Source organism: Ruditapes philippinarum, unplaced genomic scaffold (genome assembly GCF_026571515.1).
Source record: "Ruditapes philippinarum isolate M1 unplaced genomic scaffold, ASM2657151v2 ctg1920_1_1_1_1, whole genome shotgun sequence".
Lineage (NCBI taxonomy): Eukaryota > Metazoa > Mollusca > Bivalvia > Venerida > Veneridae > Ruditapes > Ruditapes philippinarum.
The window spans coordinates 220,551-271,493 of NW_026853468.1; the positions used below are offsets into that span (position 1 = coordinate 220,551).

A 50,943-nucleotide genomic window follows, 5' to 3' on the forward strand; every position below is an offset into this window, starting at 1 on the left:
GCATTGTATTTTCGATTATTTAAACGTATGACTGTGTTTGCCGAGAAGAAAATTGAGTCTATATACAACTCAGCCGAGTTAAGGTATCGATGTCGGCGTTCACTTTTGTTAAAATTCTGCGAGCAACTTCATGTTGAACTTATTGTCTCACCACTCACTCGATATATTTACTGGAAACTTCACACTTGTTTTCGAGATAATATTTGAAATTCACTGTCGGCATGTTGTTTTTTTGTTATGTTAGAAACTTCCCCAAGTCCGTGATTATAGACTTTTTTCTAAGCTCAAACGCAGTTCTCATGTATCTGATTGCTTAAATTATACCTCTTTGTGAAGATCTTGATTTAAAGGTTTGCTCCCAAGATTAGTTTTCATCCCAACAGCATCTTTCCAAATGAAACTTTGGTCATCTGTGGCCGAGTGGTTAAAATCTTTGTCTTCAAACCACTTGCCTTCACCGCTGTGGGTTCGAACCCCAACAGGGACCTCGGAATCTTTCATATGAGAAAGCTATCCAGCTAGCTTACGGAACGTCGGTGGTTCTACTCAGGTGCTCGTTAAATTTGTGCCTGAGATAATGTACGGAAGGGCACCTGGGGGTAATTCTCTACCAGTAAAGCTATATAGAACGTCGCCATATGACCTGTTCTGTGTCGGTGTGACGTAATACCCAATTTTTTTTTAAATGAATGTCGGCACGTGTCTGTAATATCCTATAATTGGTCATTATAAAACATACATTCACTCTGTCATGTTATTTCCATAAATGTGAATTCATACATTATATATAATAATATTTTATTTGATATCTTATTAAGATAGAAACCGTTTATACCTTTTAGATTTGACAGAATTTATTTTAGTTTGATTCTATATGAAGCTATAAGCTTTTAGACACACTTTCGAACCGTTCCCGGAACCAGCCAGTACAAGTGTGTCTGCACCCCAACGCAGGGATTGTGGATTCGAGCCTTACTGGGGTTCACGATCACGTTTTCTTATATGACACCGGTACAAGTTAGTTCCGGGATGCTCACTCGAAAGAGGTTTAACATAGCTTCAAGTTTTCATTGCAGTCGTGGTAAGATAAATATGTTTAAAGGCCCATTATGCCTCAGAAACGAATATTTTCTTCCTTTCTGTAGAGTGGGCAAAAATGACTTTTATAACCTGATGGGTTCAGAGAATTTTAATTTTTTATCACTTTAGCAAAGTAGCGAAGAAAATGATTTTTCTTTTGTCATAAAGGTAGCAAGATGTAAACAACGTAGTATTTTGACTTCCATGCAAAATACTAATTCACTGTATATATGTACTAATTGCCAAGCAAAAGATAGTTCATGTAGTTGGCCAGTGAGTAACTTCTCGGAAACTATAACAAGAAATTAAAAAATTAAAAGTTTTTGAGAAATGAAAATATTATCATTGGTTAGGCATAATTGGCCTTTAAACAAAATTAATGTAATATATATGATGATCGACCGCCGTTTTATTTACCCTATTGTTCAGAAATGATAGAATATTGCGCATGAATGTTGACAGCGTTTATTATACACTTTCTTTATTCAAACGGTTACAATAAAACTTATACAAAAGTAATAACGCAACAAAAGCAGAATATCCATAACATATTTGTATAAACAATAAAACGAATACATTTGCAGGAAATAATAAGTTTAAATACGTGAGCATTTTTTTCAGAATTATACAAAAATATTAGCATAGACATGAAAGGAAAATTCATAATGCATTCAATATTGTAAAAATCAAATTCGTTATTTGATTAACACACTATGTAACTGATCTTCACCATAAAGCTAGATGTCTTTGTGTGTCTGTCTCCCACGTATAAAATTCGAGGGCAAATCGGGGGAAGGTATAGTATGATAATTTTTTTGTTCACCGCATCCTGTTTTTGAACCAAAATTCACACCCCACACACAAAAGATGTTTATTTTACTTTTATCATAATACATATATAATACATTATAAACTTAAAAAAAAAAAACTTAGATGGTTTCCTGATAAAAGTTTCACATCATTGCTTTAAGAGTGAGCTTAAAGAGCAGGGCGAAGCAATGCAAGCATTATGGTAACGCAGTGGTATTCAAAACTTTTCCCGTACAGCAAAATTATAGTGCTCGTCATCGTAGGTTATTGGTTCCCAGTCATATTGTATTTAGAGCACGCCAGGAATCAGTACCAGCAGGATACCTGCACTGTTATTACTCAAAGCACGCCGGAAAACAGTTTTTGCGACGGACGCGCCCTCAGGCGCGTTCAGAGCTATGTCATCTACACATTGGATTTCGTCGGCTACAATCGCGCAATGTGTCCTCAACCGAATAACAGCCCACGAAATAGTACATGAATTTGATCCTATGAAACTCCCATACTTCGTCGGGATATCTTAAAAACTTCCATATTTAGCCTTTTCAATTTCAAATTAAGTTATCCAAGTTAAAATATAAACGTATTTGATTGGTAAAAACGCTGTAGCCCCGTAGAATTATTGCGCAATTATGCAAATAACTGCTGAAACGATTTACCGCTGTCGAAAAAGTAGGACAGCAAATTATGCTATAATTAAGGAGTAAGCTCAATAATTCATAGAAATTATAAGCAGGAAATAAATATTTCCCCATTAAACAAAACATTTTTATTAACAGATCAAAAGGTGTTCGTGACTTTAGAATAACTCGCGCATTAATAAAAGAAGAACTCTTTTCGTGACTCATATCGCAGGTTTAGCTGAATATCCAGCAGTTATTAATAAATTAGACTACAGAACAATGGTTAGTATTATAAATAATGCATGTAACAACAAGGGAGTTTTTTCAACACTTTACCAACATGTAGTCTTTCATGGTAATCTTTATTGAAGGAAGTTATAATATCAGTTCTACTTCCGATTCTTGTGTTTTGTTTACATAGTTTTCTAGGTCACGATATGAGTGATTATAATAGCCTTCGACCAGAAGATAACACTATTCTAAAAATAGATTCTGCATCATCGACGAGTGAATAAACCAGCGGATACTTATTTTGTTTACATGTGTACATGCAATACTTTAAGAAATTCTATACAAATGTAAGAAAGCAAACAAGTTGAAAATGGAATAAAGTGTGAAATTGAAAGGGACAACTAAACACTGTAGTGCTTAAGTGACGTAAATGAAAAAAAAAACTCAAAAAAATTACACCATTAATTGCTGATGATTTTAACCAAAAATATTTTTAATGAGACATATCCAAGAGAAATAAATTTTAAAAATACAAATGACTTATATTTTATTGTCTATATGCCCACTATGATATAACACGAGGCAATTCTAATTAACATTCTCACATGTATTATGTATTATGATTGAAGTTTATTTGCATGGTTTTATTTTAGAAATATTTCGTTGACAGTTTTTAAAAAAAATATACTGCTCTACAAATCTCGAACTTGTATGGAACAAATTTTCTCTGTTATATCTTTTGTGTTGTTTTTTTTTTTCTAAAAAAACCTTAATGTCTCTCCGGTTGCATGTCCGTCGCATTCAGTGCTGCAGCACTTTGATTTTTTCTGGTTTCCTGTCTTATTATGGTTCCCACTCAAATTGACACTCGGAAACCTTTCCGATTACCGTCAATCCTTATATCAAGTTTCGCGAAAGTACATTTACCAAAATGTAAGCAAATTTTAAGCAAATTTATGCTCTCCGACGGGTGAGTTCAATTTTAATATCATAAATAAATCATGAAATGGCCGTATTTTCGAACACAAAATAGTGTGTAGAAGTAAAGAGTTGAGTGAAAGATTCGGCCGATAGTGTGCAGATTGCTGGTGGGTTTAATAAATACATAATAGCGTTATATATCGGTCAGAGAGTTCGCTTTGAGGCTTTGCCTCATTCATATAACATGAAATATTACTTTTCATGTGAAAAGCCTAAATACTAATAGCATTTGGGACTTCGGCGGGGTCGAGATACGGGTACGGTGGGTCTCTTGTTTTATTCTTTTTGGATATTATTTCACTGATATTCGCTAGGTCTGCGCGGAATTCGTTTACAATTTTAACTGCTTCCGGGTCAAATACGTAGTTGACCTCAAAGTCACCAAGAGGCTTTGTTCCCCGCTCACTTAAAATCTTTCCAGTGATCATGATCGAGAAGTGTGACTCTTTGTCAGGAAGCGTTGCTACAACATCAGATTCAGCACGAGTTGATTTGTCTTTTGGAGGGGTTCCGCGTAACAGGGAGGGATAGTTCAGTGGATGTGAATACTCTTCATATTGCGCAAAGTTTGCCATTGCGTGACCAACACTGAAGATGGAAATGAAGCCAGTAAGAACAGTAACTAATTGCTCCTTTGTTGTAAACTTACCGCTGTCACCGCCCGGGACTCCCTGCATGCCTAAGCCATAGTTATCTACGCTTCGTGTAATTTCTTCCCGCCAATTTTGAATCTCGTCGTCTGCGAGAAGCACTTCATTTGTTTCGTAGTACAGATCAACATATTTTTCGACATATTTTTTGATTGTGTCATATATCAAAATAGAGTCATCTCTCGCAGGAAATCGAGGAAGAACTTCCGGATCATCTATACCACGTGCTTTGAAGTCTTCTGGTATTAAACCGTCCCTATCAAATCGCCAACTTGGTCGACGTCTGCTTATAAGTTCCAAGATACCTCTGGTCTCGACAGTAAAGACTTGATCTAAGATCCCACCCTTCGACGATAGTTTATTTACCGCGCGAGTGTTTATCGCGATGAGATAGATAAAATGCGGCGCCAAAAGTTTAAAGAGCGGATGTGATTGGGACAATGTGCGGTGCGTTATTACTACAATACCTTCCATTATGAGATGCGTATAACCAAGATGAGTTACAGCTTGGTGATATTGTGCATCGGCATTATTAAACCACATTTTTGCCAAAACCCACGTGTATTCTGGATCAGACGGCAAAAACACCGGATTATCGTCTGCCTTTTTTTGAAACAGTTGAATTGCTGTGGGAACGAGCTTTCCATCGTTTCGTCTATAGAACAGGGCTATAGGTGCACACACAACGTGTCCTTCCTTACACGGACAATCTTCTAGCAAATCGTAATCGATGATGAAAATTGTTCGACCTGTTAAAGCGTCACCGAGAGATTTTCCTTCCAAGAAAGGCTCGACCATTTCTGGTGTAACTCCGAACTTTTCGGGAATTTCCGTACACAGTCGGATAACAGTGTTATTGACGCCCGCTAAACGCTGATTACCGAATTTGACGTCATCTTTCCACCTGAAACACAAACAACAGTAGATAAGACATTCGTACAACATGAGAGTATGTATACATATAAGTACAAATATGTGTAGGAAGGTGTAAAACTTCTCCATACATCCATCAGTTCTAATTGACCAATTTTCATTTTTTAAACTAATTTAAAAGTAGTACACACGTTCTTTTGTTTCTGCATCTATGGACTGTTACTTGATCTTTGAAAGTCATTGCAATGCACGCGTATGCCAAGCTTATCTGGCACAACTTTGACGCGAGACTTCCATGTTCCCCTCTCTCTCTCCCCCGTCGCCTCGCCTCTCCCCTGAGCAGCCGGCTTTTTAGCGAAAATTACGCTAAACAAGCGAAAATCAGTAAAATTTTGACTCATATATGTTCCTCTAATAACTAATAAAATGCTGAACCCCATTTGGAATATGCATCCTACCTCGTCGGGCTTTGCGACACCCTTTGATAAAAAATCCCGGATCTGCGCCTGAATTTCATGGGGCTATACATGAAGTACTTTTAAGTGCAAATCAGTCGTGTAAATTCAGATAAAATCAATGCTTAAGTAGTTGGTGTGTATCAAACCATACAAGTTTATGGACTTATATATCATACGCACTTAAATTTGTACAAATAGATGTATAATTTAGTTATGTTTATTATTTACATGTAGCTAAGTTTGTTGATCACATTTAGTGATTATATACGTACATGTATCTTTATTTACGTGTATAAAATAAAATCATTGTTATTTAATAATCAACAAGTTTTAAAGCTAACTTTAATATCGAAGTATTTAAAAAGTTTAAATGCATTACTGGTGAATAAGAATAATTTGACTTAAATTAAATTACAAGAGCGATCAGTAATCACATGTGTCGCCTCATGATGGCCAATTTCATGTTGGGACAAAGTTTGTGACAGACGGACAGACAGACGGACAGTGCACAACTACACTTGGTACTGATCATTCCCGTAAAGTTTGGATAAAATTGCACCAGTAGTTTATGAGTAGTCCGGACAAGCTTTTGCGTATCTGGCAACACACAAGAAAAACACCTTTTGATCAAAGGGCCATAACTCAGCCAAAAATCATTCAACCGGAAAACCCGTGCAATATGCGCAAGCACTTGAGCTGCAGATCAATCATGTAAAGTTTCATTGAAATTGCTTTAGTGGTATAAGAGAAGTAGTCCAGACAAACTTTAAAAAATAAAAATTATTAATGGGCCATAACTCTGACAAAAATCATTGAACCGAAAAATGCTGATAATATGCACAACTACACTTGGTACTGATCATTCCTGTAAAGTTTGGATGAAATTGCACCAGTAGTTTATGAGGAGTAGTCCGGACAAGTTTTGTGACGGACAGACGGACAGACAGACGGACAGACGGAGAAGTGATCCCTATATGTCGCCACTACTCCGTAGAGGCGACACAAAAAACCATTACAGATTTTGAAGAAAAGAACTGCTGCAGAGTGTCGCAAACTTTGTTCCATTAACAACCCATTATAACCATTAAATTTCCATTAGATAGTTATTGCGATGCAACTTATTTTGTTGTATTTGAACACTCAATATCAAGGAAAAACATTTCCCAAATTCAAAATTAATATTTCAAATATAGAAATAACATGTCTGGTTTCTAGGTCAAGTTATTTATGAAGGTTTTCCATAGCTCACTACAAATTGGCCGATGTATAATTTCAAATATGGATTTTTTTTGTGGGCGAGTATTTAAAGTTGCCGACACGGAATCTTGTCAAAAACTCCGTTGGTTAAACCATACCGGGAACTTTTCTTATGAGGAGGCCAATCTGACTAAAGTTAGACCCATTTAAGTTATTTCTTGCATGAGCGAAAGCGTAGTGTTAATTTGGAGCTGCTTTTAATCAGATTAGTAAAAATCTTTTAAGGCTATCCGGCTTGCGTACAGAAAAAAATAGTGCCCGCCAGTGATTGAAGTTTTAACGGATCTTCTTTTAGTAGTCATTGAAAAGTCGAAACTACCTTTAATTTACAGTACGATGTGACCGAAACCAGAGAAGGTCTAAAAAATAAAATTCGGTCTAAAATTAGAATTTGGTCTAAAAATAGAATTTTGACATTTATTTCTTTATAACATACTTCTCCGTGTCTGTTGGTGGAACAAAAACAGACTTCGTATATATACTTTTGACATCCTCTATTGTTTTCCATGCTCCGGTGGCAATACGCTTCACTTTACTTGTTGCCAACAACACCAGCTTTTTCTTGTTCAAGTCCCAGAGATAGTCAAATGAGAACTCCTCGTCCGCGGGGATGGCTTTAATTCTGCTTGGAATACCCGGAGCAGGGATAGCTAACTCGTACAATGCCTTCTTTTCCTCGAGTTCTTTTTGTCTTTGTTCTGAAAGTACACTTGTTTGTGTAACAGATTTGCGATGATATTTTCATAATAAAGCTGGAAATACACTTGTCTGTATAATAGTTTTTCAATGCATGCATGCATACAACAGTACATGTATTCTCAAAATAAATCATGAATCTAGGCTTTGCACTCCTGTGCTCGCTGGTCAGATCTTCGGGCTTCGGGGCTACGCAAAATTTCTCTGTGACAATTGATCTCCGACATTGAGTGTAATGGTCAATTGTCTCTCATAAATGTAGCTGAATGTTGGGTCATTTTCGGATAAATAGGTTATTATACTAGTTTGTTACCCAGGAAAGTCAGTTTGGTGGACTTACCGTCGAGATATCACCAATCATATACTAAAATCGGCGTAAAAGAAACAAACAAACGGACAAACGGACAAAAACAGACAATATATCTACTAGTATATAAAAAGAACGAAATCATTAAGATGTTTTGTTTATTAAAAGAACTGAAATCAAATATTCAAAACGCTGTCCATTTTTATCCCAATTAAACATGCTTATGTCACTCTATGAAAACAAATTTATAGAAAAAAATTGAATGTCCTTTGTTTACGTATGCGAATCTTCCCTTTCATTATTTTTCCTGTTCGGATGTTGGTTTGGCAGTATGTGACTGTTGTCTGTGTGCGCGCGTATGTGTGTGCGTGAGTGTTTAAGTGTGCACGCGCATGTGTGTTATTATTTTTCTTTTTTTTTTTCATTTTTTTTTGTTTTTTATTTCTTGCATGTATGCCTTTAAATAGCATGCTTGTTTGTTCTCGAGTAATCATGGTCCTTTATGTGCATTCGTTTTGCTGTATTTCGAGCACACAGGTATTTTTAGCTAGCATGCTTCTGAAGGCGTGTGAAGGACACATTTCCTTTTCTGCATTTTTTATTACTGGTTTACGTTAAAAAAAACTTCTAACCTTTTCTCTCGTCGTACTGCGGCAGACTTGTGTCGAGCGGAATAAAGTTGTATCGGTAATTGGCTCGAATCCACCGAAAAATCGGAAACACTGCCTCATCCCCGGTACCCGTGTTCTTCACTGAGATCGTGTCAATGTTCCAGTCAGAAGAAATTCCAAAGTTGTCCCTCCATAATTCAATATGATCAATCGATGCAAACTAAAATATTGATAATGATGATAATAAGAACAATTACAGACTTTTCTTTTTGTCTAAAGAAAGTTCAAAATAAAATTAGAAATGTATCTATACTAGGCCACTGATGCCCCGTCTTCATTCCACTTTCACTTTGGCATATTTACATACATATTTCCCAGACCTATGACTGAGGAAACTCTACTTATTGCATTGATAAGACAAGGATGTTACATTAACCGGGACTGTGTCCTCACGACTTGACAATGAATAGGGGTCACTCATTTACTGGTTCAGGGCAATATCCCTATCAATTTTGAAAAATAGACTTATTCATTCTCAAGTTACTGACCGGACAAGAATTTTACGAAATGTGTCCTTGAAGCCATGACATTTTACCTCAAAATCGATACAAACCATTTACTGGCCATGGACAATGTCCTCACCAAGTTACATATATCATGGCTTTTACCTTCTCAAGACAAGTTGTTGACTGGACAAGGATTTTAGATTAAATGTCATGGTGACCATGACCTTTGACTTAAAAATTAATAGGGGTCATCTTCTAGCCATGGAAAATGTCCCTACTTAGTCAAATAAACTGCTGCTTATCACTTCTCATGTAACAGATATAAAAGATATTTTACATAAAGTGTCATTGTGACCTTGACTTTTGACCTTATGACCTCAATTCAATAGTAGTCATCTACTGGTCATGGGCAATGTACCTATTAAATAACATGAGCAACGGCTCATTCGTTCTCAGGTTGTCGATTGGACAAAGGTTTTGAATTAAGTGTTACTCTGACCTTCATGTGACCGTGACCATGGCAAGTGAGTGGCAACTAGTTCAACATGGTATCTGAATCAGAAATGAGAGACAAATAGTCATTAGCACTAATGTCCGAGATAATTAATTGTCACGGAGAAGTTTTACCCCGACCGACGATCGAACGAGCGTCACGTGGACTATAAAAAATGCTCTCCCTATTAAAGCAGCATGCCTCTAGATTCATCCTAATTTTCATAAAAAATTTGAAAATGTATTTAAAAGTAAAATAGTGGGAAATGAACAAATAAAGTAATTGACACATTGCAATCGGCACTTATAATCCACGTAAATTACCAAAAAGAGGTCAAAATATGCAAAAATAGCCCCTACTGCGTTAGTAACGCAGTAGAAATATGATGATAAATACTGGTAAAAATGCACATAAGATATAAATTATCACTTGAATGTTTAATCTATTTACTTTTCTTTAAATCTTAGTACAGTTTTTCCAAGTTTAATTTTCTTTGAATATTTTGACTCATCTGGAGCCATGCAACTGTAAGTTAATCGGTCGGAAAATATTTCGTCTGTCATAGCTAGCTTTATACACCTTGGAATGCATGATTTTTTATTTGATTGCCAAAATGGAGTGTTGACCTTAAACGTCACGATTTTTTAAAGCATTAACAAAAAAAGCAAAAAATAATGGTTACGAGCTTTATATCGAATGCAAAATATGCGTTAAAAACTAAATAAACGAGCACTGTACAATTTAAATAGTGTTTTTTCTTTACGCTTCAATTGCATTGAGTTATGGCCTATTTTATGTGGTTTTTTAAAACTTTTTTATGTTTTGAAAGATATATTATATAGAAACAATGTAAATAAACATATCTAATGTCAAACTGGCGTTTCAAATAAAAAAGCAAATTACGTAGTAACGTGTATTTAATATATTTCTTTTATAATAAGAACTGTAATGGACACAGTTCTATCTCTAATCGAACACCTCGTCGTTTCATTATAATCCTTATCCGAAAACTGCCAAAAATATTACGGAAACTACCAAAAAGTTTAAGTAATATCCACTTGCAAGATGAGCTTATTTGCCCCAAATTTCAGTAGATTGTTTTTTATAATGATGCCTGACCAATAACTGAAAGTGACAGTGTATTTGATAAAATGTAAAAAAATGTCAAAACAATTTAAAAGAACAATATTAAGTATCTCACTTTTAGGTCACGCTAATGAAAATATCTAGCATCTCACTCGCACTTCACACTTGTCAGAATATTAAGTATCTCACTTTTAGATCACGTTTATGACAATTTTTATACATCTAGTATCTAAATGGTTCAGGCTCTTGAGAACATTTAGCATCTCACTTTTAAGATCACGCTTATGACAATATCTATAGTATCTATTTCGCACTTTACATTCGTGAGAACATTTAGTATCTCACTTTCAGATCACGCTTATGACAACATGTAGTACCTCATTCGCAGCTCACGCTCGTAAAATATTTAGTATCTCACTTTTAAGAGGTCAATCTTATAACAATATTTATTTATCTAGTATCTAACTCGCACGTTACGCTCGTGAAAACATTTATATCTCACTTTCAGATCACACTTATGACAATATCTAGTATCCCCCTATGCATGTGAGAACATTGAGTACATGTATTATCATTTTTGGTCGTGAGAACATTAAGTATCTCACTTTAAGATAACGCTAACCCACCACGAGGGTTACACTCGTGAGAATATTTTTCATCTCACTTGAATTTCACACTTATAACAATATCATTTATCTTGGTAAACATGATATTTACACGATGTTTAAGAACGGTTCTTACCGGAAGTTTGCTTATGTTAAAAGAGTCCAGCTGTCCTCTTTCGAAGTCGTTCCTGAAGAATACGTCAAGCTTCGTTTCCCGTGAAGCTTGTCCGTTGCTATGCAACACAATGTAAACATTGGCATCTGTACCAGCTTTTGGACGGTCACCTGTTTTGATCGAAACTTTATACGTATATGTATTCGATGAAGATTCATCTTTTGTATTGAAAGACAACTTTCCAGATTGTCCGCCCATTGTATCGCACGAGTTACTCTGCAAATAAACAAAAAGAACCTTAATTGTTTTCTCAACAAGATACCTTGTATGTAAAGATTTCAATTTAATTAGAAGAGGCTTTCAGCAATGTTACAATGGAATACAAACCAAAGGGCAGGACGAGAAGAGTTGCACACTTGGTTCCAGCGCAAACAAAAGAGGGTCGTTATTTTTCAAATTTAGAAGTGGCTGTCAACAATTTTTTAATTATACCTTTAAATAATGGATTACAAACCAAAGGGCAGGTCAAGAACTGGTTGCATACTTGGTTCAAACGAGCGAAAAACTTGACAAAATGTCGACTAATACATGGAAGTTTATACCTCCCGCAGGAAAGTGGAATTTTATATCATTTTTTATTATTTGAATATATACCCTCTCATTGTGATACAATATGCTTAAAATGTGCACCTAACATGTAGGGTAGTGGCTTACTATAATTTAATCAATGGATATACATTTTAGTTGCAAACAAAGCCAGTTTACATCTTCAATAATTTAGTCAAACAAGAATACAGGAAGCTGAAACCTTAAATCGAGAGTGTCATAAACATTGCATCAATTAATGTACAATATTATCTAAACCTTCTGAAATAATATCCAAAATTCTGTGCAGACAAAATACGGGAGATATATATATATTTTTTTCATGACTCTGTCGCCATTTTGTCAAGTTTGCGACCATTTCACTCGTTCGAACTACGTGTGCAGCAACTTTGCGTCCTGTCCTTTGATTATATGCATATGATATTATTTGTGTAACAGCCCTTTTTTTTGGTGCTTTTATATACAGTAAATTTTGTTGAAATGCACAAAACAAAATAAACAACAACAAAAATAAAAAAAAATAAAAATTAGGAAAATGTTCTAAAAGATCGTGCTAAAAAGGAAACATAAGTACCGTCTAAATTAATAGTATCACAGAAAAAAAAATAAACGCATATAAAATGATCCATTTTTTATGATGAAAAAAATACCTGTTTTGCGTTAAAGTAAAAATCCACTATATAAAACACCTTTTCCCCTATCTAAATGATTGATATTTACAGTAACATGTTTTTAACAGTAACATAAGTTATAAATAATAAAAATTCACCCTGCTTCAGTGAGCATTGAAATGTGGGAACATCACGTTTTGGTTTATTTCTTATGAGTAAAAACATTCCATTGCGCGTAAATGTATAAAAACCGTTTACGGATCGGTGACCCTTGTCCTTGTCAATATCTGATTGCTGCATGTATTCATGTATGAAAGATCAATAAAAATTGAAGATCCATTTTACCTTATTCGTCCGTCTGTACGCTTATGGTACATTTTCTTTACTTACCAAAACAGTTGCGTTTAGAAAATAAGTCGATACAAATGTTGATATGAATAAGGTAAATTGGTTCATCGGTAAAAGATATGTTAGAGATAAATGATTGTTCATACATTAACAAGTATATTTACTGTATGGAAATTGTTTTGTGAATTTACTATTCATTAGAGACACTTATTGACGAATTTACACATTACTTTCTAGGAGTAATTGATAAAAGTAGTTCTTGTTAATGTACAAAATCAATCGCTTCTTTTCGGCCTTTTCCGTCAAACTACGTATAAGGTTATTATGAAAATAACCGCGGTGTTCCGATTGGTATAAAGCGCGGATGACCCTAGTCCAGAGAACTATAGTTTTTAAATAATACTATACCACAACACCCTAAATATCTAAAATGAACTTGTCCATCTTTTAAGTATGGAGGTAAGTATGCATTCGTCATTTTAGGGAAAATTTGAAAAAAAATGTACCGAGTGAATAGCGAACAGTGTAGACTATATGATCAGTCGACATTGGTTGTATGGGTAGCCTCTAATCTTTAGAATCTAGATCGTTAGAAGAGAAAAGTAAAGAGCAGTATATTAGAATAAATAAACCAAAGAATGGACCTTCGGACCATTTCGGCTATTGTCAATGTTATATATTGATATATATTGAAACAGACTTTAGTTGCTACATGTAACATCACTTGTATATTAAATCTTGGAATATTAAGACGTACTCCTGTTGTCTCTTCTAGTTCAAATTATACAATAGTATATTTTACTGGACATCTCATTTGAGATATAATATTCTCGATAATATACTCACTAAAACAAAACATACAACAGTCAATAATAACTTCAATCGGAATGTCCTCGGCTATTATCTATAATCTTATCCGAAGACAGACGGAAAGGGCCGAAAGTTCCGATTGTAAATAACTTGTTCCCTGCGGTCTCCATTCCCTGCGGTCTGGAGACCGCAGGGTATTGGTACGCGTTTAACTTTTGAGGCATGGAGGAGCACGTGACCTGTTTTCGGTACAATCTGTAAACCGTATATGATTGGTTAACTGACCTTTTCGAAAACCCAGCTAAATACCGTTTGCCGGTACGTTACGGACTTACCTGTAGGGAATTAGTCCGAATTATACCTAATTGAGAACAAAAATCTATTACGTGATATTTCTAATTTTCTACAATTATTTTACCGTTTAAGGTGGAAAAACTTGAATGATGTGTTTGAAAATTATCAATGTTTCTTTAATATCTATCTCAAATTTTACAAACAATTAATTGTTTATACTGAAAATCTACAAAATTAAAATATTCGTAGTGGCATCTGCCATAATAGAGATATTTTCTGCGTAAACTTGTGTATTTACTTTATTTTTTTTTTGCTCGGAATTATTCATAAAATGGTAGGCCTATTTAATCATTTTCTTAAAAAGAAATAATTGTTTTAAGTTCGACCTTCTCCGGTCTTGATCAACGGTCACATGCAGTTTCCAAAGACCTTCTTCTATATTGTTCGATTATTGTCAACTATATTCCTGTTAAAAAAAAAAAAAAAATGTTGAAAATAGTTGAAATATCTTTATATCATTAAAATGTTCACCGCAGGAAACCATTTTACTTGTACGAAGTTTGACGGAAAGGGCCGAAAAAATGCGATTGGTATGAGAGATGTATCAGTCCGCACTCATGCGTGTTTGAAAGGTAATGAACTCATAGACAGTACAAACATCTGTATATGAATGAAAGATAAATATTAACGTACAAATACTAAAATTGAGATCGTTAAATTTTACAAATACAATTATATTACAATGATACGCGCGGCCACGGACGTTAATTGTCAATTAAGGCGCTTGGTACGTCATACAACAGATTACATGCATAATTATATACCCTGTGTAAACCATTTCTCATGTATTTATGTTGTTGTTATTGCTATAAACTTTGTAAGTTTAAAGCGGAATAAAGTGTATTGTATTGTATTGTATATATTTGTACAAACTGAATTTCAGAATTATTTTTTTGTAAGCAAAACTTACGCATGTATCTAAAACGCTAGAGACATAGAGTTATTTGGGAGCTGATTTTATAATCAAATTGGTTGAAACAAATTGATCAGTAATAAAATAAAATAGTCCTATGTACCATTGGAATTTATTTCCAGTCAAGTAACACGAACTAGAGTTAGAAAGTGATGAGTTTTAAACTAGTATTAATATGTAATACGGAATAAAATCGGGACAAGTGAAATTATATGAGACATGTACGCGTAGATTAAAGATGAGATAAAAAGATACATAAAAATATACGCCTTTTTATACACACAATTCAAAATAAAACATGCATAAAAAGATTCTTACCTCTGAGTGTATTTTCTCTTCCATCCTGTAATTTGATTACTTTTTAAGTATATGAATGATCTAGGCTATTTGAGAAATTAAAATTTATTATTTCTACTCAAGATGAAGTGTTTCCGTTTTTAAACTATCTTATCATATGACATGATTTGTTTTCAATAATTACTTGTTTATCTGCTTAAATCTAAACCAATATACACATGTATGTACATAACGTAAGACCTTGGATTTCAAGGTCGCTAATAGTCAAGTCAAGTCAAGTCAAATTTCCTTTATTGCACACATTTCATGTTAACATGAATAAATGTGGTTAGTAATAAGTACAATGTTAGTAGAGGCTCTTTAAACAAATGTACAATGTATAATTATATAATTTGAGTGGTAAAATAATTCTTAAAAAGAGTATTTATTCATATCATTTGCTGAACTGCAGTACGTTCAATTAACAATGTATCAAAACCACAAATTGTTAAAGTTCTTAGTAAATATGTTACCACAAAAAAAACGTGGAGAGTCACGTAATTTAGACACTCTCTAAGGGTATAATTTCGTTTTATATTACCTTTCTTTTTATTTATCGACAAACGATGAGAATAGTTACAAAAAAGAAAAAGGGAAAAGAAATAATAATATAAACAACTGACAAGTGGTGTACAATTATGTACGACATAATATTTTAAACCTTTACAATGACATTTATAGACTCATACTTATAAGCTAAATGAAAAAAGTGTCATACTATTTAGACAAATATTATAACAAACAAACACTTTACTATGGGTAATAAAAGATTAATCTGTGAAATATTCGTGTAATAGTCTTGGAATGTAATGTAAGTAATCACATATGAGGTGAATACTAATTTGATTATCTTAAAATTATTGTTTTAACAAATTTACATAATTTCAAATATTCGCTCTTGTTTTCTGTATTAATTAGTTGTTCTAGTTTGAATGTATTTGCACGTCTGTAATAATAGGGTTTCAAAAATTTCTTTCTTTCATCATTAAGCAAAATACATTCAAATAAGTAATGAAATTCGTCGCCTATTTTATTGTTACAAGAAGTACATGTTCTTTGAATATCTTTGTCAATTTATATCACTTATTACGTCAATAGTCTATTGTGCAGGGTAAAAAAATACAAGCATAATAATTGTAAAATGAGTAGATAATTATATTGATTAAATATATTGTAAAAGATCGTATTCCTTTGCCTTTAAACATTGTATAATGTTTTACGCGTAATAAACTTCGCATCCTTCCATAGCTGGGGAAAAGCCATGGTTTGTGTCGAGTTAATAAGCATTTACAATAATATAACAATGATACGCACGCCCACGGACGTTAATTGTCAATTAAGGCGCGTGGTACGTCATACGATATATTACAATACATTTATATTTGTACAAACTTGATTTCATAAAATTTTTCTTATTTTTTTTTTTTTTTTTTTTTTTTGTAAGCTAAACTTACGCATGCATTTGAAACGCTAGAGATCTTAAGATCTAAGGTGGAGCATAGCGTTATTTGGGAGCTGATTTTAATATATCAGATTGATTGAAACTAATTAATGGATAGGTAATAAAAAAATAGTCTTAAAAACTAAAAAAAATAACCATTTGAAATTATTTCTAGTCAAGCAGTAGTAACACGAACTAGAGTTAGAAAGTGATGGGTTTTAAACTAGTATAAATAAGTAATACGGAATAAAATCGGGACAAGTGAAATTATATTAGACATGTACGCGTAGATAAAAGATAAGACTCGTAAAACATACTTAATAAAAAATTATATTAAAATTTAAACACACAATTCAAAATAAAACATGCATAAAAAGATTCTTACCTCTGAGTGTATTTTCTCTTCCATCCTGTAATTTGATTACTTTTTAAGTATATGAATGATCTAGGCTATTTGAGAATTAAAATTTATTATTTCTACTCAAGATGAAGAGTTTCCGTTTTTAAACTATCTTACCATATGACATGATTTGTTTTGAATAATTACTTGTTTATCTGTTTAAACCTATTTCAATAAAATTACATAACACATGGCGTTGGATTTCAAGGTCGTAAATATCGTTGTCATTTATTAGCTCGACTATTCGAAGAATATGAGAGCTATTGTAGTCGCCCCGGCGTCGGCGTCGGCGTCGGCGTCAGCGTCCGCGTCGGCGTCTGCGTTGGTTAAAGTTTTTTGTAAAGTCAAATATCTCAATTATTACTTGAGATATTCAATTGAAACTTACAATACTTATTTATAGTAACAAGGTACATCAGATTGACAAGTTGGATAACTCTGCCTACAATATTGACAGAATTATGCCCCTTTTTAACTTAGAAATTTTGGTTAAAGTTTTTTGTAAAGTCAAATATCTCAATTATTGCTTGAGATATTCAATTGAAACTTACAATACTTATTTATAGTAACAAGGTACATCAGATTGACAAGTTGGATAACTCTGCCTACAATATTGACAGAATTATGCCCCTTTTTAACTTAGAAATTTTGGTTAAAGTTTTTTGTAAAGTCAAATATCTCAATTATTGCTTGAGATATTCAATTGAAACTTACAATACTTATTTATAGTAACAATGTACATCAGATTGACAAGTTGGATAACTCTGCCTACCATATTGACAGAATTATGCCCCCTTTGGAACTTAGAAATTTTGGTTAAAGTCAAATATCTCAATTATTGCTTGAGATATTCAATTGAAATTTAAAATACTTATTTATAGTAACAATGTACATGTAACTCTGTCTGCAATATTTGCAGAATTATTTGAAACTTAGAAATTTTGGTTAAAGGTTAACGGTCTTCAAAGATATTTACTTGAAACTTTACACATGCACTTAGGGTCATAATTGGAGGGTCATAATTGTATGTCACTGACCAAGTTCCATAACTCTATCTTGCAATAAGGCTGATTCATATCCCCTTTTCTACTTAGTCTCTTGGTTAATGTTTACATGCAAGTTTTACATATCTCAATAACTATTAAAGATATTTATCTAAAACTTCACATATGCATTTAGGGTCATAATTGTAGGTCACTGACAAAGATCCATAATTCAATCTTGCATTTAGGCTGATTTTTCTCCCCTTTTTCAACTTAGAAATTCATGGTAAAGTTTTGCTTGTAAGCTGTTATCTCAATAACTACTGAAGGGTTTGTGCCTTTTTTGGGACAATTTTATGCATTCATAATAATAAAGCAGTGATTTACTTGATAAAACATCTTAATAACAAGCCTTTGTATCTTTTCTGTCAAATTTATGTATTCATAGGTAATTAGTATTATTATACTCAATAAAAAAAACCTTGTGACATTACCTTCCGAATAGTCAAGCCAATTCTGTATAATTAGACTCTCTGTAAGGCCTATAACATGAATTTATAAAAAAAAATTAGCCCTTTTGTGAACTTAAAAAAACGAACAATATCAAGGCTCTTTTACTATCAAGCACTTAGAATAGTCGAGCGTGCTGTCCTACAGACAGCTCTTGTTTTATTACGCAGTTACGTCAATGATCATTTATGCGGGGTGAAAATACAAACATAATAATTGCAAATTGAGTAGATAATTATATTGATTTAATATATCGTATAAGTTTGTGTTTCTTTGGCTTTAAACATTGTATAATGTTTTACGCGTAATAAACCTCGTATCCCTCCATAGTAGAGCTCAGACTTCCATGAACTGTGGAAAAGCCGTGCTTTGTGTCGATTTGATAAGCATGCTAATAATTATATAAAAGAAGTGGCAATGGTGACAAGGGTTGAAATTTCAGAAGCAGAATTGCACAATTATTTAAATAGTTAATTGTCAATTCCAAACTACAATTATGTACATAAGACTTTATTATTTCTGTGTCTTTTAAAATGCACTCAAAGAATACACATTTTATGGTTTATTCTTTGTAAAACCATTTCTTTATTATGATTGAAGGCGTATGCTTTAGTTTGCCCGTAGATCTATGTATACAAAAGAATGAAAACCGTAAAATAATTTAGTTTGCATAATCTTTTTTACATGACAATCGCAGGTTGAGGAGTAAGAATAGTAAGAATTAATACACTCAAACGGAAACAGTATTTTGGTATACATGTAAACAAATACTCGTAGTTATTTAACCTTTAACCCCATGAGCATATTGTGAAAATGGCCGTTTTCATTGAAAAGCCTCCTGTTACAAGTTCAAACTGCTATGAAACTACGAAAAATGTTTCAATACTGATGAAACTTGGCACAAATATTGACTAGATCATAGCCTCTGTAACAGCATGCTCAATCGTAAATTTCATGTTACCATGGCAACGGGGGTACGTCTCAAAATTGCCAAATATCACTATTTTGCATTGTTTTTTTCCCCATCAAATCTGATTTCAAAGTGCTGCAACTTCTCAATGAATTGATATAGAGTAAAAGGCTTTTTCAGCGTCGGTTACAAGTTACCCTAAGACCGACATGAGGCCATTTTTAGCCTGTCACATGTCCAAATTTTTCTTGGCGATGAGGGGGACTACCGCCCCCCTCAATTCCCCCAACAGAAGGGGCAACCTCCTGATGTACCATTTTGTTGGGGCGGAACCGAAAAAGTGGTCACTTTTTTGTGTCTCCTAGGCGACATATAGGGATTACTTTTGTCGTCGTTATCGGCGTCGTTGTCGGCGTCCCCTAAAGCTTGTCCAGAGCATAACTCAGTATTTTTAAGTTGGATTGACTTCAAACTTGGTATGCATGCTTCTTTCAATAACACGAAGTGCAGTGCACAAGGACCGGTACTCTGCACTTTTTAATTTTTGAGTTATTGCCTTTGTAAATTTTCATACTTTAATTTTGTCCGGACCATTTCTCTTCAACTATAAAAGCTATGGACATGCAACTTCATATGACGATAGATCTCATTAAGAAGAAGTGCAGTGCACAAGAATCGGTACTCTGCATTTCCTAATTTTTGAGTTATTTCCCTTTGTTAATTTTCATATTTTATTTTTGTCCAGGCCATTTCTCATAAATTCTCATATAAGTGCAGTGCACAGGAACCGGTACTCTGCATTTCTTATTTTTTGAGTTATTGCCCTTTGTTAATTTTCATACTTTATTTTTGTCCGGGCCATTTCTCCGAAAGTATATAAGCTATGGACTTGAAACTTCATAGGATGATAGATCTCATTAAGAAGAAGTGCAGTGCACAAGAACCGGTACTCTGCATTTCTTATTTTTTGAGCTATTGCCCTTTGTTAATTTTCGTACTTTATTTTAACCAGGTCATTTCTCCTCAAGTATGAAAGCTATAGACATGAAACTTCTTAGGATGATAGATCTCATTAAGAAAAAGTGCAGTGTACAAGAACCGGTACTTTGCATTTCTTATTTTTGAGTTATTACCCTTTATATATTTTCATATTTTATTTTTGTCCAGACCATTTCTCATAAATTATAAAAGATATGGACTTGAAACTTCATAGAATGATAGATCTTATTGATAAGAAGTGCAATGCATAGAAACTGCTGCTCTGCACTTATTATTTTTTGAGTTATTGCCCTTTGTTAGTTTTCGTATTTCATTTTTGTCCTGGCCATTTCTCCTAAACTATATTGTTCACAAGGCGACACATCCGACTCGCGGAGTTCTAGTTTAAACAACATTTCTAAACAAAAAAACAGTACATTTGTATTTGGGGCCTAAATAGGACATTTTTCACTGTTTGATGCCTCAAAAAAGGGAGGGGGCAAAAAGCCGCCAAAACACGTCTATATGAGGGAAAAGGTTAATGCTGGGAGTAGTGAACTAATTAAGATTATTTACTAAGTAATATTCCCAAGAACATGACGGATGAATAGTAAGTCATCAAATAAAATTCTGAATGATTGTATGAATGAGCATCACAAACTCATTGAATAATTGAATATATAACTTCTTCACGATTGTATTTTGTTCAGCAAAAAAATTGTATTGATGGGTTGTTTACATATAATTTATTAACACCATTTGAAACCTGCCAATTAAGAAATTGAATGTTTCTCATTATTTCTTATATTCAGTGATGGAAAACGGACCGTTCTTGATATAGGATAATTTGATTTAGTTCTTCAAAATTCTGTATGCATCAGATTCAATCTTTCATATCCAACTCTGATGATGATTTTTGATCTACACAGATTTCCTATACATGTATATAAACACCGGTCAGTTAATTTTAGTTGCTTGAACGTCAATCCATTCTTGATTCTGTCGGTAACACCACTATATTTTTAAGGGTACAGTATGTGTCATATTGTAAACCAAAACATTTGAGCTTCCATTGATGCGTTGCTGCAAAAATTTGTCCCGCATTGAATATGGGTTCAATAAAAGCCATGACTCACGCTAACACGGAATTTTACTCGGTGAGGAACGGTTTATACACCAATCTTTTTGAGAGCCAATCAAATCTCAGCAAATTTATTTGTTGAAACATGGCGGACAGTGGCGGTCTTGAAATGTTTGAAAGGGAAGAATTTGATATTACACAAATAATACGACTTCAGGTAACATTGTTTGTGTAAAGTACAACTTGAAATGTATTAAAAGACACATAAATATCCATCTAATACAAAAACACAATGTCAGTCAACTTAAAAATTATAAAGGAACACAGGTTAATGCTACAGGTTTCTTACATTTACAAATTATCTAAAAAGCTAAAGACTAAACTGCAGTGATTTTTAATGTAATTGTTTGCGTTTAAATGTTATGATATGATTGTGATGACATAAATTTGAAAAAACCAACAACAACATTAAGGTTTTTTCCTAAGATTTTGGGAACATGACCAATGTCACCCAAAGGGGGTTGTAACGGTGCTTGGACTCTAGAGTGGTTGGACCATACCAATGCATACCAATGCTCGGCTTAAAATATATTTCTTTAGAATATCTGAAAATGTTGTCAAGTTATCTCCGATTTACGTCAACGGTGTTTTGATTTACAGGGAATTCCCAATTTCAGAACAAGAAATCCCGATGCGCTTAAATTATCATAGTGCTTTAAAAAATGACCGATATTCCTTTCTATTGTGTCTATAAGTTAACCCCAAATAGCCAAGTAAACAAGCCAATATACATGTCCTGTGTAGATAATTACCCGAGGCGTATACACAACCCGATACACTGATTGCCTTTAGACTGTGTGACGTCACAGACACCTGTCATCGATGTCTGCAGACGACTGTTGGTGCACTTTCAGGTGTTGTCAATTACAGTGTATTGAGATGGGTGCAATTTAACCGCGGCATGTGTGATATTTACATGTTTCAGGTAGGTGTAATAACTTTTATTGTTTTGATAATATGATTGGCATTAATTGACATGCGATATAACAGTTTGGTATTTAGGGATGAATGGGTTAATTGTCTTGATATAAGTGTAATGTTCAATTTCATCTTTCACTTTCTTATGATCGTTACGTCTAAGCAGTACTGTAGTACAAATGTATTAAGATTTTTTGAAAATAATATGTCTAACATGAATAAGGGAAGCCTAGTTCACTATCAATTTTAAGAGTTTTTTGTGAACAATGTCGTTGAAACTGTCTCAGGATCATTTTGCTTTTTAATATATACATGATAATCGTATTTTACTTGGATTAAACTGCATAGATATTCAGAAATAAATTTGGTTGATGGCTACTTTAACATTGAAAACATTTACGACTGTTCATTATCAACTTGCAACTGAGTGAAAACAACAACGAAAACTTTTCATCAACAATCCCACTTAGTGACAGCCAATTGGTCATATTCTTTTTTAATTAAAAATATCTTGTAATCTGTCTCTGTTCACTGAATCCCCAAAATGAAAAAAATATTAATTTTGCAGGCCCTCTTTTAATCGAGCCTGTTCATGGACAGCTTTGTGAAGTGCAATCTACTGTCCTACCCCTTAGGCTTAGCATTGGTTTGTCAGGACATACAGGAGCTGGCCAGGCACTTTGGTGTAGATATGGAGCAGTGCCGCAGCCACTGGCACCAGGTACGTGCCAGTCTAGAGGGGACTGATCAGTCAGCCGACCAGACCATGACCTGGATTACTGGCAAACTTTCTACCAGTCATCCAGCTCTTTACAGAATTGCTGCTGTGGGTCTCCTCCTCCCAACCACTACTGCAGGTACAGTAATTATTAAATTCATTCATTCTTGAACATTAATGAAATTCCAATTTTGATGACAGTTGCAGATGTGTAACACTTTGCTAGAAGTTTTTCAACATTTCAAATATAATTTTTAGCTCGACTATACGAAGTATATGGAGAGCTGTCCTACTCGCCCCGGCGTCGGCGTCGGCGTCCGCGTCCGCGTCCAGATTTTAGATTAAAGTTTTGGTGCAGTAAAATATTTTTCACTATAACTTTGTCATTTCTTAAGGTATCAACTTCAAACTTCAAATATATGTTCCTTATCATCAACCACATCTTATGTGACAAGGTTCATAACTCTAGCACCAATATTTTCAGATTTATCTCCCCTTGAACTTATAATTTTTCTTAAAAGATACTATTTTTTACTGATACTTCTTTATTTCTAAAGGGATCAACCTCATACTTCAAATATATGTACCGTATCATCATCCCCATCTTATGTGACAAGGGTCATAACTCTAGCACCAATATTTTCAGATTTATCTCCCCTTGAAGTTAGAATTTTCCTCAAAAAATACTATTTCTTACTGTTTCTTCTTTATTTCTTAAGGGATCAACCTCATACTTCAAATATATTTACATTATCATCATCCCCATCTTATGTGACAATGTTCATAACTCTAGCACCAATATTTTTAGATTTATCTCCCTTTGAACTTAGAATTTTCCATACAAAATATTATTTTTTACTGTAACTTATTTATTTCTAAATGGATCAACTTCATACTTCAAATATATTTACGTTATCATCATCCACATCTTATGTGACAAGGTTCATAACTCTAGCACCAATATCGCAAGAATTATCTCCCCATAAACTTAGATTTATTTACTAGAAAAATGTTATTTTTTATTTTAACTTTTTTATTTTTAAAGGTATCTACCTCAAACTTCAAATACTTATTCCTTATAATCATTTACATTTTATGTGACAATGTTCATAACTCTTGAAGCAATATTTACAGATTTATCTCCCTTTGAACTTAGGATTTTCTTTAAGAAATATAATAACTTCTTTATTTTTTAAGATATCTACTTCAAACTTCAAATATATATTTCTTATCATTACACAAAATTAATGTTGTGTGGCAAGGTCCATAACTCTTGCATGACTATTTCTAGAATTATTCCCCTTGCTCTTGGAATTTATGTTAACAAATGTTATATTTTTACTATAACTTAATACTTAATTATACATAATTGATTTTTCTTTCATAGTTTTGTCCTCCTTACTGCGTCCAGCATTTTATTAGTCGAGCTTCGCTGTCTCCTGTGACAGCTCTTGTTTTTACTAAGTTAAGTTTAAACAGGCTGGAAGTTTTAAATTTTCAAAAATTCAAAGCAAACAAACAATATAATTAAAAGACATGAGGTTAACATAAATGATTACTTTCATTTATTAATTTCAGATTGTGAGCAAGATTCAGCTGCCTGAAGAGAGTTAAGACTGAAAACAGGAATTGTCTCTCTGTTAAAGTTCTAAACTATCTTCTTGCCGTCTCCCTTCAAGGACCCCCATTAGAATCTTTCAACTTGAGAAGGCAGTCAAGGCATGGAAGGACAACAAACTTAGAAGACAGACCAACTTTTAATGATGTTAATGAAGAAAAAACAACTGAAATAAACTCATTTAAATGGGACACACACATACATATAAATGTTGATCACATGTTGTGAACTTGTGTTTATATATAACTGTTTATTTATTTGAATTGTTGGAAATGGAAAAAGTAAATAATAAAAATTAAGAAAATGTTTATCAAGTGAAAAGCTTTCATTATTTGTTTTAAAACAGCCCACAGCAGTATCTTGACACCTAAAATGGCAAAAATTTTCGACACGCAGTATGGGGGTCAAGACCCCCTCCCGCACCCACCCCCGTCTAATTAAAAAAATGTAGCGCTTAAAAAAAATCCTGGGGAATTCCCTGATTTACATCTTTCATCATTTTATCTTGGTGTGGTTCACTGCTGGTGAAGTCACGTGACAATGCTAAAAGCACGATGTACGACCGTATGTAATCCGCAACATGTAAATTATTAAAATCTTTTAATAGAGTTTCGGGGCTGTAAAATTTAAACTACAAGTTGGGTACTTGTAAATGCATGGACCTTATGCAAACAGGACGTTTCAGCCCCAAACCAAATCGGTCCCTGTTGCCTGCTGCACAGTAAATGGGCCAATTTTTCAAAAATACATGTAATGCAGGCTTTTCAAAAAATATGTTGCATTTTCTATTATTTTTTTGTGTTTTTACAAAGGACTTACTATAAATATTCAGAAGACAGTACATGTAGCAGCCGAAGTTCTGAAAGGCAGCTGCCAAAAATGTTCTTAATTTTTTTACCAGAATTAAAACAGGGTTTTTTTTTCACAGGTTGGGAAAGCAGCCCAGCCCTTAATTTTAAGGAAAAATTACATGGTATATTTGCAAAAGGGGGAGAAAAACTTGATGTAAATTCAATTTTTGCGGAAAACTGCATGATTTTAAAGAAATTTTCTTTGGGGAAGCAGCCCAGGTATACAGGCCCCTGTTATAGAAGGTAAAAAGGCCCTGTGAAATAACTCTTTGTCTTATTATATACATTGTACGATGTAGTACAGATTGTAACACATGACTCAGCAGCTGATGACTCCCTTATTTTAGATGAGTGGGTCATTTGTATATAATAACTGGCAAGAAGATACTCTGGAATATTTATCATAATTCATGATAGTAAGACCCCTGCTTATATTGAAAAATATACCCTGTTTTACCTGAAAATTTTGTTGAAAATAAGTAAATCTGTTTAATTTCATAATTTATCATAGGCATGAAGTTGATAAAATCATCTGATTTCATGCTTGCTAAACATGTTACATGACCATGAGGTGTTCCTCCACCTATAATTTTAGTTTGAAAGTTGAATATATGACCTTGAAAAAAAAAAGTATCATTGTTAAATATATTTTGGAAGAAGATATCAATTTTGAGTGTGTTGCTGTAGAATTTAGTGCTTAGTTTTTGTTCAGATGAGCTGTAATTAATCACAAAGGTGTTTATTTAAATAAAGTGATGAGTCATTACCCAATATATGTATGATGTTTTTATTATATACAATGTACTTATAAATGAAATATGGATAAAATAAAAATGCGTTTTTTCATTTTCAGTATTTTCATGGTAAAAAATTATTTTTTCACTGCATTGAAAAAATATTTTTCTGTATTTTCACTGGTGTCTTGCCGGACTACTTTCTTCAATTCAGCAAGTACGCAATATAAATGTATATAATAAACAGAAAATTCAAGTATTTTCTATAATTATTATATACAGGATTTATTTTCATCTTGTGATATGAAAATTATCATAATTCATTCCATTTTATGAAAATAAAGCCTGTATAATCATTGTATAATTTATGGAAAAAACTTGAATATCCTCTATATTCTGGTGAGTGCTGCCGGGGGCCTTAAATACCCCTTTGTTTTTGTACAATCTCAAAGAGGTTTTAAAAAATTAAGCATACACATAAGCTAGTCCTCAAGAATTAGTCGCGAATCGTTTTGAAAAATGAGGAAACCTTTTATGTCATTTAAAATTTTTTTAAATTTAAAACGATTTTCTTTCTTTTTCAGGTCGGCTGTTTGAGGGGTTTTTTTGTCAGAAAATGGATGAAAGAAGTAAAGGCAAGAAAACTTTTGAAGAAACATTTTCTTGAACTTTGGAAAAAAAAGCTGGAAACTGAGTGTAGTGGAAAAGACTGAGTTCCCGTGTAAAACCCAAAAGGTATTATGTAATATTTAGTTAATTGATTAAGCCTTAGTAAAACTCAAAATTTTTATTTTATTTTTTGAATTGTGTAGCAACCCTGTAAAGCTTTTATTACAGGCTTATAAATCTATTCCCTGGACCAACCTGGCAGTTTTGAGCACTAAGTGTAAAACTAAAGTTTTCTGTCTCCAGGAGACAACAGCTTGGCCTTCTTGGGATATGAACCCACACGGCTAGTGATTCATTTGATTACTAGCTTGGTCCAGTAAACACCTTGGCCATGCTGCCACACAAAATAATTAACTACCATGCTAAATATCTTGAATGGACTTGAACAGCTTTCTATCAGGACAAAACCATTCATTATATTTACATGTACGTAGCTCCTTGGTGGAAGTAGCACATTATTAGGCTTGATTGCTTTCTTTAATATTACATGTATTGGCCTTATGTAGACATTATTCTCAGTGATATTTTTCTGAACTTGTGGAAAAACAACAAATTGCTTTACTATTCAGGGGCCTTTTTACCCTCTATTACAGGGGCCGGTATAGGGCTGCTTCCCCAAAGAAAATTTCTTTAAAATCATGCAGTTTTCCCCAAATATTTGAATTTACATCAAGTTTTTTCTTCCCCTTTTGCAAAATATACCATGTAATTTTTCCCCAAAATTAAGGGCTGGGCTGCTTCCCCAACTTGTGAAAAAAAGCCCTGCTTTTTTACAAACTCATTTTAATGATTGACATGTAATAATTTATTTATAGTCTTACAATATATGTTAAATTTACATAATTATGATAATTATGAAAATAATGTTATTTCCATGATATGCTTTTTGTTGTCAATTGTTTTGTCATATCATCTAGTAAAACAGAATTTACTAGTATTCCTAATTCATTGATCTTTATCTCTGATTCATAAATAGGCTGTTAGAACAAGTGATAAATTGAAGAAGGAGAAAAGGAATAACACAAACAAATGTTAGTACTTGAAAAGGTTTAAACAGTTACAAAAATTCAGAAGTAAATCTACAAAATGATATTCTTGACAATGAAACTGAATTTTAAAGAGACACCTTCCACAGGAATAAAAACACTTGGGAACTCTAGAGCATGTCTCGAGTGAAGGTGAAGGCGAAACCTTAAGTGAGATATCTGAGGCTGTGAAAAGAAAGTCCAAAGTTTTAACTCAGTTGAGATACAGACTAGCTTTATTGATAATAACCACCACTATCTACCCCAGAAAACTATTGAACATGACTGTGATAAGGAAAAAGATCAAGGTAACAATATCCTTGATGACTTAGATACCTCATGGAAAGATAGAGTTGAACCTTTTATTAGAAACAACTTTGGTGAAGTAAAAACTGAAGAAGGCTTTGCCTGCAAAAGACAATGAAGTTAGGAATGAGTTGCATTTAAATTTAGAAACTGACAGAGAAAGTGTCCAATCACAAAGAATAGTAAAAGGTCCTATAGAGACTCAGCAAGAGAAGAAAGTTCAGAAAAATGATAAACAAGACTCGATAAGGAATGAAGTGTTTTAGAGATAAAAAGTAAAATTTTGAAGAAAAGAATTACAAGAACCTCTGACAGGTCCGAAAAGTCCTCAAGCCTCTTTAGGACAGAGGTTTGATCGTAAAGATGAATCTGTATATAGAGATCAAAGGGGTCCAGTCGTTTCGGAGGACAGAAGTACAAGGTTGGGTAGAAATGAAAACTGAGGATTTTGTCTGCAAAAGAAGTCCTTTCAGCAAATCTGACAGAAACTCTCACAGATCTAGTAGGAGTCACAGGTCTCGTGATAAAGGTCATAACTTAAATGAATCTGAAGGATTTTCACCAAGAGGTCAAAGGTCGAACTCTCCACGGTATTCGGACCAAAGAAGTCAGAAGTCCTATAGGTCTGAAAATCGGTCCGGTCATTTGAGTAGCAGATCAGATATGTCTGACAAAGAGAGACCAAATACACATAGGTCACAGGATGCTAAATCTCATAGGTCAGATGGAGGGAAATCCTATAGGTCAGAAGAGGCTAAATCTCATAGGTCAGATGGAAGCAAATCTCATAGGTCAGAAGATGCTAAATCTTTCAGGTCTGAAGGTGTTAAATCTCAGAGATCCAATTCTTCTGAGGGTAGACTAAGTCAGAAGTCTGAAAGGTCACAAAGGTCATCAAGAAAAGATGAAGGTCAAAGGTCAGACAGAAGGAATTCTGAAGAAAAGATGGTAACATGTTTGTTGTACTAGCAGTGCTCTGTTTAATTAAGATAATAATAGCACCTTCTCATTATTGATTAAAGTCAATGAATTTCAAAAATCTCAGTTATAAGTTTCGTTACAATATTTGATTAAACAGATGATATTGAATGAGAGTAGGTTTAATACTCAATTTATTGTAAGAGTTAAATAAATTCAGATTATGCGAGCCTCTGACAAGCATAATATTGTTTTATTCAAGGAGTTCAATAAATTTTGTATGGAATCTACACAAATATAATATATTCTATTTATTACATATCTAAAGTAAGAATGATAAACTGTTAAAAAGAGTCATTTTTCAGTGTCACATCTATAGTAACAACCCTAGCATTAGCACGCTTTTACGCTATGTATGTATATAATGTAAATAAGGTCATGCAAATGTTATTATACTAGTGCAATATCGATTTTATTGAATGGTGTTATTACACTCCTGCACCGCTGTTTATGTGATAAACATTTATATTTTATCTCTATTGAAATTTCATAACTGGTTACTTTGAAAGGTTTTTTGTATTAATCTTAATTTTAAAAATACACATTTCTATGTAGATGCTAATGAAATAGGCATTTTTCAGTGGTGTATAAGATCTTGATCCATAAAATACTGTGAAAGATACTTACATGTTTTATTTACCCTTCTTAAAAAAGGCAAGCTGAGCTCTATTTTGAAACCTTGTTGTCAAGGAAATAGGTTAATTAAAACAAGTTTTTAGATGTTTCAAATTTGTGTTTATATAAGTGATTACCCTTGGTTTTCAACATAGGGGAGAAATATTGTAACAAAAATGCACTGTACAAGAAGTTACATCTTTTTGTAATGAAGACTTTAAAACAAACACTTTCCTTGTATTAAATTGCACTATATATCTCCTTTCAGCTTCCACTGGAGTCTAGAGCTAGTCCTATTCCCAGCAAACTATCAGGAAGAGAACAGTTACAGGGAGATAATTCAAGAGAGGGGAAACCACCTTTACATGATAGCACAACTCTTACAACAAATGTGACTTCCGTTTGGGACAGTTTTAATTCTATAAGAGGTAAAATTTTCATGGTTAGATTTTTCTATAGACTTCTGAAAATAATAATTAGATAAGAAATCAATACAAATCAAATAGCTGAACAGTATTAAAGTAAGAATTTAGAAACTCTTGGGCAAATATAATATGTTCACCTCACATTGTGATGTTTTATATATGCATGCACTCAAAAAAGTTCATCATGCTATTCGTTTAATGCTGAGAGAGTTTGATGAATATTTTTTGTAAAAATTACTTCCCACACAATTTACAATTCAGGGGAGGTCACTTTATGAGAGAGTTTGATTAATATTTTTTTGTTAAAAAAAGTTACTTCCCTTTGTCTCACATCACAGTTTGCAATTCAGGGGAGGTCACTCTATGTTGACTTGTTTATTCCAGATGAGTAATGTCATCTTGATTGTAATCTTCATTTTGTTTGACATTTTTGCTTCTGACTTGATTTTTTTCCTGACACATCAATTCTTTTGTAAAGAAAATTCATATATTAACTACATTTTTTTTATAGAGTCTCATGATGTAGAAATGTCAAAGTCACTACCCCAAGATGCTGGTCAGCTGAAAGAACTACGCAAGAATATCGCAATGGAGTTGCTATGGGTACAACAAGCTATAGATAGCAGGAAAAATGTAAGTTATTCAGGCTCGTGATTTACATATCTTTGATATTTTATGGGTCCAGTGGATGCACAGGGTAGAAATGTAGGGGCCCAGGCCTATATTTTAGGGTTCCAAATTATATTCACTGAAAAAGACTATTAAGACCTCTCAATTTTGCTCAAAGTAATTTATTTACCCTGTCAGAAATATGGCTTATGCATGTATATTGTACTGTTTTCATAAGTAGTACATGATGTTAATATCTGTTATCACTTTAAATTAGTTTGGTTTTTACAATAATATCATGTGCTATTTCCCTGGCTTAAACATAATCTTTGAGTGGCTGGAATGTCATGTTTTATTTAGTAGCATATTTTGTGATTGATAAGGTGATTACACCAACAGACTGAAAACTGTTCTGATCAGTATCTGTATATATTTTAGCTGTACTAGTAAACACACAAATATGTTGCGTTTTTGAAAAATATCATATGTAAACACAAGGCCTACGAAACCTCTTTTGCACCTCCTCATAAATTAAGTTTGCCGAAACCATTATATTTATTACACCAAAAATGATTGACATACCCAGTGACTTAATTTCTATAACACTATAAAAATAAGTGTGCAAAAACCAGAGCCTTTTTTATTATACAAAATTCTTTCGCCGAACCAGTAGATTGACATTGGATAGGCTAACCAATGGTAATTGCCTATAATAAATAGTATGTCTAAATATAGCCACAGAAAAACCAAAAACAGCTACCTAAAATAGATTTAACAGTAAACGTCATCAGTTACTGTAGCTTGCACGGTAAACGTCATCAGTTTCTGCAGCGGGCACTTGCCAATAGCATGCACAGTAGATTTCAATTATGTTAACTTCTGAAATGAACAAATGCGAGCATTTTCTGCTCGCTGTATTAGATTTTAACTAGAATTTTGCGAGCTTCAAGAAGAAATAGATAAAATCATATCAGGCCAGAAACAATAAAATATTTATTGGTTAGGATTATTTTAGTGGGTACACTTGGACGCAAGTGGATAACTTATATGCGTACATCATGTATATGTCAAAATTTATGCGTATAGGGATGCAGAATTCTGCGTCCCGTAAAACCCTGTAACAGGTTGATTATACCTTCAAACAATTTTGATCATAATGGAACTTCATAATTATTCAAATAGCTTGGATGTATTGATAATAAGCAAAAACAGTTTGACTCTAATGGAAAATATTTAAATAACTTATTCATTTTTAGCTCGACCTTTGGAAGAGAGTCACCAAGCCATCACCATTACACTTTGGTTAATTTTTTTGTGTGCAAGTTGGTATCTACAAAATTAATAAAAGGAATGGGTTGAAACTTCATACACTAATTTCAGAGCGTAATAGGTGGTCACTATCCAGGGCTTATAAAACTAACATGGATTTTAATTGAATTGTGGCCCCTTTTATATGCCCGAAAGAATTTCGGGCATATAATGTTATACCCCCAGGCGTCTATCCGTTAGCAATTTGGTTTCCGGAGCATAACTTAAGTTCCATTCGGCCCACAATATTCAAACTTCATAGGATGATTGTCCATATTAGGTAGAAGACCCATATTGATTTTGGGGTCACAAGGTCACTATTACCCTAAAGCTGAAAACAGTTTCCAGAGCATAACTTAAGTACCATTTGGCCCACAATATTCAAACTTCATAAGATGATTGTCCATATTGGGTAGAAGACCCATTTTGATTTTGGGGTCACAAGGTCACTATTACCTTAAAACTGAAAAAAAGTTTCTGGAGCATGACTTTAGTTCCATTTGGTCCACAATATTCAAACTTCATAGGATGATTGTCCATATAGGGAAGAAGACCCCTATTGATTTTGGGGTCGAAGGTCAAGGTCACTATTTCTTTAAAACTGAAAACAGTTTTTCGGGAGCATAACTTAAGTTCCATTTGGCCCACAATATTCAAACTTCATAAGATGATTGTCCATACTGGGTAAAAGACCCCTATTGATTTTGGGGTCACAAGATCAAAGTCACTATTACCTTAAAACTAAAAACAGTTTCCGGAGAATAAGTTAAGTTCCATTTGGCCAATAGTGTTCAAACTTCATAGGATTATTGTCAATATTGGGTAGAAGACCCCTATTGATACTTAATTTAATTCCCATATCATACTAATACTTCATCCTTACTAAAAAAAACCCCCAAAAAAACAACACTTTAGGGCTTATAATGCTCCACCTAGCTGTGCTCTTGTTAAACTTTTCACTGTGAGAATAGTCCTTTGCAAAAACCAAAACTTTTAGTATTGGGCAGGTTTTATCATCTTACTTGTTAAAATTCAAGGGCAGGTTACTGAGGTAACTTAAAAATGAGATTGAAGTCTTCAATTTCTATGACTTTACCTAGGAAGAAGGAGCATATAGATTTTATCTTTTTCATGCATTGGACTGTCATACCGTCCATTGGTATACTGACAAAACACTGGAATGTTATGTATTTGTGTCCTGTTGACACATTTCTAGTTTTCACTTGAATACAATCATGGGTTATATATTACACTTAGATAATGCAAAGTTTATGAAAATCCTCTGACACAGTGTTTATTCTGTCTTTATGAAAACTGTAGTCAATATCCTTAGGCCGCTATTCCATTGGTACGCGATCCGTGACCTGCGTCCGTGATCCGTGTCCGGTGCATTTCCGTGAGTATTATTCCATAGGTACGTTATTTTCTATATACTTTTAATTATAGAATAGCGAACAGAGGATAATTATTTGTAGAATATGATATAATTTCATTCTAATACCAAAACCAGTTGTATCATCAACGAATTAGGTAAAAAGAAAAAGGAAAAACATTGATTACCAGTTAGGTTTTTGAATAACATCTCTTTAGCAAACGAAGACCAGATGTTGTTTTTTAATCTGTCATTGGTGCATCATAAACTTATGGGTTCTCCAACAGTATTTTGGTGAGCTTTTTAGTATTTTCTTTCGAAATCCATAAAGTATTTAATTTCGTTCGAGGCATTTTGTCATGACGAGACCTGTCCGTGACTGTCCGCGTCCGTAAAAAATCGCTTATCCTACGAAACGTCGCGGATGCCTTCGCTGAAGCGGATTGTAAACGGACAAAAGGAATATATTCAACGTATTCTTTGATAAGCGAATCGGTAGCGGACGTGGATGACGGACGCGGACCACTGATCACGTATAAATGGAATAGCGGCCTTAAACATATTTTATCCTGAAATCAGTGATCACAGATTCTACAAACCTTTCAGTAATGTTCAGTTTTTATTGACTCCTCTTCACTCTTCAGTGTTGGTCTATGGCTGACTTGTTATAGTCCTTGTCTTCTAGTCACTTGCTAGGAGCCACATTTGTTTCAAATACAGACATGGACTTAAGTTTATGTGAGTTTATGTCCGCCAAAAATCTTAAAAGTTTGCACTTTCAGAATGTCTTAGAACATGGACTCATACCGCCTGAAATGAAATTCATCTTTGAACATTGACATCTTGTTAGCCAATACATCATAGATTTGAGCACATATGTAGCTGAAGTTTCAGTTGTTATGTATTAATACTTGACCTTTTACATGTTACTTGAGTTATGATAAATAGTTAACCGGCATTATGACTAAATTGTTTTGTTTTTGTCATATTTCCAGTACTTAAAGTTAAAGGATCAGATGTGAAAAAGATGGACACAGGGGTGATAAAAAATGTGAAAAAATGGAAACAGGGATGAAAAAAAATGTGAAAAAGATGGACACAGGGATGAGAAAAAATGTGAAAAAGATGGACACGGATGAAAAAAATGTGCAAAAGATGGACACGGGTGAAAAACTAGGTTGTTTTAAGACTATTAGTAAATGTGTAATGCAGGGAACCAATGGTTTTTAGGTGACTGACAATGATTGAGAGACAACAAATGAGGGAACCAAGATTAATATATTTAGTAGGGAACCAGCTTCTTTATAAAATGTGTAATTCTTTGGAACCAGACAGTAAATGAGGAAACCAAGATATTTGCCAAGGAACTAGCTTAATTTAATGGAAACAGAAAGCAAATTAGGGAACCAAGATTGATATATAAAGTGTGGAACCAGTTGCTTATTAGCTGTTAGTTTGTAAATCATTTGTAAATCTTTCTTTTTTAGTTCGATTGCAAAGAAGGCTTCCAGATTTTCCTTAAATCTGTTCCTGGCACATTGATTGTTAAGTGTCTAAGGAAAAAACTGCTTACTCTTGGCAGGCTTTTGGAAGCGGTTTCCATAGTGGTTCAGGTGTCTGCCTTCAAACCAATGATCATGGGTTCAAGCCCTTATCGGGTCACAACACCATGTTTCTTCATATGACAACAGTACTGGTAAGTTTCAGGAAGGGAACTCAAATTTTTATGCCCCTGCCATGTAATGGCCGGGGCATAAAGTGTTACCCTGTTCCGTCATTCCGTCATTCTGTCATTCCGTCATCATCAGTTTCCGTTCATTATCTTAAGAACGGTGGCACACATTCAACTCAAATTTGACATGGATATGTCATGAGAAAATACAGGTCAAGTTCGAATTTGGTCATGGTTCGATGATTTTTGGCAGAGTTATGCCCCTTTTACTTTGAAAATAATATGAAATTTCAGTTTCCGTTCATTATCTCCCCAACGGTACAACACATTCAACTCAAACTTGACATATGGATATGTCATGAGAAAATACAGGTCAAGTTTGAATTTGGTCATGGTTTGATGATTTTTGGCAGAGTTATGCCCCTTTTACTTTGAAAACAATATGAAATTTTCAGTTTCCGTTCATTATCTCCCCAAAGGTACAACACATTCAACTCAAACTTGACATATGGATGCACCAAAGGAATGCGCCGGTCAAGTTCAAATTTGGTCATGGTTCAATGATTTTTGGCAGAGTTATGCCCCTTTCATTTTGAAAGTAATATGAAATTTTCAGTTTCCGTTTATTATCTCCCCAATGGTACAACACATTTAACTCAAATTTGACATATGGATATGTTTTTGGAATGCCCAGGCCAAGTTCGAATTTGGTCATGGTTCAATGATTTTTGGCAGAGTAATGCCCCTTTCACTTTGAAAATAATATGAAATTTACAGTTTCTGTTCTTTATCTACCCAACAGTGTTACATATTCAACTTAAATTTGACATATGGATATGTCAAAGGAATGGGCAGGTCAAGTTGGAATTTGGTCATGGTTTGATGATTTTTTGGCAGAGTTATGGGATGCTTTCACTTTTAAAATAATATAGATACATCTTAGGAATAAGCAGTTTAAGTTTGAATTTGGTCGTGGTTCAATGATTTTAGGCAAACTTATCTTTCCTGAATGTTGGAAAAATTTTTAACTTTCAGTTTCAGCACTCCTACTTTTAGCCATTATTTTGGCTACAAATATGCAATATGCTATTTTTAAAAGGTTAAGACTGAATAATTTCAGTGCCTTAAACATTGTATGAAAATGGTTTGTGTTAACATTGAAAAGTTTTAAGGGCTTTGAAATTAAAATGAAAAAAATAATTAATGCACCATCTGAAATTTTGGCTGCATGCGGGGGCATCTGTGGCATGATGACACATTTCTAGTTTTATATAAGTTGCAAGAACTTGTTTCGCAATCGAGCTTAAATGAATATGTTTAAACCAAACAAGCTTCAAAACTGCTGATTGTCTTTCTTTTGATAATAGTAGGACATATACATCACAGTGGAATTCCTGCACATGTATACAAAGTGACAGGGTGAGCTTTTGTGATCGCTTTTCGTCCGGCGTCCGTCTGTCCGTCCGTAAACGTTTACTTTAAATGACATCTCCTCATAAACCACTTAGCCAATTTCATCCAAACTTCACAGGAATGTTCCTTTGGTGGTCACCTTTAAAAATTGTTCAAAGAATTTAATTCCATGCAGAACTCTGGTTGCCATGGCAACCGAAAGAAAAAACTTTAAATACCTTCTCTTGAAAAAACCCCAAGAGCTAGAGCTTAGATATTTGGCATGAAACATCTTCTAATGAGTGTCTACCAAGTTTGTTCAAATAAAAGCCCTGGTGTCAAAATTGGCCCCGCCCCAGGGGGTCTTTGATTTTCCCTATATGCTTATAGTAAACACTTAAAATATCTTCTTTTAAAGAACCCAAAGAGCTAGAGCTAAGATATTTAACATGAAACATCTTCTAGTGAGTGTCTACCAAGTTTATTCAAATAAAAGCCCTGGGGTTAAAATTGGCCCCGCCACAGGGGGTCTTTGATTTTCCCTATATGCATATAGTAAAAACTTAAAAATCTTCTTTGAAAAAACCAAAATAGCTAGAGTTTAGATATAAAGCATGAAACATCTTCTAATGAGTGTCTACAAAGTTTGTTCAAATAAAAGCCCTGGGGTAAAAATTGGCCCCGCCCCAGGGGGTCATTGATTTTCCCTATACGCATATAGTAAAAACTTAAAAAATTTTCTTTTAAAGAACTCAAAGAGCTAGAGCTAAGATATTTAGCATGAAACATGTTCTAATTGGTGTCTACCAAGTTTGTTCAAATAAAAGCCCTGGGGTCAAAATTGACCCCGCCCCGGGGATCATTGATTTTCCTTATATCTATATAGCAAAAACTTAAAAAATCTTCTTTGAAAAGACCCAAATAGCTGGAGTTTAGATATTAAGCATGAAACATCTTCTAGTGAGTGTCTACAAAGTTTGTTCAAATAAAAGCCCTGGAGTCAAAATTGACCCCTCCCCCCCCCGGGTGTTATTGATTTTCCTTATATTTGTATAGCAAAAACTTAAAAATCTTCTCTGAAAAAAACCCAAATAGCTAGCTAGAGTTTAGATGTTTAGCATGAAACATCTTCTTATGGGTGTCTACCGATTTTGTTACAAGGGCTACTGTTTTGATCCAAATATCCTGGAAATTAGTCTGAAAGTTTGTTTTGATGATTTCTAGGTCTAGTTCTTATATGGGTCACCTGGGGTCAAAAACTAAGTAACATCACCCAAATATGGAAAAACCTTGTTAACACTCTAGCAGTCATATTTTTGACTCAATTCTCATAAAACTTTGTCAGGATGCTTCTCTAGGTAATTGCTTGGATGAGTTCGAACATTGGTCATTTCAGATGCGAAACTAGGTCACAGGAGCTTAAAACAGAAAAACCTTGTTAACACTTTAGTGGTCACATTTCTGACTCAATCATCATCAAACTTTGTCAGGATGCTTGTCTAGGTAAATGCTCGGATGAGTTGGAACATGGATCATCTCAGATGAAAAACTAGGTCAGATAACTAAGTCAATTCGAATATGGGTCACTTGGGGTCAAAAACAAGGCCACACTGCCCAGATATAGAAAAACCTTGTTAACACTCTAGTGGTCACATTTTTGACTCATTTCTCATCAAACTTTGTCAGAATGCTTGTCTATGTAATTGCTTGAATAAGTTCTAACATTGGTCATCTCAGAGTAAAAACAAGGTCACAGGAGCTAAAAAAAGTAAAATCTTGTTAACACTCTAGTGGCTACTGCTTTGATCCAAATATCCTGGAAATTGGTCTGAAAATTGTTTTGATGATTTCTAGGTCAACGTCCGTAAACGTTTACTTTAAATGACATCTCCTCATAAACTGCTAAACCAATTTCATCCAAACTTCACAGGAATGTTCCTTTGGTGGTCACCTTCAAAAATTGTTCAAAGAATTTAATTCCATGCAGAACTCTGATTGCCATGGCAACCGAAAGAAAAAAACTTTAAATATCTTCTTTTAAAAAACCCAAAGAGCTAGAGTTTAGATATTTGGCATGAAACATCTTCAAGTGAGTGTCTACCAAGTTTGTTCAAATAAAAGCCCTGGGGTCAATATTGGTCCCGCCCCAGGGGGTCATTGATTTTCCCTATATGCATATAGTAACAAGAGGGCCATGATGGCCCTATATCGCTCACCTTAAGGAATAGATGTTATAAGTATTTTTCTTTTTAAAAACAAGCTTATAAAATTCTTTAATGTCATTTAAAGGTTAGTGTCAAATGTAATGTATTTCTTGCCGACAGCAACAGGAATGCCAACAAGTGTATAGAAATACCTCTTTTTTTCTTTTCTTTAAAGTACAGATTGCTAAAAAATACACCCTCTGTAGCGTGTTTACATCATGAAAATTTTAACAATGACATCATAATTAACAAGACGAAGTACAAATTTGGATAATACTTTAATAATCAAAGCACTGAAAGTACTGAAGTATACATTGCTTGATAATATAATCCATTTTTGACATCAAAGCCATGTTGATTTTAACCTACTGACCTCGAAAACAATAGGGATCATCTTCTGACCAAGATCAATGTCCCTAACAAGTGATTCACATGCACCAAGGCTTTTTTCTTCAAAAGTTATTTATGAGTCAAGGAAGATGTAATGTTCCATCTGTGTATTGCTAGGACAAGCTAATAGATGAGCAATAAAGAAATCATTTTTTGAAACACCCGTTAAATGGACTGCAGTATAGAATATTGAAACAGTCATATTGAGTTTCCAGTGATGCTATCTGATAAAATACATGATCTGGTTTGAACTCTATACAAAGTCAATTAATTGAATCATCCTACAAGACTTAATTACCAAATTACAGTACATCTATGTACTGTACTTTGATGCATTAATAAATATATTCTGGTGTGTTGTATTAATCTCAACACATTAATTTTCAAATGCATTACTTTATCGTTAATTAATAAAAATGAAATCTATAATCACAACAATTCAAATGTACAGTAATATTTTCATTATTCAATAATTGTTACATATAGTCTTCATGAACAACCTTTCCAAGAAATCCATTTATATTGGACAGCAAGTTAACAAGGGTTTTTCCATAATCAGGTTGTGTTACCAACTTCTTAACTTTAGATGAACCATTGAGCTAAAACATTTTTTTCTATTTTTTGACTGCTGTGACATACTTCTGATTTTCAACCAAGGTGATCCATGTTCAAACTCGAGCAACACCTGTCACACACATTCTTACGATGTTGTTTGACATTTGGGACAAAGGGTGACCAGTAGAGTGTTAACAAACTAAATGTCCAGCAGATTGTTAACAACTGTAATGTCAGCATCGGATACACGTGGTTGATACCTAACTGATAAATGTAAATGGTTCGGCCGTGGGTATCCGACGATGCTAAATGTGGACAGACCAGAGTTGACATAAGATGGATGGCCGACATTCAACAATCTAAAACCTCACCTAGCCTGGGATTCAGGCGTTGATAGCTTTTGCTTATTCATAACATTTTTTTGTTCATAACATTTGCGCTTAATATTCCGTATTCGTTCGTCGTTTTGAATGTGTCGATTTTGCCAAACAGAAACATAACAAAAAATCGACAGACTGGAAACCAGGCTAACCTCACCCTGAGCTAGCCAACCTATAAGTTTCACCACTGACTTTTTCATACTGTACTTATTACAAAAAATAACTGACATTTTACAAAGGTAATAAATTCTATGTCATAGTTATTCATTTAAACGATTGAAAATATATTTAGCAGCATTTTTTAAAAATATATCTAGTATTTTATTGCAAGTAAAATGTGTTGTTTGTTTATTTATTTTTTCTATGTTTTTGACGCTAGGCAGTATCATAGCCGATAAACAATTTCATACAATGTTTATTACAAAAATATTACTGATATTTTACATTTCTTACACATAAATTATAATGTTATAATCATTCATTTAGACGGTTAAAATTTTATTTAATAGTTCTATTTTTGAAATGCCCATTTCATCGCAAGTAAAATGTGTTTTTTTTTTTTTATTTTGGGCTTTTCCATTTTTTCGACGCTAGACCGATACGTAGCCGAAAAACACTTTCATGCTGTATTTATAAAAATATAAACATCACTGACATTTTACATTGGTAACAAAAGAAAGTAATAGTTATTCATTTAAAAGGTTGGAAAAAAAAATAGCGGCTCTTGTTTTAACTACGACTATTTTAATGCCCGTAAAAATGTGTTTTCGGCTTTTCCATGTTTTTTTGACGCTAGACTGTAACTTTGCCGAAAAACACTTTCATATCGCATTTAATACAGAATAGAATCATTCTCTAATTTACACTGGTTGCAAAAGAAAGTAAATTTTAATCATTTAAAGGGAAGAAAAAAAGTAGATAAAACTTATTTTGTTGGAATTATACCAATTGTATATATCATCGATTTAAAACTGATATTATTGAACCCATTTCATCAAATAACCGACAAAAACCAATTTCATCAAATAACCATCAAAAATGGTTTATATTGCTGAATTAATATTTCTTTGTATTTTAAGTGTTTTTCGGTATTTTTTTTGGTGTTTTTCGGCAATAAAATAACATAATGTATTTATTTCTTAATGCTTACACTGATTTACAGTCTCAAATGATTATTTCTTCTCGTCGAATCTTGCCACATATGCCTATATTTAGCTCCATACGTCAATATCCCAAGTTCGACGAATTGTAATGGGTCGAACGGTCGAGCGGCCGAATCTTTATTTTTACCCGTACTGAATCAGGCAATCTTCGCTGAATTTCGAAACATATTTATTTTCAAAAATCTAAGGCATACAAAAGTGAAAGGAAAATCATGTGTAAAAAAGATATTCAAAAGAATAGCTTACGTAATTTTTATTTTTCGAAGTCACGATAATTGCCAGTTTTTAAAAAAAAACAAAAAAAAAACATTTTCCGGTATACGCTGGTAAATTTTGTGACGGTGCTCCATACTTATTTTGTAAAACATTTTAGGGCAATTTTATTGCATAAATGTAAATCGGGAATTTTATTTGATTTAATATCTATCTGAGATGTTTCGTCCCATTTATATAATACACCGATATACACTTTTAGAACTAGCAGACGACAGGCTATTCTTATCATTGCGTATCTCACTGTATAAATCGCATGTAAAATGGTCTGACATATGGTAGGTTTAACAGTTAATTTAAATACTTTGGAGTCAAAAGATGTATTTAAGTTTACATTGTGATGAAGCTAAGATCCAAAGCTTTCTATTGGTGTAATACATTTTAAAATCGGACGTTTAATCACAACACACTAGCGGTTTAAAAAAAGCTTATTTTGTATTGTTTTAGCATAAGCGCTGACGACTTTACTATATTTACGATGTATTCATTCATGCTAGCAAGCGCATGCGTATATGCGAAGTTTAACGCGTAGGTATAAACTACGATTTTATCAATGAACTGTTATTTTTTGTTTTCTTTAAAGGAATGTAGAGTCTATTATTTCATGAAAATGAACGATTTGGAAATTTCAAAGCATTTAAACAACTTTGCAAAACACTATTATAATGATGTGTAGTCGGAATGTAACGCTACTGCAGAATGAAGAACTAGTTTCTATAGCGGTTTTTATCCGGGAGTGGATGTTGTTCGGTAATGCATTAAACCTGTATCTTTTCTGAGATATAGCTTATAACTCTGTATACATTGCAAGCAATGTATACAAAAACGGGTCAAAGACAAAAATGGCCGGGTTGCATTTGTATATGCAGGCGTCACACTGTCCCGAAATTGACACCAGATGGGCATACGAATATGAAATTTTTAATTTCGTGCGAAGATAGCCCCGAAATTGGTCAACAGTCTCTAAACAGCCGAAACAAGTGCGATTCCTACAGAAGGTCACCGCGATTGCATCCGAACCACACACGATTCCAACCGAAGGTCACGCGATTGCATTCGATACACACACGAAGTCACCTCAAAGATGCAATTTTGTACAAAGTAGTTTACCAGCAGGACACGCGAAGGTCACAGGATAGGTACCCGACGTTGTATTTTGAGTACGATGCCTACGTACGTGGTTACGAATGCGTCAAGTGACCTTCACCTCCGGGTGGTATACAACCCACGACCATCCGCGGCAAATTTCAGTTGCAGATAGTATTGGGAGCTAATTAACTTACGTTTAAACTTTATTTTGGTTCTTCATATTACTATCAAAAAACAATTGTTTTCACACAAAAATCTATGATAAAAGTGATGACTTTGATTATGGTTTAGTAAACTATCCACATTTAGATGGAGACGTACCGCATGCAACATCTGACGGGGTATATGTATCTCAGTAAATTAGATTCGCTAGAGCTTTTAGCAACGTGAAGGTTTTTAACAAGCTAAATATTTTCATTACTAGCAAGCTACTCAAACAGGGCTACCGCTATTATAAATTACGTAGATATTTTACAAAATTTAACAATTGTAACTTTGATTTAATCTCAAAATTCAGTAGTGATTCAAAAAAGATTTTAATGGAGATGTTATTTACAAACTTCGCAAGATCTTTGGTCATTGTTGCCTTTACTAAAATTATTAAACGTTTAACCAAAAGAGGTTTTGACTATACTTTTTTAGATATACCGCATGCTTAGTGTTCAACACTTTAACAATTGGTCCTTTCCTCTTTTGATTACATCTGACGGACCAAGTGGGATACTCTATGATGGACAGTTCTTATTCCCTTTGGGACTGAATTGCCTTAATGTTCTTCTTCTGCCTTGCTTCGTCGGGCCTTTGTAGGTGATTTTTACTTGGCGGGGATTCATTTTATTTACACCGTCTCGTTTATAGGAACATGGTGGGCCAAGAGTGAGGTTAAGTGCACTATTAACCGGTTTAAACTCCCCAGCAGTGCCTATGCTGCTGATCGGTCCAAGGCGGCGCCCCTCTTTGTTCCTCAGATGCATGTCTTTGTTATTTCATACTGTTTTGGTGACACTTTTGTGGGCATCCCTTGTTGTTTTCTCGTCTTTGGTAAGTATTTTACCCTTTGTCCCTAGTTTTATTTATTTAATATATCAATCATTGATTTGTTTTCTTTGATTTCCTTGTCGTTTACCATTATTTCGTCTTATGTATCATTTAAGTGATAAGTCTATCCGTGCTCTACCTTGCGCCTTGTCCGTTTTTCTGGGGGGGGGGGTACTTTGTGTTACTTGGTTCTTGTTGCTTGGTTGTGTGGGGGATGCGTTCATTGAACGTTGCCTTTCCTTGTTGATGTTGTTTGATCTTTCCTTTTTGATCATATTTTATAAAACTTGTTCATACCACCCAAAGTGGGCCTGTGTGCCTCATTAAGGTTTCTTAAAAGTAGCAATGTTGCTGGCTTCTTTTTCTCGGTTGACTCTCCATCAAAGCATGTAATTCTGCAGGAAATGAACTGAAAATAATAATATAATAATTGCAAATAATGGAAGCTTTTGATGTCTCTGTAGAGATGTGCAAGTGTGACAGATGAGGAAGATGGTCTAGCCGTTTATATGTCCACCATGATAAACATGCAACGCTTGAGCCACTAAAAATTGCTTTCTTCGTCCTCATCGTTGTCCCATCTCGATGACATCGTACCAAAATACGATGGTGACACGACGGTATTGCGGGGGCTTCACGTAGTCGTGTTCCCTTCTTAAGACAATCGGGAATCTTCGTTTTTACCTCGTATTGTCTTCTTGAGGCTAAAAATGTCAGATTGCACAGATGATCACACGAAGAAAAGACGAAGACTACACGATTTGACAAGATGGCTTCACGACGGCCTTACGAAGGGCAAAATTGACATACGAATTCAACACGAAAATGAACCATCACAATGTCTTTGGGCAATTTTTTGGCATGCCAAAGATTTTGGAACCGCTCACGAAGTTGCTGCCGGAGCTTGTAATATTCAGCCGGGAATCATACGATGGCAAAAGATTCCCTCACGAATGGCACGATGTTATTACGATCAGATCCGAATTTGAACATTTCCTTATTCGTGTGTCCATCTGATGGCAAATTCGGGACAGTGTGACGCCTGCAATACCAAATAACATGACTCATGAGGCTGTGATATTACAAAAAATTTCCTACCATTGACCATTAATATCGAACATTTAACTAAGTCGTAGTCGGTAAACAGGAAGTGGATAAGCGATAGAAACCTGAACTTTGGGAAACAACGTGTTAATGCAGTATCATAATACCAAATATCAAGAGGCTGTGATATGTAGTTGCTAAGAAAATTTGTTACAGAAAATTTTCCTTCCTGTTTTAAAATTAATGGCGAAAAATTACAGAACTAGGTCAGAAAAAACGAAGAGTGGATGAGCCATACCTGAAATCCTAGCTTAATTAATTTGGCGTGAACGGTTTTTGCCCATTTTACAGACTTTTTTTTATTACTGTCAAACCGTTACGCCTAATTTTAAACTGTCATTTTTATGCACGGAAAAATTTACCGGCAACACATCGGTAGTTTTATTAGATTTTTTCATTTAAAATAGCAATAATTGTTCTAATTTTTGCTACATATACACAGTAAACACACTTTCACACAATTGTCAATATAAAAATAACTGTGAAATACCTTTGTATCAATTATTATGCAATTTATTTCTCAATTGTTACCAAAACATTTCCCAATACAAATGGCGGATGACGTCACTCGTAAAAATTTGATATCGTGAAAATTGGTAGTAAAATTCAGGGTGTTTAACCGGTAATGTTGAAGTTCGCGTCTGTTAAATTTCTCTTGTTTTTTTTTGTTTTTTTTTTAAAACGTTTCTTTTAAATTCTGCTATTTATGTAATTACAAAGATTATACAGATTATGACATGTTCCAGAAATGTGATATACATTCCGTAATGCTGCATGTAATCATAATTACGGGGAGATCTTTTGTGCGGGGGGATTATAATAAGATTAATTAATATAAAAACCCATAAATCCTTTTTTTTCCCTTTTTATTTTTTTTAAAACTGAAAAGGAATAACCCTTTAAAAAAAAAAAAATCCCAAAAAAAAAACCCCGCTAAAAAACCTTTTTTTTTTTCAATGTTGCATTTTAAAAAGGGCTTTGGTTAAAAAATTTTAAAAATTGCCCAAATAACGAAAAGCATCTTTTTTAGGGGAGTTTTAACCCCGACTTTTTTTCTTTTAAAAGGGGTACCGATAAAGGGCGGGAAAATATACATAAAACCCAAAATTTATGTATATATATTTTTAAAAAACTTTTTATACGTTTTTTTTGTTTTCCCCCTTATTGTGTCAACTCAGTAAAAGTTTTTTTAAATTTCCCCAGTGCTATTTTTACGTCTCTTGTCTAGACGTTTTCTGATTTGTTTTTTTAATTTTCTCTTTTAAACTTTTCAACATTTTTGCAGGGACTCATTTGAAACAATTGTTTGGGAAAGCTTTATGACTCCGACCAAGACTATTTATCCCCAAGTCAGTTTTCTGGCCTAAAGCCCAAAATGAAGTAAAAAAGACGGAGGTCCTTCTTTCTTATGTACTTCTTTTTCTAGTAGGATTCCTTTCTCCAGATCCACCCAACCCAAAGAAATATATTTTCCTGAATGGCTGTCCCAGACCACCAGCAAGCCTTCCGTTGCCTATCCAAAGTTTCCCTTTGAATATTTAGATCCGCGCCGTCTTATATAACTTATCTTCGTAAAGAAATTGTTATTGATACATCACCAAACTGTAATATATACCAAAATAGACAGGAAATGGATAATAACAATATGCAGAAAGAAAAAAGGTAATTAAAGTAATTTTTATCAGCAATTGGTATTCATCATTGAAAAAAGGCAGGATATCTGAACAAAAAGTGTAATTTATTTTCTATTTAGTTTTAATAATTACTTTATGATTATTTGCAATGCTAACCTTTGAATTCCCTATTTAGAAATTCGTTAACCAAGTCCATTTCATCATTTTTATTTCGGCCACCGTGCAGGTTAACAGTCCTATTCCATGTTAGGTCAAACCTCAATCTCTCTGGTAGCCAACCGTTTAGAGCTGAAAAGAGATGCTGACTATTAAATATTCTCTATGCAAATGTATTATCAAAATTTATCACACACTTATGCCGATTTGGGACTCCGTAAATATGATATTGCAAGGCCGTGCATATATTTTGAAGTGAAGTCATGAGCGCTTTACAGACGCGCTAAATAACTAAAAAAAGGATTGGAGCACCATACTAAATACCGTATTTCCGGTATATACCGGACAAGGCGCGCTTGAATTGATAAAATGATACAATCTTGCCTTTTTACCCAACGGGGAATGAACTTAAATATGTTCTAATTTCATCTTTTCACCACACCGATTTATGTATGATAATGAATGAAAAATGTACAAATCGGCGAAAAAAAAAACGATAATTTTGTCTAACTTTGGGTGATTATAATTTCAAGCGTCTAGAGGTACTGTTCCAATCTTATATTGAAATGTTAGCGTTATACTATAAGCGCGTCAATGAAAAATGAACTCTTATTTTGCTTTAAACGGTGCTTTATTTTGGGGTATTGTGATAAAATGAATATTACATTCGTGTAATTTCATTACTGACTTTTTTGCACTCTTTTAAATTTACAATTATAAATGCTTGGGTTTCCGCAAAACTATAATTTTATTAAAAACTCGTGCAAAAAATTTTCCGATTAAAACTTACACTCTTTTCCAATTTTCCCTTCTATGTATATATTTTTTTTCCCGTTTTAAAATTTGGTATTTTTTTTCCCAAAACCCGGGGGCCCTTTTTTTATTTAATTTAAATTTCGATCAGTTTAAATTTTTATTCCCAATAAATAAAGAAAATAACATTATTAATTTTGAATTAATGAAGAAAAGGTAAAACCCAACCTTTTTTTTTGGGAATTACCCCAACCCTTTAAAAATTCCCTTTTAATTAAGTCCAAAGGGCCAAAAGAAGGGAAATATTTGGTTTTGGGTTTTTCCTTTAGGGAAAAAAATTGGAAGGTCCTTTTTTTCCAAAAAAATAACACCATCATCTTTTCCATTTTTAAATCTAACTCCCTTTCTTCAAATTTCATTTCTTTTCCAGTCCCCCTTCCAACTAATATTCGTTTTTACCCCCGAATTTTCCTTATCAAAACCCCTTCTTCTTTTTTTCAGGGGTTCTTTTTCCGTTTCTTTCCCTCGATCTTTTATTCCTTGCACTTTTTGGGGAAACAATACCAGCTTGTTTTTTTAAAAAGCAGTTTAAAATAAATTAAATGAAATTTTTCACATAAAATGTTTTGGGTATTTTTTAATAAAAAAAAATCTTGGGTGCCCAAAATAATAAACCCTTTTGGGGAACATTTTTTTAAAAATTTTGGGTTTAAATTTTTGGTGAAAAAAAATTGGGGAAATTTCCCAAAAATAGTTTTGGGTTGTGAAATGAAGTAGGTGGGGAAAATTTTTTCCCCTTGAAATATATCCCCTTTTTAAATGTTTTTAAACCCTTTAAGCTTAATTCCCAAAAATTTAAAATTGGGAAAACAAGGGGATAATGCCCCTTAATAGAAAACTTTTAATTTCTTAATTTTTTAAAAAATTAAAAATTGAATGAACTGTTAAAAATTGTACAATGATTTACTTATTTGCTAAATAAAACCTACTAGGGTTTTCTGGAAACGGGCCTCCCGGGTAAATTCCAAAGCCAAACAACCTTTGGAAAACCCAATTGCCCCTTCAAAAATTTTTGGTTTACAAAACTTTTCTATAATGGGTCATTTTTTTAATTTGGTTTTTCTTCCCAAATACGGGTATTTATACGGAATTACATGTTAATCCGACTTTCCCCCAAAACAAAAACCAAAATTTTGAAGGTTTTTTTGTCTTCCGCCCCGGTTTCCAAACGAAACCTTAAAAGGGGAAACCCAAAAATTCCCCTTTTTCACAGCCCCTTTAAATTCTGGCTTTTCCAATAAATGGGGTTTCATCAAATTTTCCTTTTCCCAATTTCTGAAACAAAAAACCAAAAAATTAGAAAAAAAAAAAAGCAATTAAGTGAAGGAAATAAAAAAAAGGCTTTAATTTTTAAACTCAGATTTTCAGGGACAAAAGCCCTTTTAAATTAAAAAGTAAATCCCAAAAATATTTTCCCTTTTCTTTGCGTGACAAAAACCCCTTTTTTTCCCTAACTCCTCCAAATTGATTTCTATCTTTGTATTTTCCCACCCCCATTATTTTTCTTTTCCCTTTTTCCCTTTGGGCTGTTTTTTTAAATTTTTTTGTCCCCTCCCCTGTGTCATCCCATCCCCATCTAAAACGAATATGGGTCATCCAAAATTTCTCCATTTTCCCAGAGGCCCCAGGGCCAAACCAAAAAAACAAACCCCCCTTTTTTTAAAAAAAGAAATCCGTCCCCGGGGTTTAAAGCTCCCCGCAAAAAGTTTTTAAAAAACAAAACCCCTTTTTTTAAAAGGGCCCATTTTTTGAGGGTTAAAAGAGTTCCTTTACCCTGTGAAACTTTCTACCTTTTCCAAAAAAGGGGTAACCATTTTTTCCCCTTAAAAAAAGAAAAAAGCTTTTTTGTTATTTCTTAAACCATAAAAATAAAAAATACTTAGTATTATTTAAAATTTCATGAAATATGAACATCAACATTTTATTTTGATACTTTTGGGGGGTGAATAATAAAATGTATTTTTTTAAACCCATTTACAAACAGTTGTTTTTAACTAAAAAATTCACAAAAATGTGAAATTTTATTTTAAATTTGTGCCTCCCCTTTTATTCCCCTTGCAAAAAATCATCCCGTTTAAATAAAAAATTCCCTTGTGGTGAAGGGTTTTTTAAATTTCCCTTTTACCCCTTTTAAACGGAGTCGCTCCATTGGCACGTGCGTTTTGTGCATCAGCATGACGTTCGCATGACAATCCATCTCCCCATGTAATAATTGGATATAGGGTACCGTCAGCTTCATTTTGGGGAACATAGCGGTGTAACATATCTAAAATGTTTATAACTCCTGCTGTTGTAGATGGATTTTCTTGCAGAACACCTATGTTAAACTGAAATTAAAAAAAAAACACACATTTTAAAATATTAGTAACCACTTCAAATTTTGATGTATGTTCTCACTCGCGCGGACGCACACAAACACATACGCTCGAAAATACACATGTTTTTTTATCAATAACAGTATTCAATTTACATTACAGAATAACGCATGTAGAAGCACTATTTCACATAGGAAAAATCCACTTACTATTTCACTTTTTCGTTTACTTTCTTCTATGTATTTATGGTCTTCTTCTGTCACCATTGTTTTGAGATGAGACAAAAGAGGAACGTGGTTCACTAATATCTCTATCACACTATTTATTAATGCGTCCTTTATCTTTAAAATCTCGGCTTCTTCTAGAAAATACTTCTCCAAAGGTACAGCGGTTGCCGGTATAACAGTTTTATCAATAAGGTGGCTGCTTTGTACACGGTTTTTTGCTACATATGCAAGTGCCCAACTTAAATACTTGTTTCCATGGTTGCGAGTCTGATGACGGGCCTTCACTTGCTTCCCAACATTGTCCCAACAAATTGTATAACCTTTAATTTAAACAAAATAACACTTCACTGATATATTTCTATAAAGTTTTGAAAAGCATGAAATAATTGGCTTTATTACACTTCTGAGTCGCTGTTAATGTGATAAAATCAAATATGTATAATATTGATACTGGTACAGAATATGTATGGAGTGCACTCTAAGTGCTGGTACGTATACTGAATCGGAAACTCAAACAAAATGTCTATTTTTCAGTTTGGAGCAGATTTCATACTAAAAAGATTTTTATTTGCAGAACGGTTTACAAATCACAGTAGATTCTATCAGTTACAATAATTAAGCAGAAAATTACCATGAGGGATGTCTTGAATATTTTCAACATATGGAAGT

At 33.7% G+C, this 50,943-nt stretch overlaps 4 protein-coding genes across 5 annotated transcripts in view; 1 reads left to right on the forward strand and 3 right to left on the reverse strand.

Annotated features, from left to right (window-relative positions):
• Positions 1–3,592: 3,592 nt before the first annotated feature.
• LOC132736951 (polyunsaturated fatty acid 5-lipoxygenase-like) lies at positions 3,593–15,494 on the reverse strand. Of its 2 annotated transcripts, none has more exons than XM_060724165.1 (5): positions 15,343–15,494; positions 11,404–11,658; positions 8,599–8,797; positions 7,400–7,661; positions 3,593–5,279 (listed from the first exon to the last, which is right to left on the reverse strand). In XM_060724165.1, the coding sequence occupies exons 1-5, from the start codon at positions 15,364–15,366 to the stop codon at positions 3,938–3,940; spliced, it is 2,082 nt and encodes a 693-aa protein (XP_060580148.1). In that variant the 5' UTR covers positions 15,367–15,494; the 3' UTR covers positions 3,593–3,937. The 2 variants fall into 2 exon arrangements, with proteins under 2 accessions (XP_060580148.1, XP_060580149.1); XM_060724166.1 differs by lacking the exon at positions 15,343–15,494 and adding an exon at positions 12,639–12,750.
• Positions 15,495–28,925: 13,431 nt separating this feature from the next.
• On the forward strand, positions 28,926–36,438 carry LOC132736948 (uncharacterized protein C2orf16-like). The gene is made up of 4 exons (XM_060724163.1): positions 28,926–29,510; positions 30,424–30,583; positions 31,092–31,213; positions 34,865–36,438. The coding sequence occupies exons 1-4, from the start codon at positions 28,926–28,928 to the stop codon at positions 34,889–34,891; spliced, it is 894 nt and encodes a 297-aa protein (XP_060580146.1). The 3' UTR covers positions 34,892–36,438.
• Positions 36,439–49,840: 13,402 nt separating this feature from the next.
• Positions 49,841–50,908, reverse strand: LOC132736956 (uncharacterized). The gene is made up of 3 exons (XM_060724169.1): positions 50,866–50,908; positions 50,257–50,594; positions 49,841–50,059 (listed from the first exon to the last, which is right to left on the reverse strand). Exons 1-3 carry the CDS (start codon positions 50,906–50,908, stop codon positions 49,841–49,843), a joined length of 600 nt encoding a protein of 199 aa, XP_060580152.1.
• LOC132736946 (uncharacterized) overlaps positions 50,826–50,943 on the reverse strand; it is a 2,291-nt gene continuing 2,173 nt past the window's right edge. Inside the window, exon 3 of the mRNA XM_060724160.1 lies at positions 50,826–50,943. This exon is cut by the window's right edge and continues 168 nt beyond it. Coding sequence (XP_060580143.1) covers positions 50,929–50,943 — 15 coding nt within the window. The 3' untranslated portion in view covers positions 50,826–50,928.

What these genes read in the sequence shown, in the direction of transcription:
- LOC132736956 (XM_060724169.1), bottom strand. Translation starts at nt 50,908, where the DNA reads ATGGTAATTTTCTGCTTAATTATTGTAACTGATAGAATCTACT. An exon ending in TGTAACTGATAGAATCTACT is followed by an intron (nt 50,595 to 50,865) that starts GTGATTTGTAAA and finishes TTTAAATTAAAG; the next exon opens with GTTATACAATTTGTTGGGAC. An exon ending in GTAAACGAAAAAGTGAAATA is followed by an intron (nt 50,060 to 50,256) that starts GTAAGTGGATTT and finishes TTTTAATTTCAG; the next exon opens with TTTAACATAGGTGTTCTGCA.
- LOC132736951 (XM_060724165.1), bottom strand. Translation starts at nt 15,366, where the DNA reads ATGGAAGAGAAAATACACTCAGAG. An exon ending in AAGAGAAAATACACTCAGAG is followed by an intron (nt 11,659 to 15,342) that starts GTAAGAATCTTT and finishes GTTTATTTGCAG; the next exon opens with AGTAACTCGTGCGATACAAT. An exon ending in CCACCAACAGACACGGAGAA is followed by an intron (nt 5,280 to 7,399) that starts GTATGTTATAAA and finishes TTTGTGTTTCAG; the next exon opens with GTGGAAAGATGACGTCAAAT.
- LOC132736948 (XM_060724163.1), top strand. Translation starts at nt 28,926, where the DNA reads ATGAATCTGTATATAGAGATCAAAGGGGTCCAGTCGTTTCGGAGGACA. An exon ending in GGAATTCTGAAGAAAAGATG is followed by an intron (nt 29,511 to 30,423) that starts GTAACATGTTTG and finishes ATCTCCTTTCAG; the next exon opens with CTTCCACTGGAGTCTAGAGC. An exon ending in CTATAGATAGCAGGAAAAAT is followed by an intron (nt 31,214 to 34,864) that starts GTAAGTTATTCA and finishes TCATATTTCCAG; the next exon opens with TACTTAAAGTTAAAGGATCA.